The 72089-nt window shown below is 37.1% G+C and overlaps 2 pseudogenes; one reads left to right on the top strand and one right to left on the bottom strand.

The window, feature by feature from the left end:
- Window positions 1-21320: 21320 nt before the first annotated feature.
- On the bottom strand, window positions 21321-22747 carry LOC101694033 (annotated as a pseudogene).
- An 823-nt stretch (window positions 22748-23570) lies between these two features.
- LOC101690647 lies at window positions 23571-24890 on the top strand (annotated as a pseudogene).
- The last annotated feature ends 47199 nt before the right edge of the window (window positions 24891-72089 follow it).

Raw genomic sequence — 72089 nt, 5'->3', positions numbered from 1 at the left:
TTCAATCAAAATAGAACAGAAAACCTCATTTAACATGTTATTACATGTATAAAGGATCATTCCCTGTGTGTTTTGTTTGGCTGAGTTTCCATAAATAATTTCATATGACCACAGCACAGGGTACTAGTTCTCTAGGTAATGATGATATGTCATGTGCATCCAGTTTATTCTGTCCCATAACTTCTCACATATACAATGACTCCAATATATTTGATAAATTTATTATTCAAACTTGGATAAAATGAGTGTGATTAAAAAGTAACTCTTGAATTGGGGTGAAATGCATGTTTCTAGATTCATTTAGGCCTGGGCTTAAATCCTGGCTCTTCACCTACTCTTGTTAAGCATTAGGAAACTAACTTAACTTCTCTGAACTGACAGGACACCAAGTTGCTTGCAAGTAAGGAAAAAAGGTTCACAATTAGCTAGTTAAATATAATGACATAATGTAATGCACTGTTTTCCATAAAATGTGTATCATGTATTTCCATATAATGCATGTAATGATGCAAAGCAATTAAGGTACAACATATGTCTATTAATATATTAATATATTTTTAAGAAGTATTATTACACAATGGAATAACTTCTTATCACAGAGACTAAGGCAATCCATAATCTCCTGAAACATGGACATTCTAGAACTGTAGAAACTTAGCAGTAAGTCTATATGAGAAACACCTCTCTAGCACTAAGGTTTATAGGTTTAAACATAAGGGTAATCCAAAGGTACTCCAGCAATTTGAACTCTTCTCTTTTTAATAATGAGCAAATGAAAGATTATTCGATTAAAAAATATATTAGATAAGATTAAATGATTTGTCATTATTACTAAACTGTTTGTACTTGAGTAATCTGGAGAGTTCAATCCTGCAAACCATCTTGCCTTTTAACTTGACTATTAGATTTCCTTTGCTGACTTTCTCACCTGTAGAATGAGTGGTACAACACTCATTCTGAGTGTACCACTCAGGCACGAGTGGTACAACATGTCGCTGTTATGGAAATTCAACACAATAATTCTTATAGGGGCACCTGGGTGGCTCAGTTGTTAAGCATCTGACTTCTGCTCAGGTCATGATCTCAGGATCCTAGGATGGAGCCCCACACTGGGTTCCCTGCTCGGCAGGGTGTCCGCTTCTCCCTCTGTTCCTCCCTCACCTCTGTCTGCGTTACCCCTCTCCCTCCCTCACTGACCATGCTCTCTCTCTCAAATAAATAAAACCTTAAAAAAAAAAGATAATTCTTATAAAGTACTTAGCATGGTACCCAATAAATATAGGCTATAATTACTTTACATACACTGAGGCATTCACACAACAGTGCTCTAGATCAAGGTAAACTGAGAGCTTTAAAGTTCTTGCAGTGGGATCATCACAAGGTATAGACCAATTCAGTTGCTTCAAATAAATAACCACAGATTAAATGAAGTACCTTCAAAGGTTATATACCACATTGTTAACCTCTTAAAATTGTGGAGTGATATTTATCTGTTTCAAGTAAAAATGTATTCGGGAGCCATTATAAAAAATACTAGTATAATCTTGTTTATTTTACATACTAACTGAAGTCTGAGAAAACCATTGAGATGACCCAAAATTATCAAGAAATTTTATATTTTTTATATTCTGGATTCTTCAGATATGGTTGAAGTCATAATTTCCCAATCAGAATCTAAGTTTCTTGAGAATGTATTCGTTGCTTATTATCACTTATTACTTGTAGGTTAACAAATAAATAAACATGTGCCAAGATAACCAGATCCCAGATACCTTCTTCTTTGCTCCATCTTAAAATATGAGTTGTTAGTAGAAAGAAAAAATCCAAAAAACAAACAACAAAAAAACACTGATTACCTAATTATACACCTCTATATTTAAAATTGAATTTGAAGCAATAGGAATTACTATACCAGCAATTTGTTCTTTGGCACTTCAAACTGATTCCCATCCTTCTAGATTCATCTGGGTGAAATTAAAATTAAATATTTTGATCCTACTTCATTTATCCCTATCTTACCCCATCCTTTGATGGATTATCTATCCAAGAAGTTTTCCCTTTCCTTATGCACTCCAGCCTTTAGTGATCTCCCTCACTTTCAGAATCCTAAAACACGCATGCTCCGTTACACAGTAAAAAAGTCTCCAATATGTAGGCATTTTTCACATTTCAAAGTTGCTGCTCTGAGAGAGAAAAGCCCTAAAATTAGGGTGAAGCCCTGGGTTCAAACCCTGGTCTCACTAAATAGAGGCTGAAGGGACTTGCTACTTGACATCTCTTATCTCAACTTCCTTATAGGTAAAACGAGGATTATGTTTTAAAATTCTGTATCTTGCCATGGTGCCTGAAAATTGGTGTATTAATTGCTTCTTGATTTGACTGATTCAGTGAGTGACTGATAAAATTCCCACCAATAGTAATAATGTTTTACTATTTATTTATTTATTGTGGATGACCCCACAAAATTCCACAATACAAAATGGATGGCCTATAAAGTTTTCTTTATGTGGCTAGTGTGTTGACATATATCACATATATGTCCTGTTTCTTGTCCTGATGCCCATGGACTTCAGGAGAATAATGTATACCTGAGACGGTATGAAAAATTACATGTGTGTACTCACACATGGATCTGACAGAGAGGAGAAATCAACAATGTTGAGAACCATAGTTCTTCTCAGACAATACAAAACCAGAAGTGAGAGAGAGGAAGAGGGAAGGGGAATAACCAGTTCAAGGTTCCAAGGGAGTTGGTGAGGGGGGAGCAGGACTGTTGGTCAAAGAAACAGTGGGTTGGTTACTAATCTAGCTCTGGTTTAGTCCAGACCTAACTAATGAGTCCACGATCCCTCTCTAATTGGTCTAATCAGTCAACCTTGCCTTGTCCACAATGTCCCTACTCCCCACAACAGTGCCTAGAATAGGAATGCACCAATAAACTGCTAAGAATTTCTTTCAGTTTTCTTACCTTATAAAATGAAGCAGATTGAGTAAAATTATCTTTAAGCTTCCTGCCAATTAGAAAACTCTTTTACATTTGAAGCTAATTATTTTATATTTGAAGCTAATTATTTACATTTGAAGCTTTAATTATTTTATGGGAAACAAACAAACATGGAAACTGCTTTTCCCCATGGAGGGAGAATCAGAATTCAACCTCCTATTCCAGGCTCACACTTAACAAGCTTGCTTCTCACTGAAACTCACCTCCAGCAAGTCATTCCTCAGAAAGATGATTTTCATTATTCTGGTCATTATTCTTTAAAGTAAACTACTGACGACAACTTCAAATCCCTGCTTTCTCCTGGGGCTTCCGACAAGGGGCAAGTAATAGATCAGTGCATTAACAAATCAGTATTAGTTGAAGAGTTACTCCTCTCACAGCCAGGTTTTTAACAGGCCTGGATTTAAATGGCATTGCTTTCAAGCACATTTCCTTCATCAGTATTTGAAATTTCAAAGAGCAATCTTTGTCAAGGATCTGAATACTAAAATACAGGAGACCTTTGGAAATGCAATTATTGTTTTCTCCTATAGATAATTAGCAACTGAAAAAAAAAAGTTGCTTTGGGTGAGATCCTCTGGGAAAACATCACTGAACACTACTGACATGCTTTGAAAGAATTAGGTGTTCAAACTACCAACAAGGCAGCCTGGGCTCTGTGGTGCTTTTCCAGGAGTGGCGATGGCTCTGTACTAGATGAGCTTCCCAGTGTGACCTCATCAGCCCCCTCTCCACCCACATATCCACATGAACTGCAAAACACTCTATACAACACTGGGGCTTGGGGCTGCAGCCCACTGTAATGAGACAGTTCCTTCTGGTGCACACAAAAGAGCATTAGAAGAATCAAACCTATAAGCTTTCACTGCGTACTTCTCTCAAAAAACTCAAGACAGTTGAAATTGCCTTTAACTAGTCCTGAAACGATAAATACTGCAGCACAAGGCGTTGGTTTGAGTGAATATAAAGGAATTTTCAATAGTTTTAGCTGTTCAAAAATGAAATCAGATGCCTTTAGAGTTGTCTATTAACCAAAGTTGTTCGAGCAAGCCAGGCAGTCTACTATGGATGGGATTCCCACAAAACTTGGGGGGCTCATTATTCAAGGTTACCAGAGCTTTGGGTTTCAACCTTTCTCTAAAGCAGACTTCTTGTTAATTTGCTTCATGGCAGTGACATGGAAATTTTCAGACACAAAGAGGAAGACAATCTCATATAGTATTTATCCTCTAAAATTTGATACCAAATATTTTTATGGTTAGCCCACCATACTTTAGTCCTCTGTGGGACTCTTCCATGGGCTAAGTATCCCATGTGTTAGTACCTCCAGGACTGGACAAATGGAAGAGACATCATGACTTCTTAGTCCCTACGTTTTCACCAGAAGGAAAAAAAAAAAAAAAAGTTACATAATTCTACCAGGGCATAATATGCCCCCTTTAGGGATTTCCCCCAAACTCCCCATCACCCTTTCAAAGAAGAAGGAAAATGAGCGCAATATTGTTGAGTACCAGGAAATACAATAACAGTTTTGGATACCTTCATTTCATTCAAATTTCATTCATAAGAATAACACTTTGAGATAGTTTCAATATGTCCATTTAACAAATGAGAAGTCTCAGGCTTTATTGAGAGATTAAGTCAAATGCACAAGGTCACACAACAAATAACACAAAAGCCAGAATTTAGACTTCCTTCGTTCAGATGCTCCCACCCCGACCTATCTAGAACTCTAGCATATAAAAGTGTGGTCATAAACCAGGAAACAAGGACCTGTGCATCTTTATTCTAACTATGAAATTATTCTTTCAGCAGGCTTTGCAAGGGAGGTATCATTAGAGTGCAAATAACCTAAAGGAAAAATTCTTTTTCCCTGAAAGCTGAAGTGAAAAGAATGTGGGAGAGTGGGGCACTGAATCGTCAGGGAACAGCTCAGCTAAGGAAAGCTCATCTACATCAATCAGCTCTTGGAGTCAGTGCCCTAAGAGAGAACTGACACGAAATTACACAAAAAGTTATGCGGCTCAAGACACTGAAGCTCTTCCTGGGAAGAAAAATCATCTTTCATCCTCAGCTGACCCCATGAAGAAAGGGGGCAGAATAAAACCCAGGAGATGACAATCTGAGGAACTGAGGTGGGGTTTTGGTGCAGTGGGAGTGAGCACGAGATGTATTTAAAAAATGGAACATCTGCATAGATTCTGCTGAAGTTGAAATGAATGTCTCTTGTTCAGCTAGTATTTCAGGGGCTCCTGTGTGCTCCTTGTGGGGGAAATGGTGCTCAGATCAATGACCTAGCATCAGAGCAGCTAGTGGTAGAACAGACTACAGAGCAAGACACACCGGCAGACCAGACTCACAGGTAGTTTTGAACATAAGACCTCTGTTCTTGTGCTGGCTGAAGACTCATGAATTTCACAGAACTACAGCTGGGAATTGAAACCAGAGAAAAAAAGGAATGGGGGAATATGCAGCATTCAGTGATAATATCTTGATGGTATTCAGAGGAGAGTTTTTGATATTCTCGACTAAAGCATTAGGGGAAAAAATGAAAACTTGGCCTCTATCTCACACCATACACAAAAGTTAATTTAAGAAACTCTGATGTTTTTAGAGGAAAACATAGAATATTTTGTAAAAAATGAAAAATTGTCTTGGATAGGACACCAAAAGTACTAACCACAAAAGCAAGAGCCAGGCTCAAAATGATGCATATTCTCTCTGATGCCATGTCTAATTCAAGCCCTCCTCTTCTCATGAATTTTTTGGGGAGGGGAAGGAGACAGACACATACACAGTGATTATCTCCTTTCTTTCAATTCCTGTTGTAATTATGTCTGAATTATCTTAAAATTATCACACAGTGCTATCATATTGATTGTGTAGAGTTACTTATTGGCTGTCAGCCCTGGTATGCTGGTAAGAGTTTAGTAAGGGGCTCTCCAGAGTAAAAAGCCCTGATCTGTAATCTTTGCCAATTTCTGTGGTGTAAATACTCCACCGTGGCCTATCTCAAGCCATCAACACGAAGTTACTAGATATAGAGTTGGAAAGAGACCCATACGACTGTGCGTGAGCCAGCACAGCTGGTTGCCACACATCCCTGGTTGCCTGTCTCCCCAGTGAGTCTGAAAGCAATCCCTGGTGGTCTAATTGAATTTAACATGCTTCCTCAGTTTCCTCATTTGGTATAAGTGGGTGTACATACTTAAGAGAGTAACTTCCTCAAGGATAATTCATTCTAAAGCTCTATTTGAAGTTTAAGAAATTAGAGTGGATATTTGCCCAATGTATCTCCAGCAGCCCTAATCTTTTTCTAGAAATAGCCTCCGTTTTCTCTTTTGGATCCATCCATTCTTCATTTTCAACTCATGACAAGCGGGGATACTCACCACTATACTAACGAGGATGGCGGCTCATTTTCAACTCATGGTCCTCAGGTTAAGTTCCCAGGCCAGCTCAGGCGTGGGTCATATGACCAAGACCAATTTGCACATCACATTCTCTCATCCCAGTGATTGGTTCACAGGATTCCCATGTGATCCAATAACAAAAATAAGTAGCAGTGAGGCTTTTGCTGAAAATGCTGTCACATAACTTGACATTTGTTACCGGGACTTGAACCAAAGGAATCAGGAGCTACCAGCATTTCCACCTTGCCACCATGTGGAGCCTGTGAATAATGCAAACCCAATAGAAAGAGAAAAACTAAATGATGAAAATGTTTGAGCTTTAAAGTCAGAAATGCATAAATTTGCAAAGCTTTAGCCTCAGACCTTTTATTTAAGTAAGCCAATAACTCCCCTGTTTTCTTAAACTAATCTGTGTTGGGTTTTCTCTGACATACAGCAAAAAAATTTCAGACTGATTGAGAAACATATCCTGATTAATAAACCCTCTATGTTATTAATGCACTGGAACTATTAGCAAAAACTCACAGCATGAAAATACTTTTCTGTAAAGCATTATTTTGACAGTTTCTTACAAAGTTAAACATGCATTTGTCACATGTTCTGACTGTGGTAAGGAGAATGATGTCCAAATCCCCAGAACTATTAGTAGTCACCTTTTCTGGCAAAAAGTGCTTTGAAGAGCACTTCAAGCTGTGGTTAAGTTAAAGATCCTGAATTATTCATGTATACCAATATAATCATAAGGGTCATTCAGGGGAAGGCAAGGAAAATCACAGAAGGAGATGTGACCATAGAGGTAGAAGTTGGAATGATACATGGTCACTAGGGTATAAGGGTAGCCTCTAGAAGCTGGAACAGGTAAAGAAGTGAATTCTTCCCTAGAGCCTCCTTTCCTAAAACTCTGCCAACACAGTTTAGACTTCTGACCTTCCCAACAAGAAGAGAAGAAGCTTATGTTGTGTTTTTTTAAAGTGACTAAATTTGTAGGAATCTGTTACAGCAGCAATAGAAATCTAAAAACCTAGCAATCCTACTTCCAGTTGTTTTACCCAAGAGAAATGAAAACTGATTCTTAAAATATATACATATATATGTATATATGCAAATGTTTATGGCAGATTGACTCTGAGCTGCAAACTCTGAAAACAATCTAAATGTTCTTCAATTGATTAATAAACTGGGTAGCATTCAACTCAATAGAATACTAAACTACTCATCAAAAAAACTAAAAATAAACTACTGATGTGTGTGACAATTGGGCGAACTGCAAATGCGCTGTGTAAAGTAAAGAAGTGAGATTCAAAATGTTACACACTTCACAACTACATTTATAAAACATTCTGGAAAAGACAAAACCATAGGGACAGAGAATAGATCAATGACTGCCAGAGGTAGACAGCGGGGAAATGGCTGATTACCAAGGGGAAGTGCAAGGGAATATTAGGGCTGAAGGAACAGTTCTGTATCCACAGCATGGTGGTAGTTTCACAACTCTGTGCCTATGTCAAAACTCATAGATCTATACATCTAAAAAAGTGAACTATCTTGCATGTAAGTTAAGAAATAAAATTGGGAGATGCCTGGGTGGCTCAGTCTGTTAAGCATCTGCCTTCACCTCAGGTCATTATCACAGAGTCCTGGATCAAGTCCTGCATCAGGCTCCCAGCTCAGTGGGAAGCCTGGTTCTCCCTCTACCTGCCTTTCCCCCTGCTTATGCTCTCTCTCTCTCTTTGGCAAATACATATAAATACATACATACATACATACATACATTTGGGGAAAAAAACTGGTTGGAAGCTAAAAAAAAAAAAAAGAAGCATCTATATATTTGAGAACAAGTTTGAGATGCTGGCATGAAATTATGTCTGTAGAGTTGTTTTCCTATTCTCATCTCACTCACCTTGTCAGGCTTTCACATCAAACCCCCTTTCTTGACCTTCAACCACCAACTCTCAAATAACTAAACAATGGTATAAAAAAATGTGCTAAACTAAAAATCCAGAGTGTCAAAAGGCAAGTCCCGGAAGGACCCATCATCTCTAGAAGCTCAGCCAGCAGCTCACTGGCCCTTTAAAAATACAGTGCTTAACCAAACTGTGACCCTAAAATGTTGCTTGGGTTTTTGTTCCTATTATTCCCTTATTAATTTTTAAAAGGCAAGCTGTTCCACAGTTACACTGGATTTAAAGTCCCAAAAATAATAATTTTTGTGGTTTTAAGATTTCACAACTTTGACTCCATGAGCATCACCAGAGAAAAACACTGGCACTATCTTTTAAAAAGAGAAATAGAAAAGAAGAGCAGTCTGATAAAAGTGATACAGTGAGGGGCGGGGCACAGAGGGTGGCATATTTCCAGGAGAAGTAGATAGATGCATGGAGTGTTAGTGGGTGACCTCAGGCACGAAGAGGGCAGAGTCATTCTTCTCCATGACCCAACTTCATCTCATATTATTTTGCAACAGTACAGTGCCTCATTTTCTTCACACTGCAGGGTCACAGCTAGACAACAGCAGAGAAAGAAATGAAAAACAAGGGGAAAAGGGTCATTTTTCCAGCATCTCAGAAATGGAGCTCAGTATTTCTATAACATCTTAGTGGTAAGAGACACACAGCCTAATGTTTTTTCATGAGTTCCCAGTTTCTACTGCATGGAAATGTTTTCATATCACTCTTGCCACAAGCCAAAGAAATAAAGGTACTGTCTGTCTTTATCCTAATACCACGAGGTAAAGGGTCTGAAGTTCAGCAGATCCTTAGAGAATTCCAAGATGTTCTATGAGTGATCCAAATTTGGGCTATCTCAAGGTAAGGGATAGTTATGGTTATGTCTCTACCACTTCACTAATTCTTGGCTCAAAAATCTAAAACAGATATCCCTGCTGTGAATGAATAGCTTATAATCTCCAAAAAGAACTCACTTCCCTCTAATTCTATAAACAAGATATTACTTCCTCCTTCTCCCTACCCTATGGATCTCTGTCTTTCCCTCTAGGAAAACAAACTAATGAATAAATAAAAACTCATCCCCCAAGATTTCTTTGCTAGTTACTACTTACCACAAGTATTCTCCTCAACATTACACAGTTTTACAGACAACATCAACTCATTTGTAGATTACCTGAGAGACTGTAGGTCATATCACTAAAATTTCTGAATGATTTCAGTGAAAAATTACTAGTTTCTCCACTGTACATGGAAAAAAGAAATATAAAGGAATGCACACAAACTATAGCAAATCTTATTCTTTTAAACAGAAATAAATTTGAGCATTATTTTAATTTTTTGAGAAGAAAATGTGAGGGAGGAAAATCTTCTGTACTGCTCTTACATTCACGGACTGCGGATCTGTGAATTAGACTAGCAGAAGACAGATTAGTAAGAGAAAAGGCACACGACTTTCATTAATGTCTTGGGTGCACAGGAGTTCACAGGAAAGAAGTGAGACACAAAGTAGTCAGCCTTGGGAGCATAATACCATTCTAATAAAGGAAAGGGTGTTTGGGCTTCCAATGATGATCAGTTGTAACTATGGGGGAAACCAATGGAGGAAGGGTTATTTTGGTAAGGTTGTTTAAGCAGACTCATCTTAGCGTAACTCTCTGTCTCTGTGGTGCTGAGTCTCTCACTCCAAGTGGCAGACTTGGGAGTGGCATACTGGGATCCCCTTCAAAAATCTTTTCAAAACATACTATACCCATACAAACCATAACTTAATCTTTAAAAAAAAAAAATCAAACCAGGGTCATCAATAGGAACTCCAATTAATGGACTGTATGATAATATAGATTAGTTCTGATCACTTCCTTCTTCCTTTCCACAGAAACCATGTGAGAAAACAAACTATAGGATTCAGAGTCTTACATACATAAGTGGCATTCTGGAAATGCATGTAACTATGTGACCCTAACCACATCTCTTACCTCTGCTGAGGTTAGTGTTTTAATCTGAAAAAGGATAGCAATATGTTTTTCTTCCAGAAATGCTAATTAAGACTATACAGATGATGCTTATATCATAAAAACTGATAACAGGGAATATGATATATTGATTAGGTCTTAATCACATGATCTACTCCTGAGCTGACCCTAATAAAAACATTTCATAGGCCGGCTATCAATAAGAACAGAAAGTATTATCGTTAAGGTTTCAGACACCTCTGAGGTGTTAGAACTGTCTATATTTACTGCAAATGGGCTTAGAATTTTCTTCTCAGTTTGCTCTGGCACCTGTTTTTTAATGATTTTGTATTTCCTCTTTCACTGTCCAGGTATCAGCTGCTTGTCTGCGTGTGGCTTTGAAGGTGCTTGTGGCAGATTATAATCATTTGTCTTGGGTTTTCACTACAGCATATGCATCTATGTCCTTGCCATAGCCTCGGGGTGGAGAAAGTACTTCCCAACACCTTGACTTTCAGTGTGACCACATGCTTTACATTAGCCATTGGGATATTAGCAGATGTTCTACAAACTTGTGCAGTTTGACCCGCTCACTTGCAGTCCAACCTTTATCATCAAAATAAAGACTCAGGTAGCCATTACAGCAATAAGAGAAATAGGAGCAAACTTTACTTAACCTGTATCTGGAAGCCAAACCCACCTTAGGTCAGCTGAGCCGCAACTAACATACAAAGGCACGAGTAACAGATAAATGCTTTTTAGAAGCCAATGAATTTGGAGTCCTTAGGCATCTTTGTGGTAGTAGTAGCTAACTACATAGGCCCTCAATCTTTAGGTTTTATCTCACTGGATGATTACACACTTCCCAAGAACAATACATTTTTATCATTATTAACATGGCAGCCTCTACCACACTCCCCACATCATACTTATCCCAATGCTACCTTCTTTTATGATGATTCTAATCGCTGGAAGACTTTTGTTTATTTATGTATTTTATTTGAGAGAGAGAGAGAGAGAAATAAAGAAAGAAAGAGAGAACAGAGGAAGAGTGAGAGGGAGAAGCAGTGAGCAGAGAGCATGACATGGGACTCGATCCCAGGACCCTGGGATCATGAACTGAGCCAAAGATAGACGCTTAACTGACTGAGCTACCCAGGTGCCCCTGGAAGACTTTTAAATAAGTACAATCCTGTTAGAATTGTGTAATTAAGGATTAAACAGGTCATAAGAGAGAACCTGAAGTAGCACTGTCCAGTAGCAATATAATGTGAACCAAATACAGAATTTAAATTTTCTATTAGCCACTTTTCAAAGTAAAAGAAAATAGCTGAATTTCATTCTAATAATGTATTTTATTTAACCCAATATATCCAAGATGTTTTCACTTCAACATGCAATAAAGTTTCTAATGAGATATTTTATATTCATCTTTCCATACTAGTGTATATTACTCTCCTGCACATTCAGAGTAGTCAGATTTCAAATATTCAAAATAGCTACACGTGGCAAGTTGCTATCATATTGTACAGCACTCAACTGGAGGCTTTCATAAAAAATGAAATGGAAAGACTTGTATGCAGAACTTTAGTGACAACCATTGGAACCACTCACAGCCCTTTCCTCCTTCCTTCCGTCCTTCGTCCTTCCTTATTTTTGGACAGCTGGCTGATTTTCCTATAAATAGAGGGCAGCTTGCACTTGGTAGAATTCTGTTCTGACCTCAAACTTGCATTCATCTATCATTTTATTCACGTTTTAATTTTCACTAATTTCTTAGTTTTCCCCCCAAATAATTACCATATTATGGTTTTTCTATGAGCTTTGTTCAACATTATGTGAAGTGAAATTAAATATAAATAATGTACAGTTAACTTCCTGTGCTTTGCTAATAGTATTCCTTTAACCTAGAATATTTTTCCCTCCCTCTCCCCACCTACCCCAGCAAATGACTTCCTCCAGCCAGTTTAACTGCCAACTCATCTCTTGGATTTTTGGCTTTTCCTTATCCCTGCCCTCCCAGACTTTTTCATTTGTTTCTAAGCCCTCAGGGAGATTTGTAAGCTCTTCAAGGAAGTAGCCACTTGAATTCTTTCTAGATTCAAACAGCCTGAAATATCCTATCAAACACCAGATTCTTCAGGTAAATGGAGGCTCAATAATGTTTGTGGACTGACTGATGATCAATGGCCATTGCTAGAAGATTCCCAGTAAGGAAGTCCATGAGCATCATCTATTTTTTTTTTTTTTTACAGCCCTAGTAAACTCTAAATTCAGCTGGAAACATTACCAGTAAAAGATCACATGCACCCACTATCCGTGGCCCAAGAATTCTATGGGTGACACCTGAATTTTCTCATTCCTATCCATACACTGTTTGCTGTCAGGGGAGTACAAATGGAAGTCATTCTCAAAAGTTACACAATAGAAGTGATTTTTAATATTCCATTTTAGTTTAATTTCAGAAGGTTCAGAACCTCATTTATTTCTGATTATTTTTAATATTTTGGCTCAGAGATTAATATGTTTTTATCCCCCCTTTCTCTTCTTGATATTGCTTTCTGTAACCATACTGCACTGGTGAAAACTCTAATTAGAGAATAAAAGCATGGGTAAATTATTTTTAATATGACTAAGACCAGACTATCTTCTAATAAAATTCCTTTTGTTAATGAATTTAAAATAATCTCAATAATGATTTTCTACTGAAACTGATAACATCGTTGGAATTATAATGATTTCGTATTTTTCCCATACAAAGGAGAAAATTAATTTTTGATAATGATTTATACTCCTCCCAGATTTAGCATAGATCTACAAATAATTTTTAATAACCAGGTTGTCCACTGAACATAATCTTATAGCAGAAGATATCGGTGCCATGGTAGGGGATGAGGTATGAATAGCTATAGGGTATGAGGTATGAATAGCTTACAGTGTAAGAAAACCATTCCAAATGCTCATGAAATAAAAAATATTTGACAAAAAAACAAAAAAAGATGAATCTATCAGAAATCATCCTATAACTCCACAAAGAATCAGAGTAAAAAAGATAGTAAGTAAATGAGGATGCTAGGATTCCTTTATTTATTTTACCTTCTATTCTTTGGCCTAATTTTCATTAATATATTTGAACTGTTTTTACTCTATTCCTTACATGGTGATTTTCAGATCTTATTTGGAGTTACAGGACTAGGAAGGGAGAAGTTTAAAGTCAGCAGGAAGTAAAGTATTACTAAAAGGCCTACATATTTTTGGTCAATTTTCAAGGTTCTGTTTTGCATTTAGTAATACATGCCTTCATTCATTCCAATTTCCTCTCTCTCTCTCTCTCTCTCTCACACACACACACACACACACACCACACACACACCATTATATGTAAGGTGATAGGTTGGTTTTGTAAAAATCAAAGATATTCACATAAAGCTTTTAACCTTCTCATCATCATATTATTATAGTAAGGAAAATAAGAGATGTTGATAAATAATTTTAATAAAGACTTTTTAAAAGACAGGATATAAATGGGATTTTTTCCCCCATGGCTTCAGAGGAGAAAAATATTATTTACCAGGGACAGAGGGGAAAAAAGTAAGGGATTATTAGAATGAAGAATCAGGATCAACTTCAAGGAAGAGGTGGCATTTATTCTAGGGATAAGCATTTAGATGTCCAGAAAGAGGTGATGGGAAGAAAAGGGAAAATACTCCCAGCTTCTGGAAGTATCTATAATCAAGAAAAGATATTTAATAGATGAAAGCTGTCATTTTATTTATTATTCATATGTCAACTCATTCTCTGAAATACTAGAGGCAGTTTGAATACATACGAAATTAATAAAACAAGAATTATAAGGTTCATTCATTAAAAAAATTAAAGTTTATTGAACACCTCACATGAGCCAGGCTAGTAGAAAAAAAAATCTCTGCTTTCATGTTTACAACTTAGTAGGAGAGACTCACAACAAATAGAAAATAAATACATAAACAAATCTGTAATGCTATGAAAAAATATAAAGCAGGAAAAAAGAGAAAGAGAGTAAGCCATGGAGGGGGTCAGAATAAGCCACCCTAAAATATGCCACTTTTGCATATGGATTTTTGTGAGCTGAATGCAATGAGAACCAAAAGAGGAGAAAGAAGCCTTCGTGGTGCTTCCCTTATTGGAATAAAAGCACAAATTTCTGAGAAATGAAGATTGCCATGAATTCACTCTTCTGGCTTTTGAAAGTTTGGGTTGGTTTTTGTTTTGTTTTTATATATTTATTTATTTGTTTATGAGAGAAAGAGAGAGAGCGCGCGAGCAGGGGAGGAACAGAGGGAGAAGCAGACTCTCTGCTGAGCAAGGAGCCTGATATGGGACTCGACCCCCGGACACTGAGATCATGACCTGAGCCTAAGGCAGAGGCTTAACTGACTTGAGCCACCCAGGCACCCCAGTTCCCTCTCTTTGGAAAGTTATGGCTGAGAAGAAAACAAAATTTTGGCACTGAGATGGACCTGCACAAACAAACCTTACTAAAATGGCCCCTACCTTCCATATATTTACCTTCCAAACAGTCTGTCACACTTGGAAGCCTAAAATCCTGTCCCTCTGTCTTTTCACATCTCCACAATCTACTGCTCTTTGTTAGACATGGTATGTAAGCTCTCAGACCCAGCTGCTTCTTTAGGTCTTCATTTTTTTTCTAGGAAGACCCCTTTTTCAAATAAAAAACTAACCAGATAAAGTCTGTACACCTTTCTCCTATTAACCTGTCTTTTCTCAGTCTAATTTGCATGGCTTCCACTGGAGAACTGAGGAGAGCAGAGTTTTTTTTTTTCCCCTCCCCTTACACAAGAGTAGAGAAAGACATGCTATTTTAGATATAAATTGGTCAAAGATGTCTTTCTGTAGAGGCCATTTTTCATCAGAGACTTGAACAAAATGAGGAACTTTTACTGTGTCATGGAATCACCATGGTTGGCTTCTCACATGGCGGCTCGGGGCTCACAGATCGTTCCCAGAAGCCCAAAGCTTCTTAAGAACTACCTTCAAGAGGTGCCTGGGTGGCTCAATGGGTTAAAGCCTCTGCCTTCGGCCCAGGTCGTGCTCCCAAGGTCCTGGGATCGAGCCCCACATCAGGCTCTCTGCTCAGCAAGGAGCCTGCTTCCCCCTCTCTCTCTGCCTGCCTCTCTGCCTACTTGTGATCTCTGTCAAATAAACAAAATCTTAAAAAAAAAAAAAAAGAACTACCCTCAAAAAAAGACAAAATTTTGTTTCAACTTCATTGTGGTGCACAAGTAAGTCATCAAGGCCAGCCTAGATTCAAGTAGAAGAAAATGGCAGATATAGCAAGAATCCGTAGAAATCCTTAATCCTCCAGAGTTGTACAAATGTTTCAAATTAGGTTGAGGCATCTTTCCCTAAAGAAATGGTCTACACATCAAGGGTCAGCAAACTATGCCTAAGCAAAATCGAACCAACCAGTGGACCTACCCACCCCACTGACTTTTTTTGTAAATAAAGTGATGTTAGAATACAGAAATATCCATTCATTTACTTATTAGCTGCCTATGGCTGCTTCTCTCCTTTAAGAGAAACTTAAGTAGTTGCAACTGACTTCAGAGCCTGCAAAAATTGAACTGTTTATTATCTGACCCTTTATAGAAAAAGTTTGCTGACCCCTGGTCTACAAGAAAGCAATCATCACATTTCTCAATCATTCCACAGAGATCTCCAGCAATTTTATTTTCAATCTTGGCTACAGGTCCCTAGAAATAATTAACTGTGCTTTGAGTAAATTGAAGTTCAAGAAGATTTTGAAAATGTAAACTGATATCCAAGCAGAAAGCAGGTGCCTCAATAAGAAGATAAATATGTTGAAGCAAATCACACCGAACCTGAAGCTAATAGAAGCAGAGCTGAGAGACACAGGTCCTCTTCACACAACCCAGAGAACTGGGCAGCCAAGCCACTACAACCTCCTCAAGTCTCTTTGTTTGTTGCTTAAAATTAAGAAGAGGAAAAATATCTCAAATCTTAAATAAAATGCACTTTCCCTACAGACTGGATATTAACCCCATCAGAAAAGGTCAGACTTCTACAATCATAACAACATTTCAAGAGAGGAAAGTTAGGCTTATTTCAAGATGTTTTCCAGCTCTAAAACAATGTAACCACTGGCTAAACCAAAATCTTAATCACAGGACCTGTTTGGCATCACGCCTCTTTGGCATGCCTCCCTGAGACCTGACAAATCACCCTCACCCAGAGTCAAGAGTATAGCACATGTTAACTCACTCCTGAAAAGTAGAACTGTCATCTACTACACAAGGGTAGGACTCGTGGTTTCATCAGCCAAATGGGCAGTCTCAAGGCTATCTCAAAGGAAGTGAAGAGTACAATCTTAACTGCTAGAGCACGGATTTTACAATGGGCATATTACTACTGAATAGTGTACAATGTCAAAAGAAAGTGATAGTACTCTTATGAAATAAGCATGCCATTTCTCCAGATAAAATCATTATTGATTTTAGAAGGCTTCTCACATGTTATCTTCTCACAATGTGAGATTAAGTGTGTGTATGGCAGAGGGAGCGGGGGCCGGGGGGCAGGCAGATGTCGTAAGAATGTTGCAACACAGAGACCAGAGCATCTGGTCTCACCTGTTGTGATGAGCTTCCCTCCGCTGTCTATTCTGGCCAGCTACTATATAGAAATCAAGAACTAAATCTAAAAACAACAACAAAAATCTAAGAGGAGTTGTTATTAAAAGTATGTAATAGGTAAAAATAAAGATTATGTAATAGGTGAAGATATAAGTTCGAAAACAATCAACATTAACAAAGAAACACATAATAACTCCTTTAAAACAATAAATATGTTTTAATATAAAATAAATATAAATAAAGCAAAAAAGCCTTTAGAAACAATAAATATTTTTAAATGTAAAGCATGAATATAAAAATGACCTTAATAAAAATTATGTATGTTTTAACATCAATAATAAAATTCAAAGTAGAGATAACCTAAATTCATAAAAATCTAGATTTCAGTTAGAAAATAGGAATAAAAGATGTTTTGGATTATAAATAATAAAATGAGCTATTAATACAAGTTATAAAAGGTAAAACTGGCAAAGTGAAAAACAAAGGACCTAATACAAGTTAACATGATAAAGTATCAGGAGCAAAAATAAGAAGGGAGCATAAACAGAACTTTCAGAAAATACAGGGAAAGATAGTGCGTATAAGAAACTTGAAAAGTTAGCAACATCCTGAAATGGGCTAAGAATAGCCAAAAAAGAACAATTAAAATGGCATGCATTTATTTGTTAACAGTACTCAATTCCAGGACTATAAAATTCTTTATTAAAAATAAAAATAAGGGGGCGCCTGGGTGGCTCAGTCGGTTAAGCGTCTGCCTTCGGCTCCGGTCATGATCCTAGGGTCCTGGGATCGAGCCCCACATCAGGCTCTGTGCTCAGCAGGGAGCCTGCCTCCCCCTCCCTCTCTCTGCCTCTCTGCTACTTGTGATCTCTGTCTCTTCTCTGTCAAGTAAGTAAATAAAATCTTTTTAAAAAATAAAAGTAAAAAATAAAAATAAGCACCCTGAAAGCAACACTCACCTGGAAAAAAACAAGTGGTGGAACTCCTTTTAAGATGAAAATATCAGGCGCCTGGGTGGCTCAGTGGGTTAAGCCTCTGCCTTCAGCTCAGGTCATGATCTCGGGGTCCTGGGGTCGAGCCCCGCATTGGGCTTTCTGCTCGGCGGGGAGCCTGCTTCCCCCTGTCTCTCTGCCTGCCTCTCTGCCTACTTGTGACTTCTCTCTCTGTGTGTCACATAAATAAATAAAATCTTAAAAAAAAAAAAAATGAAAATATCAGCATGACCTGTGGAGAACTTTGCAGAGCCTGAACGGCTGGGAGAAAGATCAGAATGAGAAGCCCTTCCCTCCTACATCTCATGTATGCCCAAGCCCCAGCTCAGCTCCTAAATGATCTGTGTGGTGAGCAGCTTGGCTTGCTAGCCACAGTAATGCATGAAGGTAAACAGTGGGAAATCAGGGCAGAAACATATGATGAGAAAGACTATTTAAAGGTACTTTAAATGCCATACTGTTTCACGGTGTTTTCCAAACATGAGCATTCAGTAAACTAACAGGTTCAATCTGGAGATTTTGATTCGTAAATCTGGGGAGGGAAGGATGGGGAGAAGAAAGGAGAAGAGAGAGGATGGGGAGTGGGGAGGGTAGATGCTTGTGATTTTCTCTTAGGACCTTCTCAAACAGGTTCCAACCCTTTTAAAAAGTCTTCCCCGTTCCAAGTAAATTTGACATTTTTCCAAGTTTTAGAAATAATGATTTATGATCTTGAGGCAACTGAGAATTTTCAAGATCCAGGTATCATTTCCAAAACACAGTTGAGAAAAATGCTTTGAATGGTAGCAGGTCAGAGTTACACAAACCCAGTAAAAGGTGCAGCCAAGTAGGAAGGATGCTGGGAACCTGTCGCTTTCATATGAAACTCAACTGTTTTTAATGCTCTTTGCTACTGCCAAGAACCACCGAATTAAGAAGAAGCCATGAATATATGTGTCACTGGTGGCTTTTAAGTATCAGAACATTGCCAAAATAAACAGCAAGGGTCCTTTGATATTCATATTTCTCAGGGATCAAATGTATGTACTCCAAGCCATATCTACCTCCTTTGAGACACTGAAAGGATAAAAATTAAGATGATTCAAGGCCTTTTCTTCTCAACTTCAGAAGAGCAAAGATATCTATATCTATATTTATATTTATATCTATATCTATATCTATCTATCTCTCTCACTGGCACACCTAGGAAATGATTATGTTTGAACAGCATGCTGAATAAGCTATAGGGGATCTGGGAGCCTGTGCATAGATACAGTGAAACAAAAATTCATTACATTTTCTTTATATCAGATAATTTGAAAATAAAAATAAAATACAGAGTTTCAAGTGCAGTATTTGTGGCAGGCAGGGAATGCACCATTCCAACCCCTCTTCATGGAAAGGCTTGGCTCATGGATTGACCCACCCTGCACAAGAACACATCTGTCTAGGGCAGCTTATATCTAATGGGCAATCAAGTAGGAGTATAAAGAACCAACCGTATTGGTCCAATGCGGAACAAGTCTGATGGGGCTTGAAGGAAGGCTCCAGAGCTGCCTGGAAATTAGGGTGAAGTGGAGTGGGGGCTGGCCCAGACTTTGACCACATCACAATCCAGGGTCCTCTGCGTGGTGACACCCCTTTGTCTTCAGAGGTATGGATCCCTAATGAACACCCTGCCCTACAAACTGCATTTCAGCCTCTGTTCCTGAGGAACTGTCAAATGACAAAGGCAAAAAATGATACAATTTAGTAACAAGGTTGATGTCCTTCACTCAAGGAAAAACAATCGACAGATTGGGGGAGTACAGTGCCTCACAAGCAGTGGAACACTCTTCCCAAGGGATTTGGGGCAAAAGCAAGTTTTATGGCACTTTCCTTCAGATAAATACCCAGAAGTGGAATTGTTGGATCATAGGCTAGTGCTATTTTAAATTTTTTGAGAAACCGCAACAGTTATCTATGGTGGCTGTGCCAATTTACATTCCAACCAACAGTGCACAAAGGGGTTCCTTTTCTCCATATCCTCACAAACACTTGTGTTATCTTTTTCATACTAGCCATTCTAACAGGTGTGAATTGATATCTCATTGTGGGGTTTTTTGGTTTTATTTTAGTTTACTGCAGCATTTTATTTTCCCCACATAAGACACAGTGCTGGGGCTTACTGTTCTCACATGACAATAGAAAACCAAAATTTAAGATTTGAGAATTGTACACCAAAAAACCCCACCTTACATAAATTAAAAGAATGAGTAAATTTACATGTGTAAATGCAAACTGTTTCCCAACTCAAGGCAAGCAATAACCAATGGTGTTCTGGTGGGAAAACACAAGCTAAGAAAGAAAGGTCAATCCAAAGGCTTGGACCTTCCTAACCCTATCAGACCAGCAGGGAAGACATAACAACTGGTTCAGGACTCTTGCCAGCCTCTAGAGAAATCCTGGAATAGCAGCTCTTACACATTAATACCCTGCACAGATCAAGAAACTCATGGTCTGATAGACTCTCATTAAGCCAATAGTTTTGTCTTCCATAAACATGTTCTCACCTCAGCCATGATGTGACTGAGCAACATGTACTAAGGTCTTAGGTCAAAGATAGATACAGCATACTAAACATACAAATGGAACAGTTAACTTTAATATGAGGTCAAAAATAGCAACAAGTTCTACAGTCCAGTGCTAGAATCAGATACATGTTTCAAGGACATATTTCTTTTCAAAGGCTTATTCCAGTTTCATGAGGCTACCATGAAGATTGCTAGGACATATTTACACTATTGAATTAACTCATGTAGCAAATACTATGCAACTGCTCGAAGTCCATTTAGAGGCACTTGTGGAGGATGATGGAGTGGCCCACCTCCTTGCATTCCTGCTACTGATCCACAACTAAAGAGTGGATAGTGAGGGCAGGAGGGGGCCCCCATCCATACTCAGTACTTATATTCAGGAGGAGCAGTGCTCTCGATCTTCATTGTGCTGGGGACCAGGGCCATGATCTCCTTGTTTCCATAAGGGAGCAAGGATACATGGTGGTTTCAGCAGACATCACCAAGTTAAAGTACAGTATGTTGGGCATCTGGGTGGTTCAGTTGGTTTGGGCATTTGTCTTTGGCTTGGGTCAAGATCCCAGGGTCCTGGGATGGAGTCCTGCCTCAGGCTCCTTGCTCAGAGGGGAATCTGTTTCTCCCTCTGCCTCTGGCCCACCCCCCTGCTTATGCACTCTCACTCTCAAACAAACAAACAAATAAATAAATAAATAAATAAAATGTTTAAAAAGAAAAGAGTACAGAGTGTCATCATCACACTTCATGATAGGAGTTGAAGGAACTGAAGGTGGTCTCGAGGAAGCCATAGGACCCCATACTCAGGAGAGGACTAGAAGAGTGCCTTTGGACACCAGAACTGCCTGTGGCTGATGGTGATCACATGACTATCCAGCAGCTCATAACTTCACCCGGGAGGAGGAGGACGTAGCTGTGGCCCAATCTCCTGCTCTAAGACATAGAAGACCTCCATACAGGTTCTCCCGCTCAGCTACTGTGGTGAACCTGCAATCATGCTCCCTGAGAATCTTCATGATTTCAGGTCTCACCCAGCCAGGACCTGACACAGGATAGTATGGGGCAGAGTGTAGCCCTCATAGGTGGGCACTGTGTGGGTGACTTGGTCCCCATAATCCACAATAATAGTGGTACTACACAAGAGCAACACAGCCTGATGGTCATGTACACAGGCAGAGTGTGGAATATCTGGAATGTGATCTGAATCATCTCTCAGTTGGCCTTGACATTCAAGAGGGTATGAGTCAGCAGCACAGGGTGCTCCTTTGGGTTGTAGAAGTGATACCAGATCTTCTCTATATTGTCTCAGTTGGTGAGAATGCCATGCTTGATGGTGTACTTAAAAGTTAGGATGCCACTCTTGCTCTGGGCCTCATCACCCAAGTGGTCCTTCTGTTCCATGCCTACAATGATGCCCTGGTGTCAGGTGTGTCTGACAGTGGACAAGAATACATCCTGGGTGGGGTGGGGGGAGTCATTCCCAGCAAAGGGAAATTTGCATATCCCAGAGCCACTGTCATATGAGCAGTGTGGTTTCTAGTGGAGGTGGTGGGTCCCAGGGTGGAGTGAAGCAGGCATTATGGTTTGATTTGCATCTCCTTAATAATTAATGATGTTGAACACTGCACTTTTTCCTACCTGTTGGCCACCTGTATGTCTTCTTGGAAGAAATGTCTATTCAGATCCATTCATTTTTAACCCGAAATTTTTTTTTTTTTTTGCTATTCAGTTGTAGAAATTATTTATATATTTCAAAAATCAACCTCTTCCCAGATATAAAATTTGTAAATATTTTTCTCCCATTCAGTAGGTTGTCTTTTCATTTTGTTGATGGTTTACCTTGTTATTCAGAACCTTTAATTTTGATGTAAGTCTCACTCATTTATTTTCACAAATAATTCTTACTAAATAACTGAAAATAATGAAGCGCTTATTTTTAGACTGCACACATATTGCTAGAGTTATCATCATGTGGCTCAATTCAATGTTACTAAAAGTGAATAGCAGCTATACCATGGACAAAGGTATGAGATATGAAAGCAGAGATTCAAGGCTGCCCTTCCTGGCTATGTTAGTTAGAAAACCCTACCCCTAACCTACAGTACCCTCTTCGGACCCATGAAACACAAATGCCTTCAGCAACTCTGGATCTAGCAATTTTAGTCGCTGCTCAGTGGTAATCCCCTTCTTGGAAATATTCAGAGTGCCCCAGTGGAATAGCAAATGCCCAATTCTGCTCATCACCCTTGCTGCCTGTGTGGACTACTGGATTTGTCATCAGACCTCCTCACTCAGGCTGGTCTCTTTCTTCCTACAACCCTTTTGAAGCTCTTTTAATGCTTTTTTTTTTAAAGTCTAGATTCTTTAGCCTGACATCAAAGACCCTCTCTGAGCCAGCCCCACACTAATGATCCAACTCTTTAAGTGAGTTTTCTTTTTTTTTTAAGATTATTTATTTATTTGGCAGAGAGAGAGAGAGAGAGAGAGATGGATCACAAGTAGGCAGAGAGGCAAGCAGAGGGGGATGGGAAGCAGGCTCCCTGCCGAGCAGAGAGACCAATGTGGGGTTCGATCCCAGGACCCTGAGACCACAACCCAAGCCAAAGGCAGAAACTTAATCTACTGAGCCACCCAAGTGCCCCATGATCCAACTCTTTAATTGGATGCACCATTAAGAGTAGTCAAAACGATCTATGTGCAGTTCCCTAGCCACTCAAACACTTTCTTATCTACTTAATTCTCCAGTGCTTTGGTTTTCCCCTGCCCTTACCAACCCTGGTCTTCTAATTCCTACCTACATTGGAGGACCCAGCTCAAATGGTATCTTCTCCACAAAGTCATCCCTAACCTTCCATCTAGAAGAAATGTTTCCATATTCAAACTCTTGACTACAGTTAGGTTATACCTCTCTCACAGCTATTAAAATTTTCTACCCTGTATCACACTAGCTCCTGCCCTATCTCCCTTGATACAGTGTAAAATCTGGTAAGAAAATCTCTGAAGTTCCTTCTCTCCGTCTCCACCCCAAAAGATTCAGTAAAAATACCCAACATTCTTGGGGACAAAGGGAAACGAGGCCGGAGCTGCGGGTGCTTTTTCTGCCCGCGGTGTCTCAGATTCATTCTTAAGGAACTGAGAACTTAATCTTCCAAAATATCAAAAAGACCATCTTATGCCCCACCCCCCACCGCAGCTCCTGCAACACAAATGCCCAGCACACCAGGGTTTGTGGGTTACAATCCATACCATCACCTCGCCTACAACAACTACAGGCTGGGGGGAAACCACGCACCAACAGCCGGGTCACGGCATCCTTTGGTATTACGATTCCAAAACCCCCAAAGCCACCAGATAAGCTGCTAATGCCCTACATGAGGTCAGCAGAAAGGTCTGGGACCAAGCAAAAGCTTCCAACCCTGACCTAAAGTTGTGGGAGACTGGCAAGATTATTGGTGGCATGTGGCAAAATCTCACTGATGAAGAAAAATAAGAATATTTAAATGAATACAAAGCAGAAAAGATAGAGTACAATGAATCTATGAAGGCCTATCATAATTCCCCCGCATACCTTGCTTACATAAATGCAAAAAGTCTTGCAGAAGCTGCTTTAGAAGAAGAAAGTCGACAGAGACAGTCTCGCATGGAGAAAGCAGAACCGTACATGAGCATCCAGCCTGCTGAAGATCCAGACGATTATGATAATGGCTTTTCAATGAAGCATACAGCCACCGCCCGTTTCCAGAGAAACCACCGCCTCATCAGTGAAATCCTCAGTGAGAGTGTGGTGCCGGATGTTCGGTCAGTTGTCACAACAGCTAGAATGCAGGTCCTCAAAGGACAGGTCCAGTCCTTAATGTTTCATCAGCGAAAACTAGAAGCTGAACTTCTTCAAATAGAGGAGGGACACCGGGAAAAGAAGAGGAAATTCCTGGAAAGCACAGATTCATTTAACAATGAACTTAAAAGGCTGTGCGGTTTAAAAGTAGAAGTGATATGGAAAAAATTGCTGCTGAATTGCACAGGCAGAGGAGCAGGCTCGAAAAAGGCAGGAGGAAAGAGAGAAAGGGGCAGCAGAGAAGGCTGAATGCAGTCAGAGCAGCATGGTTGCTGAGGAGGAGCAGGCTGCGAGTAAGACCGAAGAGAAGAAGGAGGACGAGAGCATCCCGACGGAGACAAGGAGACACACCTTGAAGAAGCGACGGAAAGCCAACAAAATGGTGAAGAAGGCACATCTACTCCTGAGGACAAGGAGAGCGGGCAGGAGGGGGTGGACAGTATGGCTGAGGAAGGGACCAGTGATAGTAACACTGGCTCGGAGAGCAACAGTGCCACGGTGGAGGAGCTGCCAACAGACCCCGCCCTGGAAGACGAGAAGAAAGAATAAATGTTGCCTGTTTTATGTGTTCTAAATACTTTTTTAAATGAAAAAAAAAAATGTTTTTTGAGTTTAAAAAAAAAATACCCAACATTCTTCATTTTGGGTGTTCAATATATGCTTGATAAATGAACAAAAAATAAATAAGTGTTCCATATACCAAAAAAAAAAAGAACAAAACAAAACAAAACTACTCAGTGAGTGGGTTTATGTGTAAAGAGAGAAAACCTGTGGATATGTGGTTAATTTTAACTCATTCTTCATTTTTCCACCCCCTCTTTTCACTGTGGAGGAAGAGAAAGGGGCATTTAACCCAGATCTACCTAATTCAACAACCCCATTCTTATCTACAAAGATATACTGCCTCTCACATTAAAAACAAACAAACAAACAAAAAAAAGCAATTAACTTGAAAGTGAGGATTGGAGACTATTAGTAATGTGTGGTTTTTATTTCATGTGTATTAAGAAATGGATAGCAGAGGCAGAGTAGCAGTCAGGTCCAGATCTAATAAGGAATTAGAAATCATAGCAGTTATTTTAACACAGAGAATGTAATATAAAGAATTTTTACTAGATATAAAGTTGTAATTAGATAACTAAAAAAGTAAGAAGAGAATTCCAAGGTATTAACAATGTGGTGATTGAAGGTGGCTACCTTCTCTGTGGCCTGGGAGAGTGGAAATTCAAATGGAAAATGAAGAGATAAAAAATGCCAAAATTTACAAATTTAAAAGAACCTCATCAGGCTGAAACTCAGGTTCTGAAAATAGGGACCCTGTTTAGCTGGTGTTAAAAAAAAAACACTGCAAGTGAATTCAGCTGCACCTACAGGAAGGAAATGCTGCTGCCAGGGAGAAGCAGCATTGTTGAGGAGAGGTTCCTAAGAACTGGAAGTAGAGAGGGAGGAGCAAATCCTTCCTTCCTCAACTAGACGCTCTAATACCCCTACTGACTGACCCTAATATAGAAGCAGCTGGCAAAGCAGAAATATGGTTTGCAGAATCCCAGACCCTCCAGCACAGAGATACAGTTATAAAAGGATGAATTTGGAACTGAGAGGCAATAACTTAAGAAGTGGCCTAGGAAGGACACCTATGAAAAGATACCTATTGAAATGTGGCACTTGTGAGCTTGAGAATGAAGTGAAATAGGCCATCAAAAGCAATATGAGATAGATGTCTCACCTATAAAAATACAATAGTACAGACCTCTAGGTGCGGACCCAAAACAAGTAAGGGAGGGGAAAAAAGATGCAGATAGATTTCTTGACTTCAAAAATCAAATAGCAGCTCAAGAAAATACCACCAAGACAAATTATCTGTGATCTTGAAAATGGTGGGGAGGGAATAGCAAATTTGTCATAATTGGCAAAGCACTGTTAATTCAAACCCCAAGGAATGCTAAAATGCCATAGTTTCACACTAGAGGTCACCCCCGGTAAGAAAATATAATTGTACCATCCTTTATTGTCCCTGTAGCTGTTACAATATTGCAGAGCTGCTCCTTATTGCAAAGAGATTGGATTTTTATGAGACTGACATGCTAAGCAGCTTTCTAGTCAAGGAAAATACTGCATTAAACAGAATTCACTTTTGTACTTTGGTTGAGAAGCAGATATATTGACTGTATAGTACAGAAGACGGTATTCATTACATGCAATCACTGACCTATTTCTAAGGTATCAACTTTAATCAGAGGTAGGTCAACACTGTTATCAAGAAACAATACACTGTATATTACATAGATACTGATACTGAAGAAATACTGCCTGTCAGTATTTAAATTAGGGAAAACACTGCCTCATATTAAGAGAAAGCAGCTGTACTACATGAAATAATTGCACTACATATTTTAACAAACTCATTAATTTTGGTGTTTATTGCATTTCAGGCATCTACAGCTTAGGAAATTAGGGTGTCTTTATCATTTCATGGCAAATGACATTTGTTGAAATTCTTAATGGCAAGGGATCCTCTTTAAGTACAGAACTCCAACTTATAAAATCATCTGAATGCACTAAAAATAAGCTGATCATTCATAGATATGATGTGGATCACTTTTACTGTATCTCCATGTCAATGCTCCTTTGATATTTGTGCTCCCAGCTTTTACTCCCCACTGACTCTCATTGCTGTTGTTGTTCTGTTGCTGTTCCTGTTTGTTTGCTGTTCTCTACCAATATTCTGGTCTCTCTACATCATGCATGGAAAATACCAACTGGATTTTTTCTTTATACTTCAGTTGCCATTCTTGGAGTCACCAATCCAATGACCATGTTGTTTAAAGTGTCCAAGAGCCTAACCCCGCGAGTCTGTGCCCCCTCACTCGGTGTGGTCTTTTCTTGCACCTCACTTCAACAGCAGCTCACCTAGTCACATCCTTTCTGCTTTCATCAAATAAATGCACCACCTTCCAAATTTCTATTAGATAGAAAGATCATATTGTATTGTATTGTCTTATTATATATCCTTTCATTTTACTATGCATTCTAGTGTATCTAAATCCACTGATGCTTCACTTTTCTACAATCTAGCACTTCTCAAATTGGTACTGCCCTCCATACACGTTTAGAACCCATGTATTATCATTGTAATCACTCACTAGTTACCCACTCAACTTTCTTGCCCCACTTTTCCTAGATCACACTCCTTTGGATAAATCCCTACCTTGGTTAAATCCAACTATCTAGTCATACTACACTTTTCTCCATAAAGCTGAATGTTACTAAAAAAAAAACCTGAATGTTACTAGACATAGAGCCATGCTGTCAGGTCTAAATTTGAAAATCAAGACAAGAATTATTTGAAAATAATAACCAGAGAGTCAAAGGTCTCTCAATAATTCAAATATACTTCCAGAATACATTCGCTCACCTACTTACCAAAATGGACTTTTAATTTCTCTCCCCTCAGACCTTCAGCACAACTATGCCCCAAAGACACATGTACACATACACTCTCAGCTAGTGATATTATCTCATAATTGAGAAAAAGGAAGCAACTAAAGAGAAACTCCTTTACCATTACCACTATCAAGTTCACCACCTTCCCTGAATCTGTTACCACAGTCTCTGTCTGTCCTTCCATTACATTGGATGAAGTATGCCTTCCCTGTGTACCCCTAAACTTGTGCTCTAGACCCCATTCTTTTTCTACTTTTCAGGGTATCCATTCAGTTCCGGTAATCAATTTCTCTCTCTCTCTATTGAATCATTCCCTTCAAATATACACACTCTTCTTGATGTCACTATGATCATCATCTCCACTGACCCCATACAACCTCCACTGACCCCATGCTCCACCTCTAGTTTCTGGAGTACTTTCCTTCTCCTTTTATAGCAAAAGTTCTCGAATGGCTTATTTATGGTCCAGTCTTTACTTCCTGCCATGCCAACTCTCCTTAGCCCATTATTTTTCCTACAAAATTGATTCTTCTTGTCAAGGTTATTAAGAATCAACACCATAGTTCACCACATTTCCAAATTTAGTTGGCAACTAAAATTCTTCATCTTATTCAAATTCTTTCTAAAAAATTTTATTTTATTTTTTCCATCTTATTAAAATTCTTGGCAAGATTAGACACTGTCAGCCACTCAGTCCTCCTTAAAACACATCCTTAAGTTTTGTGACTCCACATTTCGCTGTTTTTCTTCCTTATACCTGAATCACTTCTGCTTAGTCTCTTTTTTTTGACCCTTTCAGTTCAAAAAAAGAAAGGTTGGAATGCCTCAGAGGTCCTCCAAAGCCCCACTGTTCTCCATCTCCAGTGTTTTCCTTGGTGAGCCTTCATATATTCCCATAATTTTAATACTATCTGTAAAGACTACCGAATTTGTATATCCATCACTGACCTCTCCACTGAGCTCTAAACTCTAAGCTGTAATTAACTGTAATTCTGTGATTGACATTTCCACTTGAATATCTAATCATCTTATTAATCCCAACATGGCCAAACAGAACCTTGATTCCCTTGATTTTATCCCCATTGGGCACTTTTGAACTCCTTCCCTGCCATTATCTCCACTAACCACCTGGTGTTCAGGTACAACATTCAGCATCATTTCAATTCATCTCTGCCCCTCATTCTCCTCCCTCACTTGAAATCCCTAAACAAGTTACTTCAGCCTCAACTCCAAAATAGATTTTAAATCTATCCACTCTTTTTCATCTCTCCGGCACCAGCCACTTCCAGCTGCAATCATTATTACCTTCATGATTGTTCTAATATACAAGAGAGCTTATTTCCATTGCTGGAACTATCTTTTCCACTATCACTTCCATTGCGAAAATATCATTTCAAAACATAAATCTTATGTTACACATGTATGTAACACAACATATCCCACACATGCATACGCACACACACACACACACACACACACACATTCTTAAAGCCCATCATTTATTTCCCTTCGTACTCAGAATAAAATCTAAAGTCCTTCTTGTTGCCTAGAAGAACCAGTAATGACATGACCCAGTTCTATCTTTCTAGCTTCAGGACTTACTGCTCTCTCCCAATCACATTATACTTCAGCTCTAATAGCTTTGTTTTTATTCCTTGAACTCACCAAATTCTCTCTGCCTCAAGGCCTTTGTACTTGTTCTTGTCTCTGCAGCTCTTTCTGTGGCTGGCCCTTACTACAGCTCAAACTCTATCTTCACAGAGGCACCATCAGTCTGCAATATACCACTCTGCTTTAGTTTCTTCATAGCAATGATCCCTTTATGAAACTCTCTCACCCATTTTTTGTTGTGTTTACTTTCTTTTTTCACCTGTCACCACTAAGTAAAGAACCTTATGTATTTTTTTTACTACTGTATCTAGAGCCTAGACTATCTAGAGCATAGTAGACACTAAATAAATATGTGTGGAAGGAGGAAAATGTGAAGGAAGGAAAATTTAATGATTTTCTCATAAAGGTAATGACACAACTATTTGTACAGTTTCTCTAACATCCATCTTTCCAACTTCCCCAACTAAATTTCATCTCTGCAAGTTTATGCATAACAAAGTACAGAGTACAGCTTAGCTCAGAGGCATGGTTCTGTTAAATAAAACTAATCTGACAGGATCAGACCACTGGGGTTTAGCCATTCACATTCTGGATGGCTGGAAATGATAGTGTGCCAAACCTCCTTGGGTACTCAGTGAACCACACTCTCCACCATCTCCCTACACACTCCAGGCAATTACCCATCTGGTTTGCCTGGCTCACCCAGTCGTATTTGAATGAGGTTTTCAGCTGAAAGTGAATGGTGTGTGTCCAACCTGAAAGGCAGCCTCCGGCAATTGCATCCCACGCCTACTTTCAACTATAGCCATTCTCTCCAGACAGGGGTCAGGATCCTCCCCAAATGCAGCAGGACACATAAAGACAGAGGAGGGAAAGGGGATCCTATGTAGGAGTCTGGAGACCTGGGTTTGAGTCCTTGTCTGTCTCAAGTTCACTGTGACCTGATGAAATCCATGCACCCCTCTAGGTTTGCTTCCCAGCTACAAACTATGGGGTTCATACTAGGTAACTCTAGGAATTTCTTCCAGTTCTAACATTCCAAGCTTATAAACCACCAAGTGGCAAGCATTTGCTGGGTTGCAAATTCTTCAACCCAAGAAGCCAATCTCCAACCTGGAATGAGTGGCGACATTACCACCATGTGGGTTTTTTATATTTGCCCAGAACCTCATAATTATGAGGTTACCCTCACCACACCCCTTTTACATACATGGGTGACAAACACTAATTACCCTGCTTTGCTGGAGGAGGAAAGATGGCACAGAATGATTAAATGACTCACCCACTATTTACCAAAAGCAGTGGTTTGGCAGGGACCAGAAATCCATGAGTTTCTGAGTTGTAGACCTGAGCTCAGGATATTGGGCCACAGGACTCTGCTGGAGCATACCAGTGTTTGGCTTCACTTGTTTTTTATTCTGGAATAGATGAAAAACACTCATGATTGCATTCTCTCTTTTGAGTGATTCACTGCTGTTAGTGCTAATGGAATTGGATAAAAGAGAGAAAGGTCTATTTACTTCAACCAAAAACCTAGGAAAATTTTGTGTGGGCAGGCAGTGAGGTACACAGGGAGAGTCTGGACGTTGAAGTAAGAGACACTTGTCTTTGTTTTGTGAGCAAAAAATTTCCAAGTATTAAGAAAGCATGAAAAGCATAAAGATATGTAAGACTCAATTCCACTCATAGCTCTGCAAGATACCTAATTCTCTGAGTCTTGCTTTTCTCATCTGTAAAATGTAACTGATAGAACTTGCCCATGATATCCTTGCAAATACGGAAAGTGATGAGAAAAGGCAGTTACTCACATTGTGGTTCTTCAGTTAATTAGCACCTTTTCCTCTTTCCCTTATCTAGGTAACACAAAATTGGGTGTCCCTACACACACACCCAAAGTCCCCTGCCTCTCACCATCACCCAGTGAAGAACAACCAGACTACAGGCCACTAAAGCAGGTGACCAATCATCCATGGGGTGAAGGGATCCCCTGGGATCTCGTGTTTCAGACTTGCTGATGATATAGGGTATCTTAAAAATTAGTAACTGACCCTGTATCTCCACCTGTAACACTGGAACTAACCAAACTGTTCCGGAAAATATTCTGGAAGAAAGGGTCTCTGAAAGGTTTACAGACTCCTGCACGTAAAACGTAGACTAAATGCTATGGTTTTGTTTTTTGTTGTTTTTGGTTTTGTTTTGTTTTTGTTTTGTGTTTTGCAGTCTTTCATGTTATACTCAAACATTTCTATTCCTCTGAATAGCCACTTCAGCCTTCTTATCCATCAGCTAGTCCCTATCATGCCACCCCAGAGACATCTGCAGAAGCCAGAGGAGAAGAAAAAGAGACACAAAGTAGGGAAGGAACATAGTTCATAAATAAGGCAAATGTCTTAGTTTGTTTCCTTTTCTTACTTTCTGAGATTTGGAGAATCACATTTTTCAACATCAGCCTTCTGTTTTTAACATACATTGTTAAAAAGAGGGGACTCAGAATGACAAATGAGAGGTAGGTTTACACTGAGGTGGTCTGTGTCCTTCTGGTGATAAGCCCTGGAGCCTTGGAGGCTGAGTTGAGAGACAGGCTTTCAGGCCTGCACCCACCACCACTGGCTGTGTGGTGATCTGTAGGAGTGCGGACTCCTATAATGAACTGAGACTCAGTTCCCTCACCTCTATATAAGCAGGCTAAGAATAAACTGTCCCCAAAATGCTTACTAGCACTAAAGTCCTATGAATCCTGGAATAACATAAACAGAAGCTGACACACAATATCCATACATACCTTATATTCACAATGTTGGGGGTCCATAGAGCCAAAGGTCCTATATCCTCATGCCCTCTGCTATAACATTTTCATTTTTTCTTTGATGTAGAAATAGATTTTATATCCCTGAGAGAAATATAAATGTATATAAGAACTATGTATTCCAATACATCAGTATCATTAACAAGTTTCCTAGGTATTATAGATTAAAACAAAAAATAAGCCATAAGAAACTCTGGTCTAGACATACATATCCCAAACTATTAACCAGGTAAGAGAGCAAAACACAGGAAAAGACACTTAGAGTATTTGAAAGAAATTAATAATGAATATGCCACTTAAAATAATTATTCTCAAGTATAAGAAAACTTAAAAAAAAATTCAGATTCCTGAGCACTACTCCATACTTAAGTCAGAACTATGGGAAGGGAGACTAAATGGCTCACGTACAGGTACATCTGCAAAACTCCTAAGGCCGTGCTGCTGATTGCTCATGTCTGGAAACCACAGTTAGAAAGCAAAATCTCAGCAGCCAAGTCTGGCAAATAATGTCGGTCCCTCTCCTCAATGCCCAGCAGAAGTAATTTCTCCTCTCACTTGTGAACATCTGTGATAATCATCACGGAGACCTGGCTTGTTTGTTAATGGGAGGAAGAAAAGCTATTTACCTAGTTTGCAAGCCAAGGGAGAGCTTAATTAATGTCAGAGCAGATACGATTTCCTCCTCTCTCCTTGCCCTAGGAACTCACAGGGATAACGAGAGGATTTTTAATTAATGTTTGAAAAGCATTCTGAGATCCCTGGATGAGAGGTGCTGGAGAAGGGCACAACATGATTATTATTGTTATTAATAGTAGTTTTATTAATAGAAATAATGAAGTTCTCTAAAGCAATTTTTTAAATAAATTCTTGACATCAGTCATCAGAACATTTTTGTGGCAAGAATTTTTGGAGAGAATGAAGGAGAAAGGGAAAAAAAGATACAAGGAAAAAAATGCTTTTTTTAACCCATTAGAACTGGGTAACACTTTGAGGTTCTAACATGAGGACTCCATGAAAAGTTCTTATATTTTTCCAAGGTAAATTAAAATACAACTATTAATTTCGATGTTACCAGAGAAAAATAATGAAGGGACATAGTTATGAAGGAAAGAACCCAAGTTTGGGAAATGCAAGTTCAGAATTTGGGGCTTATCATTGCCTATTTACTGGCTTACCACTTACTAATTATTTAGCCTTGGGCAAATCACATTATCTATGTTTCCTTATTGATAAAATAGGGAGATACTGAAACATGGCCTGCCCAACTCCCAGGTTAATGAAGATGAATGGAGATGATAAATGTGGAAATTTTTTATATGTCTGTAAGTTGTTCAGCAGATATTATTAATGATAACAATGATTGCACCAAAAATTCACCTTGCAAGATGGAAGAAATGAATGTACATTATTTATAATAGATTTCTTAAAATATACTGTTTTAATTTATGAAGTAAAATTGTTCTTCAAGGCTTACAATAAAAAGCAGCTTCAGGAAATTTAGAAAGTCAAAGAAGTTTTCAAGTCTTACAGTGAAAAGTAGCTGGTTCTGTCCATCCCTTCCACCATAGTCCTTATTTCCAGAGACTCTCCTTTTTAATTCTTCAGCTGTTTCTTTTGATGTTTACCACTATAATGCCAATCAATATGATTGAACTGCTATATCTAGCTCTGTACAAATGTTAAACATTATTTGTTTCCTAATATAATAGATATATTAATTCTCCTATTATATAATCTAATAATTAGATAATAGATATATTAATTCTCCTATTATATAATCTAATAATTAGATAATTATATATTAATTCTATTATATAATCTAATAATTAGATAATTATATAGATATAATTATATAATCTAATAGATAAATTAAATAAATTCCTGACATCAGTCAACATTTTTGTGGCAAGAATTTTAATATAATATTATATATATGATATCAATATATTATTATAGATATGTTTATCTGATCTAATATATTATATTAATATATTAATATTAATGTATTAATATATTAATATTAATATAATATTAATATTACAATATATATTATATATAATATATATAATTTATCAATGGATGTAAAATATAAAAAGATATAATGTGTGACTTCAACTAATATTATAATATTAATATTATATTAATATTAATATATTAATACATTTATATTAATATATTAATATAATATATTAGATCAGATAATCATATCTATAATAATATATTAATATCATATATTATTATATAATTAATATAATTATGTTATATATTAATTATATATTTATATTATATTATATATAATTATATCAATATAATATTATATATAATAATATATAATATGTTACATATTATATATAATATATTATTCATATAATATTGATATAATATATATTATAATATTGTATATAATATAATATGAATAATGTATTATATATAATAATTAGATAATTATATCTATAATTATATCTATAATTATATAATCTAATATATAATAGATATATTAATTCTCCTACCACCTTCATTTGGCTCCCTCCTTTCTACAGATATAGTTACATTTACTTTTGTTAAAATTAATATTTACTATTTACAACATTACTATTGTATAAATGTTATTAATTATTAACCAACTAGCATACTACTATTACATTCCTCTCTTATAACAACTCTTTGTTTTTCCTAGGGTTATTAATTGCCTAACATTTTAAAAACTTGATTACATTTCTGTTTACTTCACACTGGGTTCATTCTATATTCTTCCAGAGCTATTAACTTCTCTTAATACTACTGTATTTTCCACCTTGTCAAATGCATTAGATAATATAACATTTTTCTTTTAATTTTCCCTAGACACTCACCTCCCTTGTATTCTTACTGTAACTGAACAATACTATGTCAGAAACCATGAAAATAGTAGTGAATCCTTCCATCTATGGGCTCCCGCACTGTGACTACAAGGCATGTGTGAAATCTGTACATAAGCCTCTATATATGTTGTTCCGGGATTCATAAGACTTTAGATCTAGTAAGCATCTTATGGACAATTTATTCCTCTCATACTTACTATATAGAGGTATTGAAATTGAGTTCACTCTCTGACAGTAGAGGCAGATCTAAAAGCACATCTCTCAGATTTAGTTTTGCCAAAATGAAAGATCATTGATACTTCTGTTATTTATATTGTAAATGACAGGTATATAAGAACCTGCCACCAAGAATACTATTCCCAGCAAAAGTATCCTTCATAAATGAAAGAGATATATATTTCCAGAGGGAGAAAAAAAAGTCATGAAGGTTTATTACCTCTAAACCTGCCTTGCCAAAAGAAAAAATGATAAAGGGGGTTCTTCAAGTTGAAGTGAAAGAACACTAAGAACAACATGAAAATATATGAAAGTATAAAGCTCACTAGTAACAGGAAATATATAGTGAAATTCAGTATACCCTAATACTGTAATTGTTTATATAAAGCGCTTTTATCTCTAGTATAAAAGTTTAAAAAGCAATTATTAAAAATAACTATAGCTATCATAATTTATCAATGGATGTAAAATATAAAAAGATATAATGTGTGACTTCAATAATATAGTAGTATGTGGAGGAAGGAGAATTAAAAGGGTAGAGTTTTTGTATGAGATTGAAGATAAGCTGTTATAAGCTTAACACAGACTATTATAACTATAAGAAGTTTTATGTAAGCCTCATGGTAACCATGAAGAATGAACCTATAGTACATAAACAAAAGATAAAATGAAAGGAATTAAAGCATATCAGTACAGAAAAATAAATCACAAAGGAAGATAGCAAGAGAGGAAGAACAAAGGAATTAAGTGAACAGTCAGAAAACAATTAACAAAATAACAATAGTAATTTTCTACCTATCAAAGATTAGCAATATTTTACTTAACAAAAATTAAATGTAAATGTACTAAATTCTCCAATCAAAAGACACAGAGTGGCTGCATGGACCAAAGTAAATAACACCAAACAAAACAAAACAAAAAAAAACAAAAACAACAAAAAATCCCAAGATCCAACAATATATTGCCTACAAGAGATTCACTTTAGCTTTAAGGACACATATAGGCTGAAAGTAAAGGACAGGAAAAAGATATTCCAGGCAAATGGTAATCAAAAGAGAGTGAAATGCATAACAATGGCTATATGTGTTTCAGATAAAGTAACCTTCAGTCAAAATTAGTCATAAGAGATGAAAAATGTAACTATATTATAATAAAAGTGTGAAGAGGATATAACGATTATAAATATATATGCACCCAACATTGGAACATGTAAGTATTTAAGGCAAATATTAACAAAACAGAAGGCACCAAAAATTAAGAAACTAAAGACTGAAATTATATTAAGTATCTTTTTTAACTACAATGGATATGAGACTAGACATCAATAACAGGAAGAAAACTGGAAAACTTGCAAATACATGGAAATTACATACCACACTCCTGAACAACAGAAGGGTCAACAAAGAAGTCAAAGGGGGAATCAGAATGAATCTTGAAACAAACGAAAATGAAAACATAACATACCAAAACTTACTGGACACAGCAAAGGCAATTCTAAGAGAAAAGTTTATATAGTAAATACCTAAGTTAAGAGAAACAAAAGATCTCAAATAAACAACCAAACGTTACAGCTCAAGGAATTAGAAAAGAAGAAAAAACTAATCTCAAAGTTAATATAAGGAAGAAAATAATAAACATCAGAGCAGGGAAAAATGAAATAGAGACTAGAAAGACAATAGAAAAAAATAAAAACTAATAAGCTAGTTTATTAAAAAGGTAAACAAAGTCACACTGTTAGCTAGACTAATCAAGAATAAAAAGAAAGGATTCAAATAAACAAAATTATATATGAAAGAGACAACATTAGAACTGACACCACAGAAATATAAAGAATTATAGAAGGCTACTATGACTGTTAACAAATAGGACAACCTAGAAGAAAATTAATAAATTCCTTGAAACATACAACCTATGAAGACTAAATCTGAAAGAAACAAAATCTGACCAGAACAATAACAATTAAAAAGATTGAATCGGTAATAAAAAACCTCCCAGCAAAGAAAAGCCCAGAACTAGATGGCTTCACTGCTGAATTCTACCAAACACTGAAAAATTGATGCCAATCCTTCTCAAACTCTTCCAAAAAACTGGGGAATACTTTCAACTCATTTTACAAGGCCAGCAACACCCTGATACCAAAGCCAGATAAGGACACTACAAGAGAAGAAAATTAGAGTCACTAGCCCCAATGAACATAGATGCAAAAATTCTCAACAAAATACTAGCTAATCACATTGGCAGCACATTAAAAGGATCAAACACCATGAACAAGTTGAGATTTATTCCTGGGATGCAAGGACAGTTCAACATACACAAATCAAAAAATATAATATACCACATTATTAGAATAAAAGATGAAATTCCTCTGATCCTCTCAATACATGGAGAAGAAACATTTGAGAAAATTCAAACTCTTTCATAATAAAAGCTCTCAACAGAATGTGTATATAAGGAGCATACCTCAACATAATAAAGCTACAAATAACAAAAACAACTAACATAATACTCAGTGATGAAAAGCTGAAAGCTCTTCCTCTAAAATCAAGAATGGGACAAGGGCGCCCACTCTCACCATTCCTATTCAATATAGTCATAGATCCTAGCCAGAGTAATTAGGCAACAAAAAAAGGCGGGGGTGGGGGGGTGGGAGGGCATCCAAATTGGAAAAGGAAAAAGTCGAATAGTCTGTTTGATGACGGAACAATTGTATATATAGAAAACCATAAAGATTCAACCAAAAAACTGTTAAAATAATAAATTAATTCTGTAATGATGCAGAATACAAAATAAGAATACAAAAATCAGTTGCATTCCATTGCAAACAAACTATCTGAAAGAAAAATTAAGAAAATGATTCCATTTACAATAGTATCAAAAATAATAAGATACTTAGAAATGAATTTAATCAAGGAGATGAAATATATGTACACTGAAAAATGTGAGACACTGATGAAAGAAACTGAAGAAGACAGAAACAAATGGAATGTTACACTGTGTTCATGGATTGGAAAAATTAATATTGTTAAAATGTCCATCTTACCCAAAGCCATCTATAGATTCAAAGTAACCCCTATCAAAATCCCAATTTTTTACAGAAGTAGAAAAAACAATCCTAAAATTTGTAGAGAACAAAAAAAGATTCCAAGTAGAGAAATCTTGAGAAAGAACAAACTGGAGGCATCACACTTTTGATTTCAAACTATAATCCAAAACAACAGTGATAAAACAGTATGGTACTAGCATAAAAACAGACATATAGACCAAAAGAACAAAACTGACAACTTGGGAATAAAACCATGCATATAAGGTCAACTGATATTCAAAAAAGGAGCTAAGAGTACTAAATTGTGAGAGGACAATCTTTTCAATCAATCATGCTAGGAAAACAAGATATCAACATGTGAAAAATAAAATTGGCACTCACAAAAATTAACTCAAAATGGAGCACTCTGTTTACAGCACTCACAAAAATTAACTCAAAATGGAGCCAAGACTTAAGACTGGAATGTAAAACTCCTAGAAGAAAACACAGGGAAATGGGTCCTTGACATTGGTCTTCGTAATGATTTTTTTTATATGACACCAAAAGAGCAAGAAAAAAAGCAAAAATAAACAAGTGGGATGATTAAAAGAAATAGTATCTTTGCAGCAAAGGAAAAATCAACAAAAAAGAGGTAACCTACAGAATGGGATAATTTGCAATCCATGTATATATGATAAGGGGTTAATAATATTCAAAATATATAAGGAATTCATAAAACTTAATAACACAAAAAATATAATCCAATTTTTAAATGGGCAAAGGACCTGAAGAGATACAAATGGCTGACAGGTACCTGGAAAGATGTTCAACATCACTACTTATCAGGGAAGTGAAAGTCAAAACCATGAGTTTTCAACTGAGACCTGTTAGAATGGCTATTATCAAAAAGACAAGTGATAACAAAAGCTGCCAGGATGTAGAAACCCTGGTGCACGGCTGGTGGGAATGTGAATTGGTGCAGCCACTAGGGAAAACAGAAAGGAGGTTTCTCAAAAAATTAAAAATAAAACTACCAATGATCCAGCAATCCTACTTCGGGTTATATTTCTGATAGAAATGAAATCACAATCTCAAAGAGATATCTGCATTCCCATGTTCAATACAACATTATTTACAATAGTCAAGACATGGAAATAAGTGTCCACTAACAGATGTATGAACAACAACAACAAAACAGTGAGATAGTATTCAGCTATAGAAAAGAAATTCTGCCATTCACAACAGCATGGCTGGAATTTGGAATCACATAACACTATGTGATTAGAGAAAGACAAATACTGTACGGAAATAAAAAAGCCAAACTCATAGAAACAGAGAGTAGAATAGTAATTGTCCTAGTGGTTAGGAAAATAAAGAGATGTTGGTCAAAGGGTATAAACTTCCAGTTACAGGCAAATAAGATTTGGAGAATCTAATATAAAGCCTAGTGACTATAATTAACAATACTGTATTACAAACTTGAAAGTTGCTAAGAGAGTACACCTTAGATGTTCTCACAACAAAAGAAAAATGGTAATTATGTGAAGTGATGGTGTGTTAACTAACCTTACTGTGGTAATTATTTCATAATATATACATGTATCAAATTATCACATTGTATATCTTAAACTTATGAAATTACATGACATGTCTATTGTATCTCAATAAAGTTGGGGAAGATTTTACTATGAAGCTATAGTAATCAAGACAATATGGTACTCACGTAAGGACAAACATATATATAAATGAACTAGAGTTGATGATCCAGAAATAATTCCTTACATTTATGATCAATTGATTTAGCAAAGGTCCCTGATCAATACAGAGGTGGGGGAGGGAGGAAATGGTGCTGAAATAAGTAAATATCCACATGCAAAAGAACGAAGTTACACCTTCACCTCACAAAATATGCAAATACTAGCTTAACACTGTTCATAGACTTAAACGAAATTGCTAAAACTATAAAACTCTTCGTTGAAATGTTCAGAATAAATCTCTTACTTGGACTTGGCAACAGTTTTTTGGAAATGACAACAAAAGCACAAACAACAAAAGAAAAAATACACAAATCATACTTTATTAAAATCAAATGTCTTGTGCATCAAAATACCCTATCAATAGACTAATTGTAATGGTCATTTCACCATATATATATTGAATCATTATGTTACACAACTGAAACTAATACGTGGTTATATGTCAATTATACATCAAGTTTTTAAAAGCCCACTATCAAAAGAGTGAAGAGACAATCCTCAGAAAGGGAGAAAATATTTACAAATCTATACCTGATAAATGTCTTATATGAAGAATATATAAAGGACTCACAAATCAACCATTAAAAGACAAATAAGCCAAGCAAAGGATATGAATAAGCATTTCCCCAAGGAAGATATTCTCCCAAGGAAAGGTCAACATCATCAGTTATCCTGAAAATGGAAATCAAGACCAGGAGATACCACTTCACATCTACCAGGATTGCTAAAATAAAAAAGACAAACAATAACAAGTGCCGCCAAGGATGCAGAAAAACTGGAACGCTTATACATTGTTCCTGGAATTGTAAAATGATGCAGCCACTCTAGAAAAACACTTTGGCAGTCCCTCAAAAAGTTAAATAGTGTTTCCATATTCTATCCCTAGATACTTACCCAAAAGAATTGAAAACTTATGACCCCACAAAAACTTGTATACCAATGTTCATAACACCATAATTGATAATAAATCATATCCATACAATGGAATATTATCCACCCATATAAAGGACTGAAATATCAATATATGCTACCAGTATTTCAGTAAAGAACACTGAACACATTTGGCTAAGTGAAAGAAGTCAATTACAAAAGGCTTCTTTTATATTGTATGGTTCATTTTTTATTCAATGGTGAGAATAGGCAAATCCACGGGGAAAGAAAGCAGATTAATAGCTGTCAGCAGCTGGGGGTTTCTTACTGAGGTGCCAAAAATGTTCTGTATTAAGAAGGCAGTGATGGTTACATAATCTACAAACACAGTAATAAACCACTGAATAGTACATTAAAAAAAACTTCTCATATAGCTTATCACACGCCATGACATATGTTAAAATCTATTTGGAGATTATGGGAAGATAGCGATATGTTGTGTTAGTAAAGACAGAATAATTACTATGTATAATAAAAATTAGTTTCTTAATAACACATAAATTTCCTTTATTAAAAATATCATAACATCTTTTTAACCTAAAGCACTACTAATGCTGAATTTGCCTTATTAAATGATAATGTTTCATTTTTACTATCTAGATCTCTTCAGAGAACATTTTTAGAAAAACGAATTTTCATCTTGAGCTTATTATCCTTGTTAATTGTCAAACTAAATGCACGTTTGTGTCTCTAAGTGTGTATACTGGCATAGAACAAAAAAAGAAATTCAGTCCATTAGTATCATCTTTTTAATCTTAAAACTTATCCTTTTCACCATTTTTCAGGTATTTTCTCAAGTAATGAGTTTGTTTTGGAGTTGTATGGACATATCACTGACTTTTAAAAGAAATGTGATCCTTAGACAAAGGGCTCCACGATTTCTTTTCTCTCAAACAATTCTACATCACAGAAGAACCATGCTGAGGGTACAGTCTACATCTGGATAGTTTCCATAATGCATTCTAATATTTTCATCAATAACCTCTTTTAATCTTGGTTATTGTCTGATTTGAAAACCAAGCCTAAGCATATCAGTACTCACTCAAAATTCTTGGCAGTGAGTTTAGATTCAATACACACTGCCCAAAAGAAGAAAAGAATAGAAAGGAAATGTAGAAAATGGCATTCTTGCAGCTAAAAGACAATGGGGGAAAAACTTACTACTGAAAGGAATAAAGAGAAAGGTACTATTGATGGTCATCAAGTGGTTGTCATTCTCAACACTGGCCCACTGAATGATGTCCAATCTGCACTGAGAATCCTTTAGCTCCTTTAGCTCTTCAAAACAATAACATCATCCCGCAAGAGGCAAAAAGGAAATGCCTTCCATGAAATTATAGCCTTTATTGAATAGCATTAAACTAAGTCAATATTACTGTGATGGTTTTGTTGTAGCTACTAGTACTAACTTGCATTTTGACCATGGTATGTTCAAAGCACATACATTTATTTAATTTTATTATCACAGTCATCATCTAAAGTCAGAAGAGATTAGGTATTATTAGTATCACTGTCCACATAAATAAGTTGAAATACAGATATAACTTCTTGGTTTTGCAACCTGTTCACAGGCTCCCACATGTTTCTTTCCTAAAGCTGTTTCTTTGTAAAAACACCACAAAAACATGTGGAACATAAACCAGTGACATGATGTAACCTATTCTTTAATAAACATTTATGTATTTTCAGACTAGTTCCTAAGAACAATTTATACCTGGTAAGAATAACAAAGAAGAATGCAAAAAACCTTTAAGTCCAAATATATTCTGTCACATGGAGCACCCTGAACACTCAATACCAGATGCTTAAGAAAGTACAAAAGAAAAGAGCCAGTATTCAGCACCAGCTATGGAAAGCCTCTTCTTCAGTTTGTGTGTACACCCGTCTCTTAGAGAATACTGACTGTGTGAGACACTGTGCACCAGAGATTACTTGTGCATTTCTGCATGAAAAGGATCTAAGCTGTGACAAGATGTTATTGATGCATTTAATACATTTATAAAGAAATTACTCTAAAAGTTTTAGAGAATGAGAATAAGAGGCTGATGTTTCAAGTCTCTACTTTTAGGATGAACTTTATTAAGGGAACAAATACACTATGTATACATATAATTCTTTTGCAATTATCATTGTTCAGTAAATATTTAATATTAATCTCTATGTCCGGTTTATTATTGGCACTGAAGATACAGCCTTAAACAAGAACTAGAAGGCCTTTACCCTGAAGGAGCATATTTTATAGTAAATGGAAATGGCCAATAAGCAAATACAAGAAATAAAAGACTACTGGAGAGTGGATACTTATAAAGAGAGAACCAATACAGGGCAATGCAAGGAAATATTTGAGTAGTTATATTTGACTGGATAGTCAGGGAAATCCTCTGCAGAAGGTGTTATTTAAGCTAATATTTAAATTATCAGAAGAAACAAATTGAGCAAAGATGTGGAAAGACCACCACAGTGTCCTAAAATGAAATGAGCTTGTAGCTTTTCTAGAAATAGTCTTTGGATTGCTTTTCTTAGTAATCTCCTCCCCCATCATCTTTTTATGTGTAAACTCAGCCTTCGTTGAAAGCAATCTGTGGCAAAGTGGTACCATTTTCCTTAGAAAATAAAAATAAATATGTAGGTAAGTTTTCTTTTTTTTTTTTAATTTTTTATTTTTTATAAACATATATTTTTATCCCCAGGGGTACAGGTCTGTGAATCACCAGGTTTACACACTTCACAGCACTCACCAAATCACATACCCTCCCCAATGTCCATAATCCCACCCCCTTCTCCCGAACCCCCTCCCCCCGGCAACCCTCAGTTTGTTTTGTGAGATTAAGAGTCACTTATGGTTTGTCTCCCTCCCAATCCCATCTTGTTTCATTTATTCTTCTTCTACCCACTTAAGCCTCCATGTTGCATCACCACTTCCTCATATCAGGGAGATCATATGATAGTTGTCTTTCTCTGCTTGACTTATTTCGCTAAGCATGATACGCTCTAGTTCCATCCATGTTGTTGCAAATGGCAAGATTTCATTTCTTTTGATGGCTGCATAGTATTCCATTGTGTATATATACCACATCTTCTTGATCCATTCATCTGTTGATGGACATCTAGGTTCTTTCATAGTTTGGCTATTGTGGACATTGCTGCTATAAACATTCGGGTGCATGTGTCCCTTTGGATCACTACATTTGTATCTTTAGGGTAAATACCCAATAATGCAATTGCTGGGTCATAGGGCAGTTCTATTTTCAACATTTTGAGGAACCTCCATGCTGTTTTCCAGAGTGGCTGCACCAGCTTGCATTCCCACCAACAGTGTAGGAGGGTTCCCCTTTCTCCGCATCCTCGCCAGCATCTGTCATTTCCTGACTTGTTGATTTTAGCCATTCTGACTGGTGTGAGGTGATATCTCATTGTGGTTTTGATTTGTATTTCCCTGATGCCGAGTGATATGGAGCACTTTTTCATGTGTCTGTTCGCCATCTGGATGTCTTCTTTGCAGAAATGTCTGTTCATGTCTTCTACCCATTTCTTGATTGGATTATTTGTTCTTTGGGTGTTGAGTTTGCTAAGTTCTTTATAGATTCTGGACACTAGTCCTTTATCTGATATGTCGTTTGCAAATATCTTCTCCCATTCTGTCAGTTGTCTTTTGATTTTGTAAACTGTTTCCTTTGCTGTGCAAAAGCTTTTGATCTTGATGAAATCCCAGTAGTTCATTTTTTCCCTTGCTTCCCTTGCCTTTTGCGTTGTTCCTAGGAAGATGTTGCTGTGGCAGAGGTCGAAGAGGTTGCTGCCCGTGTTCTCCTCAAGGATTTTGATGGATTCCTTTCGTACATTGAGGTCCTTCATCCATTTTGAGTCTATTTTTGTGTGTGGTGTAAGGAAATGGTCCAATTTCATTTTTCTGCATGTGGCTGTCCAATTTTCCCAGCACCATTTATTGAAAAGGCTGTCTTTTTTCCATTGGACATTCTTTCCTGCTTTGTCGAAGATTAGTTGACCATAGATTTGAGGGTCTATTTCTGGGCTCTCTATTCTGTTCCATTGATCTATGTGTCTGTTTTTGTGCCAGTACCATGCTGTCTTGATGATGACAGCTTTGTAATAGAGCTTGAAGTCCGGAATTGTGAAGCCACCAACGTTGGCTTTCTTTTTCAATATCCCTTTGGCTATTCGAGGTCTTTTCTGGTTCCATATAAATTTTAGCATTATTTGTTCCATTTCTTTGAAAAAGATGGATGGTACTTTGATAGGAATTGCATTAAATGTGTAGATTGCTTTAGGTAGCATAGACATTTTCACAATATTTATTCTTCCAATCCAGGAGCATGGAACATTTTTCCATTACTTTGTGTCTTCCTCAATTTCTTTCATGAGTACTTTATAGTTTTCTGAGTATAGATTCTGTGTCTCTTTGGTTAGGTTTATTCCTAGGTATCTTATGGTTTTGGATGCAATTGTAAATGGGATTGACTCCTTAATATCTCTTTCTTCTGTCTTGCTGTTGGTGTAGAGAAATGCAACTGATTTCTGTGCTTTGATTTTATATCCTGACACTTTACTGAATTCCTGTATAAGTTCTAGCAGTTTTGGAGTGGAGTCTTTTGGGTTTTCCACATATAGTATCATATCATCTGCGAAGAGTGATAATTTGACTTCTTCTTTGCCGATTTGGATGCCTTTAATTTCCTTTTGTTGTCTGATTGCTGAGGCTAGGACCTCTAGTACGATGTTGAATAGCAGTGGTGATAATGGACATCCCTGCCGTGTTCCTGACCTTAGCGGAAAAGCTTTCAGTTTTTCTCCATTGAGAATGATATTTGCGGTGGGTTTTTCATAGATGGCTTTGATGATATTGAGGTATGTGCCCTCTATCCCTACACTTTGAAGAGTTTTGATCAGGAAGGGATGTTGTACTTTTGTCAAATGCTTTTTCAGCATCTATTGAGAGTATCATATGGTTCTTGTTCTTTCTTTTATTGATGTGTTGTATCACATTGACTGATTTGCGGATGTTGAACCAACCTTGCAGCCCTGGAATAAATCCCACTTGGTCGTGGTGAATAATCTTTTTAATGTACTGTTGAATCCTATTGGCTAGTATTTTGTTGAGTATTTTCGCATCTGTGTTCATCAAGGATATCGGTCTATAGCTCTCTTTTTTGGTGGGATCCTTGTCTGGTTTTGGGATCAAGGTGATGCTGGCCTCATAAAATGAGTTTGGAAGTTTTCCTTCCATTTCTATTTTTTGGAACAGTTTCAGGAGAATAGGAATTAGTTCTTCTTTAAATGTTTGGTAGAATTCCCCTGGGAAGCCGTCTGGCCCTGGGCTTTTGTTTGTTTGGAGATTTTTAATGACTGTTTCAATCTCCTTACTGGTTATGGGTCTGTTCAGGCTTTCTATTTCTTCCTGGTTCAGTTGTGGTAGTTTATATGTTTCTAGGAATGCATCCATTTCTTCCAGATTGTCAAATTTGTTGCCGTAGAGTTGCTCATAGTATGTTCTTATAATAGTTTGTATTTCTTTGGTGTTAGTTGTGATCTCTCCTCTTTCATTCATGATTTTATTTATTTGGGTCCTTTCTCTTTTCTTTTTGATAAGTCGGGCCAGGGGTTTATCAATTTTATTAATTCTTTCAAAGAACCAGCTCCTACTTTCGTTGATTTGTTCTATTGTTTTTTTGGTTTCTATTTCATTGATTTCTGCTCTGATCTTTATGATTTCTCTTCTCCTGCTGGGCTTAGGGTTTCTTTCTTGTTCTTTCTCCAGCTCCTTTAGGTGTAGGGTTAGGTTGTGTACCTGAGACCTTTCTTGTTTCTTGAGGAAGGCTTGTACCGCTATATATTTTCCTCTCAGGACTGCCTTTGTTGTGTCCCACAGATTTTGAACCGTTGTATTTTCATTATCATTTGTTTCCATGATTTTTTTCAATTCTTCTTTAATTTCCCGGTTGACCCATTCATTCTTTAGAAGGATACTGTTTAGTCTCCATGTATTTGGGTTCTTTCCAAACTTCCTTTTGTGGTTGAGTTCTAGCTTTAGAGCATTGTGGTCTGAAAATATGCAGGGAATGATCCCAATCTTTTGATACCGGTTGAGTCCTGATTTAGGACCGAGGATGTGATCTATTCTGGAGAATGTTCCATGTGCACTAGAGAAGAATGTGTATTCTGTTGCTTTGGGATGAAATATTCTGAATATATCTGTGATGTCCATCTGGTCCAGTGTGTCATTTAAGGCCTTTATTTCCTTGCTGATCTTTTGCTTGGATGACCTGTCCATTTCAGTGAGGGGAGTGTTAAAGTCCCCTACTATTATTGTATTATTGTTGATGTGTTTCTTTGATTTTGTTATTAATTGGTTTATATAGTTGGCTGCTCCCACATTGGGGGCATAGATATTTAAAATTGTTAAATCTTCTTGTTGGACAGACCCTTTGAGTATGATATAGTGTCCTTCCTCATCTCTTATTATAGTCTTTGGCTTAAAATCTAATTGATCTGATATAAGGATTGCCACTCCTGCTTTCTTCTGATGTCCATTAGCATGGTAAATTCTTTTCCACCCCCTCACTTTAAATCTGGGGGTGTCTTCGGGCTTAAAATGTGTTTCTTGGAGGCAACATATAGATGGGTTTTGTTTTTTTATCCATTCTGATACCCTGTGTCTTTTGACAGGGGCATTTAGCCCATTCACATTCAGGGTAACTATTGAGAGATATGAATTTAGTGCCATTGTATTGCCTGTAAGGTGACTGTTACTGTATATGGTCTCTGTTCCTTTCTGATCTACCACTTGTAGGCTCTCTCTTTGCTTAGAGGACCCCTTTCAATATTTCCTGTAGAGCTGGTTTGGTGTTTGCAAATTCTTTCAGTTGTTGTTTGTCCTGGAAGCTTTTAATCTCTCCTTCTATTTTCAATGATAGCCTAGCTGGATATAGTATTCTTGGCTGCATGTTTTTCTCGTTTAGTGCTCTGAAAATATCATGCCAGCTCTTTCTGGCCTGCCAGGTCTCTGTGGATAAGTCAGCTGCCAATCTAATATTTTTACCATTGTATGTTACAGACTTCTTTTCCCGGGCTGCTTTCAGGATTTTCTCTTTGTCATTGAGACTTGTAAATTTTACTATTAGGTGACGGGGTGTGGGCCTATTCTTATTGATTTTGAGGGGCATTCTCTGAACCTCCTGAATTTTGATGCTCGTTCCCTTTGCCATATTGGGGAAATTCTCCCCAATAATTCTCTCCAGTATACCTTCTGCTCCCCTCTCACTTTCTTCTTCTTCTGGAATCCCAATTATTCTAATGTTGTTTCGTCTTATGGTGTCACTTATCTCTCGAATTCTCCCCTCGTGGTCCAGTAGCTGTTTGTCCCTCTTTTGCTCAGCTTCTTTATTCTCTGTCATTTGGTCTTCTATATCACTAATTCTTTCTTCTGCCTCATTTATCCTAGCAGTTAGAGCCTCCATTTTTGATTGCACCTCATTAATAGCTTTTTTGATTTCACCTTGGTTAGATTTTAGTTCTTTTATTTCTCCAGAAAGGGCTTTTATATCTCTCGAGAGGGTTTCTCTAATATCTTCCATGCCTTTTTTGAGCCCGGCTAGAACCTTGAGAATTGTCATTCTGAACTCTAGATCTGACATATTACCGATGTCTGTATTGATTAGGTCCCTAGCCTTCGGTACTGCCTCTTGTTCTTTTTTTTGTGTTGAATTTTTACGTCTTGTCATTTTGTCCAGATAAGAGTAAATGAAGGGGCAAGTAAAATACTAAAAGGGTGGCAACAACCCCAGGAAAATATGCCGATGGTGAGAAAAAAAAAAAAATGAAAAAGAAAAAATTAAATTAACTGCAAGACTAAAAAAAAATCACAGGAAAAAAGCCATGAGTTCCGTGCTTGGCTTTCTCCTCCTCTGGAATTCTGCTGCTCTCCTTGGTATTGAAACCGCACTCCTTGGTAGGTGAACTTGGTCTCGGCTGGATTTCTTGTTGATCTTCTGGGGGAGGGGCCTGTTGTAGTGATTCTCAAGTGTCTTTGCCCCAGGCGGAATTACACCGCCCTTACCCGGGGCCGGGGTGAGTAATCCGCTCGGGTTTGCTTTCCGTAGAGTTCCAGAGGACGGGAATACAAATGGCGGCCTCCTGGTCTCCGGCCCGGAGGAGCCAAGAGCACAGGGCCCCACTCCTCAGTGCGCCCTCAGAAAACCGCGCCCAGTTACTCCCGGCTGCCTGACCTCCGGCCGCGCTCCGAGCTCACCGAGCCTGCGACCGGTTCAAGGTAACCCCGAGCTGCGAGCTTACTGTCGGCTCTGTCTCTGTAGCCGGCTTTCCCGTTCCAATACCCGCAAGCTCTGCGACACTCAGACACCCCCGATCCTTCTGTGACCCTGCGGGACCTGAGGCCACGCTGACCCCGCGTGGGCTTCGCCCCGGTTTAGCCCCTGGAGCGATGTCCCTCAGCGGAACAGACTTTTAAAAGTCCTGATTTTGTGCGCGGTTGCTCCGCCGCTTGCCGGGAGCCGGCCCCTCCCCCCGGGGTCTATCTTCCCGTCGCTTTGGATTCACTTCTCCGCCGGTCCTACCTTTCAGAAAGTGGTTGTTTTTCTGTTTCCAGAATTGCTGTTCTTCTTCTCTTCGATCTGCCGATGGATTTTCAGGTGTTTGCAATCTTTAGATAAGCTATCTAGCTGATCTCCGGCTAGCTGAAGCAGTCTCAGCTTGCTACTTCTCCGCCATCTTGACTCCTCTCTGTAGGTAAGTTTTCTTAATTAAAAAATGGAATGAGCCTGAGTTGGTGAAAAACAAAAGAAGTCCATTGTGGCTAAATGATGGGGATTACCAGATGGTGTTGGAGAGTAGGCAGGAGCCAGATTACAATGGGAAGTTGGTAAACTAGAATAAGAATCTATTCATGTGCTGAAAGGAAATGTCTAACACAAAAGAAGAAATTGATGATGATGGGCAGAGGAGCATCATAACCTAACAACATAATACTAGTTTTTTACTTGCTCCTCTTTTGCTTTATGTGCTGTTTGAGGGTGACTTAACAGGAGTACAAGTATAATCACCCTATAAAAATAAAAATGGTGAAGTCTCCCAATAAAGACAGCTTCATTAGTTTGGACTTTGATGCAAAATCTCTGCTCCAGACAATGAGCAATTATACATAAAAATGGAAATAGAAATACATAAAACTTTTATCTCAAAATCATGATAAATATCTCTTGGATGACAAGGGAGAAAAATATAAAGTGGTTAGCTCAGCTGAAACCATGAGCTACAGACCTCTAAGTCTGAAAAAGACAGTGATAGCCTGCAGGAAGAAAGAGACAGGAACCAGGTTATTACTTGGGGCAAGAGGCTTTGGTGAAGCTCTCTCCCTTTCTGGATAAAGGTTCCACCAATTGTCTAGAGCAGTGGTTCTACACTGGAGGATAAAGATGCTATTCATGGGGCACCTGAGTGGCTCAGTCAGTTGAGCAGTCAGTTCTTGGTTTTGGTGCAGGTCATAATCTTGCAGTCATGAGATCAAGGCCCATGCAGGGCTTGGCACTCATCATGAAGTCTGCTTCAGATTCTCTCCCTCTCCCTCCAGCACATGCTCTCTCTCAAATAAATAAGTAAATGAAATCTTAAGAAAAAAAAATACTACTCATATCTAATATAGAGAGACCAGTGATTTTGCAAAACATTCTACAATTAATACACACATGCACAAAAAGTCCGCAAACAACAAAGAATTGTTTAGTGCAAAATGTCAATAGTTCCCATATATGAATAGTGAATTGCTGAGTTCCAGGTCTCAAAAATGAGAAACCTTGGTCTAAAGGCCCACTTTTAGTCACTTAAAGTGTAGAAACAGGAGAAAACACAGGCAAAGTCTCTCAACCAAAAACTAATAAGCCAAATTGTCCACTGGCTCTGGCATTGGATCTGTCAGTTCCCCCAATATCACTTGGAAGAAGGAGCTGCATGATAAATAATGTGACCTGCTTACAGATAATGGAAGAGTGGGAACAGAGGAGTGAAGGAGTGAAGAAAATGACCTTTTCAATCAAAATACCAAAACATGTGAAGAAATGCCAGGAAAGATGGAAAACAAAACTAACAATCAGAAGATAAACATAAACACACTTAAGATATAATTAGTTTTAAGGAAAACTAACAAAGATTTTTAAAGGATACTTACAATTATAACAGGGAATATAAGTATAAATATCAAAAAGAAACAAAGAGAGAAAAAATAAAACAAGAAGTTGAAATACAACAAAAATTCGTGAATTGGATTTTATACTGGACTTGACATAGTAAAAGAGAACCAGACTATACCTGCCATTAGAATTTAAACTCCATGAGGGCAGAGATCCGTGGTCTTATTCCCTCCTGTACTGAAATCACAGTCAGCACAGTGCCTGGTCTATGGCAAAGTGTTAATTAACATTTGTCAGCTGAGGGAAAGAATTACTTTGACTCGAGTTTTGTGAACATGGGACCTATTCTTCTAATAAAGTATATGAAATACTCTTCTAAAAAAAGAAAGAGAGAGAACTGGGCTATAAAAGTTGTGAAATTCATTTAGAGCACAGAGAAAGTGAAATAAAAAAGAATAAAAAATATAAAAAGTCAGCTAGGGAACATAAAGGATAATCTTCAGGTTCCAATATACATTGCATAAGAATTTCAGTAAAGATAAAAAAGGAAACGGCTGAAAATCAGTATCTATAAAGAAGAGCTGAGAATTCTCCAAGACTGGAGAAAGTCACACACCCTCTAATCAAAACATATTCCAAACTCCAAGTCAGATAGATAAATATAAACTTATTCATAGTTATATCACAGAATATCATATCTAGAAAAAAATATAAAATCTTAAAACCAACAGAGGAGAAATAGTACAATCAAAGCAAGTGAGTTCATCTATGAGATAGTCAACGAAGATAAAATAATCCCTTTCAAATATTTTAGGAAAATGCCTGATAATTGAGAATTTTATGTTCAACCATACTATCTTTTAAGAATAGAAGTGAAATAAAGACTTTTTTATACCTACAAAGGCTATTAAGAGTTTATCTCTCATAGACCCTCCCTAAAATAAATATTAAATGATAGTTTTCTGGAAGAAGAACATGAAGGAAGATCCTTGGGATCCAGAAGGAATGTGGAATGAAAGTAGAAAGGGCTTTTTTTTTTTTTTTTTTTAAGTAAAAAACCATGTCACTCGCACATATTCATTCTTTGCAAAATAATTAGGATACCAGGGGTGGGGTGCCTGGGTGGCTCAGGGGGTTAAAGCCTCTGCCTTCGGCTCAGGTCATGATTCGAGGGTCCTGGGATCGAGCCCCGTGTCGGGCTCTCGACTCAGCGAACTCTCAACTCAGCGGGGATCCTGCTTCCTCCTCTCTTTCTCTGCCTGCGTCTCTGCCTACTTGTGATCTCTGTCTGTCAAATAAATAAATGAAATCTTTAAAAAGAAGACATTATATGTTAATAAAAATTTTTTTAAAAATAATAATTAGGATACCAGTAAATTGGTACAACACTCTAGCTTTGTAAACAAATATCCTATAAACTTAATCAAAGGCCAGTAATGAGTATAATAGTACCACCACAGGATCTACCCAGAAATATTATAAGGCAATAAATAAATAAATGAATGCCCGGAAACACATTGGAGAATAAACAAATGGAAAACACTCACTGAAATCTTATGATCATGTATTTTGTTACAAGTTTAAAATTTTTGAATTAGTTCTTCAAACGTTGAATACAAAGGAGATCTATAAGAGCTTGAAGAAACTATACCAAGACAACAAAAGTGAAATTTTAAATTTCAAAGACCCAAAAAGAAGTGAAAGAATAATAATCACACAATAACAGTCACATAAAGCTACTGGAAGTAGCTCAAGAATAATAGCCATTGTTTAAAATATACCAGAGGGCGGAGTGGACATAACTGAGCCAAGTGAAGGTATGAAAATAGACCAAAGATAGGAAAATAATAGCCAACATATGGTTAACTGGTATCCGAAAGAAAGAGGAGCAAAATAATAGAAGAAAACAATTTGAAGAGAAAGTTTCACAGATAAAAGCCTTTACTTATAAATTAATTCTTAGGAAATACTAATCTTAGCAATCAATAGAAAGATATACTCTAGTAAAATTATTGGAGTTCAAGGATGAAAAAAGATTAATAAAGTAGGTAAAGTCTAGTAACATTTGTTGAATTTTAAAGATGAATAAAGAGTCCTTTGCTTGACCAACAAAAAAAGTCAAGCCATCAAAAAAGAGGTGACAATTTAGGCAGGCCTCAGACTTTTTTTCCCATAGCAAGCCTTAATATGAAGAAACTATAAAGCAAATTCATATGAAGTTTGAAGAAAGTGTGACGTAAGACATAACCAGACCAACTGTAGCCCAAATATAAAATATTTGTCCCAAAGAGACAAATAATTTTTTTTTAAGATTTTGTTTATTTACTTGACAGAAATCACAAGTAGGCAGAGAGGCAGACGGGGGGTGGGGGGGCTTGGAGGGGGGGGGGACAGGCTCCCCGCTGAGCATTGAGCCCAACACGGGGCTCAATCCCAGGACCCCGGGATCATGATTTGAGCCGAAGGCAGAGGCTTAACCCACTGAGCCATCCAGGCACCCTGAGACAAATAATTTTTAAAATGAAAAATTTAAATATATTTTCCAACAGTTATCTACAGAAATTACCAGAGAATGAACAAAAAAACCTATGGCATAAGAATTAAAGCTGAGTATTGGATCCATTTTATCATAAAATTAAGACTAAAATAATATGGAGACTATAGTTACAAAAGACAATATAACTGTAAAACTTTTATTAATAAAGCTGATAGAAGGAAAGATGGGAAAGAGTGAATGTGGGTGGATTTCTTCAAATATTATCACCAATATCAAAAAATATTCACATATAATAAATCAAGTAATAGTAGTCTAAAAGTATTTTAAAACACCAGATAACATTAATGGAAATAATATATTCAACAAAAAACTGAGTGGCAAAATAGGGATAAAAACAGAGAATTTAAAATTGTACTAATTCCACCATTGCTTATAGAAAGGAATCGATAAATATAGTTATTAGTTCATAAACCAAACACAGAGGATCAGGAGAGACTGAAGACAGAAGCAGGCCATTGCAGATGGGCAGGTGGCAGTTTTATCAAGCAAGGGAACTTAAGAGGCTTAGGCAGTGAAACAATGAGAAGCTCTCCACAGCTACTGCCAGAATCTTCAGAGTTTATATACAGAGATTTTAACAGGGTTCAGGTGTTCTCAAGGACTTACTGATGTTCCAAGGCCATGACCTTGAAAGGGACCCTTGGCTGTGTAAATGGTAGGCAGAGCATGCATCCAAGGATAGGGGAGGGTTGAGGAGCCTCCAATTGCTGGATTGCCCAGATCTAGCTTGAGGGTCAACCATTGATCATGACCTCTCGATGACTTCCTCTATAGCTCATAAACATTTTTTAAAAAATTACTAAAACAAAAACATAATCTCTGAAACTAAATATATACACAGAAATACAAACCTTATGAAGGTAAGAATATAGGAGCGATAAAATATAACAGAATTAAGTAAGGATAAACATATCTCATATCAATAAATACACCATATGTCTTATACATATAGTAAAATACAATAGTATGTTAAAAGACAAGGGCAAAGCAAGATTTAATTCACTGTGAACTGAAAAGATAGACTGTTCTAATCTAGGCTTCCCTGAAAAAGGAGCTGATATAGGTAGTTAATTTGGGGAAGTAATCCCAAGGATCAGGAGTAGAGGGCTGGGATAGGTGAATCAGGGAAAAGGTGTGTCATGGAGCATATTACCACTAAAACCTCTATGCATCCATGTGAATATACCAACTGTCCCTCTAAAACATGGAAAAGGAGAATATTTATTTGTGGTCACCTGTCCTCTATTAGTCATGAATTACTGCTGATGATAGTAGCTGAGCAGGTATGTAGATACTTAGCTTCACATCACAGAGCAGGTGAGAGGCTGTCAGATCACCCACACAAAGAGCCAGCTGCAGTAACTACTGGGGTAAAAAGTGGGCTCAGGGAATAGGACATAGGGCACAAGCTGTCCATGATACACACACCCAAAGGAAGTGGCTCAGATAGGTTGAAAATAAAACAATTCAGCAAAAGCTTATTGCGTATTTTACATGGAGGAAAAATTCAGACAAAGTTGAATTTAGGGTAAATATTATTTAAAGGATACACTTCATAGGGAAAATCTAAAAATCACAAATTTCTTTGAACCAAATAACAAGTAGTCATTCTCATAAAGCAAAAACTACAGAAAACACAGAGAAAGAGACAGAAAACAAAATCAAAATAAAATTTCAGGAACAACTGGGAGTCCAAGAAATCAAAGTGAAATAGGAAGAATATTTAGAACATAAAAATTAAATAGAAAAAAAAGGAGAAAATATAAAAAAGTTACTTCAAAACAGTAAATGGCCAGGTCCTTTCATCAAGAAATTCTACCAAACCTTTTTTTGAAATATAATATATAACACTATATTAGTTTCAGGCATAGAACATAATTATTTGATATGCATACATATAGCAAAATGATCAACACAATAGATTTAACATCCATCAAAGCACATAGTTTACAATTTTTTTTCTTGTGAAAAAGAGCTTTTAAGATCTATTCTCTTAGCAAACTTCAAGTATAGTATTATTAACTATTATCATCATGCTGTATATTATATCCCCTTAACTTATGAAGAAACAGGTTCCCTTCAGAGCTATTTCAACTCTTCCAGAAAAAAAATTTTTTTCAAATAATCTTTACTAAGCAAATATAACAACAGTACCAAACCCTATCAAAAACTGAACCCACAAAATAGGAAACTACAAATCAATTACCTTTACAAGTATTGATGTAAATGTAACAAAAATATTGGCAAATGGAATATAGGAGAATTTTCTAAAATAATAAACCATGATAAAATGTTTTATTCAAAGACTATAAAATAGATTAATATTAGGAATCTCTTCTTATAATTCACCATATTTATTTTCTGTTTCATGGATAGAAAAATTATACAAAACTACATAATTGCTGACAAAGCATTACAAATTTTAACAACTATTCTTCATAAAAAAATTTTAAAACAAAATACATGGCTATTTCTGTGTATTTGTATCTCTGTGCATATGTGTATTTGATAGGGAAGCACAACTAGAAAATTTCTCATTAAAGTTCTAGAGCAAAACAATTTGTTTTCACATTTATGTTTAATATTTTTCTAGAAGAAATGGCAAAAAAAAAAAGAGAAAGAAATGAGGTATCAAAAACAGGAAAAATGAAGGTTAAGATTTGTATCTATTTGAAGGAATTGTTTGTTCATCATTGCTATTATTAACTGGAAACTCCAAAAAGAATCAAGTGAAAAGAAATTTCAAATAGCAAGATAAATTACTTAATTTCACTAGGTAAAAAAATAATATATAGAAATCAAAAGTTTTCATATTTAAAAACAAGTTAGTAAATATAATGGAAGAAAAACCAATAGGATACAAAAAAACAAAATACCTAGGAAATGAATTTAACAAGAATTGAATAGGAAATCCATAGGAAGAAATCTTTAAAACAGTACTAAGGAATCACAAAAAGACAAATATATAGAATCACGTTCTTGATTACATATCAAGATGTCAGTTTTTTCCCTGTGTTGATCTGTATTTAATGGAACTCACCCTGAAGAACACAAACAGTTTATTTTTCACAAGACAAGCTGAATCTAATATTTCTATAAAAACATTAACGAGAACATCCAGGAAAAGTCTGAAAGAGTGAGGAAGAGAAAATTGCACTAACCTATACTAAATCTTATTATAAAATTACAGTACTTAACAATGCTGATACATGAGTAGACAGATCATACAAATAGAATTGAAAGTCCAAAATTGAACCTCAGAATAACCTAATATAAGATAAATGTGGTATTTTATTTCAATGAAAAAAGATAGATTATTCAATAAATTGCTTTGAGATACAAGGTTTGCTTCCTCGAGTTCTACCTCACATTTACATAAAAAAAACAAATTTCAAATAGATCAAAGATTCAAATATCAACCTTGTAAGAAAGCACTACATGAAATTATGGGAAAACTTTTTTTCTATATAATTTTGAAAGAAGATCTTTCTAGGTAAGACAAAAAGCTCAGAAACCCGAGATGTAGAAATTAATAAATTTGACTAATCAAAAGGGTTTTTGTTAAATTATCTGCTAGGCAAAAAATACCAGGAATTATATCAAAAAAGTAACTACAGGCTGAGAGAAATAGTTGAGTCTCATTTCACAAAGGCCTAATTTCTTTTTTTTAATTGAAGTTCAATTAATTAACATACATTATTTGTTTCAGAGGTACAGGTCTGTGATTCATCACTCTTACATATAATACCCAGTGCATACTCTCCCCAATGTCCATCACCCAGTTACCCCATCCTTCCACTCCCCTCCCCTCCAGCAATCCTCAGTTTGGTCTGATTAAAAATCTCTTAGAGTTTGTCTCCCTCTCTGGTTTCATCTTATTTCATTTTTTCCTCTGTCCCCCTATGATCCTCTGCCTTTCTTAAATTCCACATATCAGTGAGATCGTATGATAATTGACTTTCTCTGAATGACTTATTTCACACAGCGTAATAACCTCTAGTTCCATCCATGTCATTAAATTGCAAGATTTCATTTTTTGATGGCTGTGTAATATTGCATTGTGTACATATACCACATCTTCTTTATCCCTTCCTTTGTCAACAGAAATCTGTGTTCTTTCCGTAATTCGGCTATTGTGGACATTGCTGCTATAAACATTGGGGGATCGGTGCCCCTTTGGCTCACTATATTGTATCTTTGAGGTAATAACCCAGTAGTGCAATCGCTGGTCATAGGGTAGCTCTATTTTCAACTTTTTGAGGAACCTTCATGCTGTTTTCCAGAGCAGTTGCACCAGTTGCATTCCCACCAACAGTGTAGGAGGGTTCCCCTTTCTCTGCATCCTCACCAACACTTGTCATTTCCTAACTGGTTAATTTTAGCCATTCTGACTGGTGTGAGGTGGTGTCTCATTGTGGTTTCAATTTGTATTTCCCTGGTGCCAAGTGATATTGAGCAATTTTTCATGTATCTGTGGGAATTTGGATGTCTTCTTTGAAGAAATGTCTGCTCATGTCTTCTGCCCACTTCCTAATTGGATTGTTTGTTCTGTGGGTGTTGAGTTTCATAAATTCTTTATAGATTTTGGATACTAGCCCTTTATCTGGTATGTCATTTGTAAATAGCATCTCCCAGTCTGTCCGTTATCTTTTGGTTTTATCCATTGTTTCCTTTGCTGTGCAAAAGCTTTTAATCTTGATGAAGTGCCAATAGTTCATTTTTGCCTTTGTTTTCCTTGCTTTTGGAGACATGTCTAGCAAAAAGTTGCTGTAGCTGAGGTTGAAGAGGTTGCTGCCTGTGTTCTCCTCAAGGATTTTGATGGATTCCTGTCTTACATTGAGGTCATTCATCCATCTGGAGTCTGTTTTTGTGTGTGGTGCAAGGAAATGGTCCAGTTTCATTCTTCTGCATATGGCTCTCCAATTTTCCCAACACCATTTGTTGAAGAGACTGTCTTTTTTCCATTGGATATTCTTTCCCGCTTTGTCAAAGATTAGTTGACCATAGAGTTGAGGGTCCATTCCTGGGTTCTTTATTCTATTCCATTAATCTATGTGTCTGTTTTTGTGCCAGTACCATACTGTCTTGATGATGACAGTTTTGTAACAGAACTTGACACAACGGCCTAATTTCTAATTTCTTTAACATAACTTGCATGCCTACAAGAAAATGATTAATAGGGGCACCTGGGTGGTTCAGCTGGTTAAGCATCTGCCTTTAGCTCAAGTTATGATGCCAGGGTCCTAGGATTGAGCTCTGTATCAAGCTCCCTGCTTAGCAGGGAGTCTGCTTCTCCCTCACCCTCCTTCTGCTCCCCCCCCCACCCTGCTTGTGCTCTCACTTTCTCTCAAATAAATAAAATCTTTTTAAAAAAGGAAAATGATTAATAACATGAAGGGGAAATATATAAAAAATTAAATAGACAAAACATAAAAACAGCTCTTTACATATAAGAAAATAATTCTCAACTCCACTGAAGGGGATCAAAATATGCCACTCTGGCATATTATTTTGGGCTGAAAACAAGTCAGAAACAGCAGGCACAGGAAGAACTTTCTGCCTCTGTCTAAAAAGCAGGGCATGAATTCCTGTAAGAAAGGTGCCCTCCCTATACCAGGAAGAGGAGAGCCCTCAAAACACCAGAGATGACGATTTGTATTTCCCTGATGCCGAGTGGGGTTGCCGGGGGGAGGGGGTTTGGGAGAAGGGGGTGGGATTATGGACATTGGGGAGGGTATGTGATTTGGTGAGTGTTGTGAAGTGTGTAAACCTGGTGATTCACAGACCTGTACCCCTGGGGATAAAAATATATGTTTATAAAAAATAAAAAATTAAATTTGAGTAAATCAGAAAAAAAAAAAAAAAAAAACACCAGAGATGACGAGTCAATGCTGAGATGTGAGACGAGTCTGCACAGTCCTTGCCAAAATAACCCTTTTCTTCCATGTATTTTCTCCTCATATTGTCCCATTTATTTCCTGGTCTTCCTTGTATATTTCCCAGTCTTGACTAAAACTCATTGGCCTTAGAAGCCCAAACCCTCTTTCTTTTGTCTACTCACTTCTCCACAGTTTATTGTCCTTTCTTAAATGGTACAGAAGCTCCCAAATCGAACTGCTTTTTGGGGTTTTCACCCTTTTCTTTAAAACTCTTATGCATATAAAATATTAACATCAATTAAAACTGTATGCCTTTTCTCCTGTTAATCTTTTGTCAGTTTAGTTTGCAGCACCTAGAAACTGAACCTAAGAGCAGAAAAGTTCTTCCTCCCCTACACCACTCACAAGACAAAAAAAAAAAAAAAAAAAAAAAAAATACAAAATGCCATTTTTATTTATCATACTGACCAAGATTAAGAAATTTAAAAAAAAAATTTGATTACACATTGAATTAGTGAAAAATTAGTAAGTGGATAGGGCCATGTATTATTGGTGGGTATGAATCACTTCAACAAAAACAATTTGGCCATCTCTCTTGAAATTAAAAATGAGAATACCCATTTTCTCAGTAACGATACTCCTAGAAATTACCCCTATAAATGAAGGTATACACAGTGTAATTAATCATTTGCAAGAAGATTCACTATATTGTTTGCAACAGAATGATCACTAAGACAGCAAGCTAAAAAAATAATGGAATAAGATAGTCATTTAAAGTTAGCTCAAAAGAGACTGGTAAGAAAAGAGTCTTAGGATACATCTTAAATGAAAAGAAAGGGAGGGGCACCTGGGTGGCTCGGTGGGTTAAAGCCTCTGCCTTGGGCTCAGGTCATGACCCCAGGGTCCTGGGATCGAGCCCCGCATCAAGCCCTGCATTGAGCCCTGTATCAGGCTCAGTGGGAGGACTGCTTCCCCAACTCTCTCTGCCTGCCTCTCTGCCTACTTGTGATCTCTCTGTCAAATAAATAAATAAAATCTTAAAAAAAAAAAATCAAAGTTCTGAGTAAAGAAAGAAAGAGATGTAGATATGTGCGTTCATACATGCACAGGCACAGAGTATCACTGGAAATATCCACCAGATCTTGTAAAAGTGGTTGCTGCCATTGAGAAAATGGAGTTCCTGGGGACACAACTGGGATATTTTAAAATCTCAACCATATTTATGCATTTCCTACTTAGAATATATCACACAGACTAATGTGTATGACAAAACTTTACATGGTGGTTTTGCAACATACTGAGGTATGGAGCCATTTTCTAGTGACTATATAGGGGAAACAGTCACATCTTTTCCATGTCTTCACTAGTAAGAAATGATGTCTCTTTTTCTTTGGATTCATCATATGGTATGTGCTGTGGCAGCATTAGAAAGTAGAACTCGTATTATACTCCCTTGTATTCATGTTTGCTCAAACTCCTTTAAGTCCATAAGTTCTTTGAGTCTGTTCCTAGTGCCTCACTCATCTCTGTATTACCAGAAATCATCACAGGGCCAACATACTGGAATTTGTTGAAATGACACATACTTTCCCTTTACACTTTGCATCAGAAGAAACAGTTTTGGGAGGGGGGAGAGGGGTGCCACAGACAGGGACATATGGTGTAGCCCCGTTAGACATAAGCTGCCCATCCATCCAGAAGGGATCTAACTGCCCTGTCCCTTTGGTTACCCTGACTGGTCACTTGACTATTCAGCTGCCCTTGTTATTGTAATCCCTCAGATGGCCATCTGCTCTGCTCACGTGGTAGAGCTGGCCCCAGGGAGAAGTGCTCAGCTGCCCTGCATCCTCAAATCAGGTCAATTACACCAGAGTTCCTTAATTGCTCACGACGGCTTGGCTATTGTGTATGAACCATCAGTAATTTCCAGTTCATTGTGGCTAAAAATTCTAGACTAATGAAGGTTCCAACCTGTCCCCCAGGGTCCCTGGCACCACTCAGCTTGTACATGTTGCACAGCATGCTGGATTCCATTTCACACCCTATCAGCCGCTGAATTTCAAGCAGAAGTGTAAGTTGAAATAAAACCATACCACAAAAGACAAAGCAAGAAGTATCATTTAAAGACAGTGATTCCTTTTCAGAGGAAAGAAAGAGGGAGAACATAATCCTGACAAAGGCCCTGATCGGTCCCTTGAGCAGCAGCCCACAGCCCTGAGCACAGGTTGTTAGGTGGTTGTGCTGCTGTTCCATCTGAGGAATGAACAGTCCCACAGGTGAGTGATGCAAATGACTTCCTGGTCCAAATTTAGGTGCTTTTGAAAAATTTCAGAAAAGTTAAATTATCTTTCTTAGACTTCTCATTTGAGAAACTCTGGTGTTCATTTTTCATCTTGTCCTGCTATAAATGAATAATCTTCCTGAAAACTCACTACACTTTGAACAGTTGAGTTCCTTTTGTCTGATGATGAACAAAGAAAAAGTTGATGGAAATGTCCCACATGGCACATTTGAAAAGGCTGTATTTGTAACAAAAAACCAGCCTCTTCTAGCTGATACTAAGAAATTTAAACCTTAAAGTTCCCCAATTTTCTCTCAGCCCCCCCTCTTCTCTACATGATTATACATATGAACACATAATTATTATACACAATTTTTTCAGAATCAGTTGTATATTGGAATACACTCTCAAGGTCAAGGATTTTGTTTGATATCATATTTTATAAAGTTAATAGCATAGAATAGATGTCCTGTCAACTTCTTTTTCTCAGTTTGCAGACAGCTGTACTTGGTATTCATGGTCATATAGATGCTGCTTCCAACATGGTATCGCACTAAACCAAAAGCTAGCCTTTTCCTGTCAACTCATAATACCGCAGCTGTTTTAGATTCAACATTCTTTCCTACAGTCACGGAACTATCCAACTAAAAGAGAACTTCAAGACCACCCTGCCTTTAAGAAGCTAAAGAATCTGAATAGGTTAGATGTGTTTCCAAGTCACATGGCTGAATAGTGCTGATCACCTATTTGGCACCCAGGTCTTCTACACCCTAGGGAAGCACTGTGTGCCTCCCAGGCCTTGTCTCTGCCCAAGAGACCCTTCATCTCTCCTTCCCTCCTATCTTACTTCCTTCTCTCGCTCTCTCTTTCTCTCTCTCTCACCCCACCCCACCACACAGAATTTTCTAGTATTTCTATTACCACGTGAAATTGTCCAATTAAATTAAAATAATCAAAATTAGTTCCTTCTTTTCTTCATTCAAAGGAATTGTGAAAACCTACTTCCCAGGTCTTAACATGCTAAACACATCAAGGGTTAAAACATACTTTGCTGAAAATTCAGATGAGTATATTCAAATTCAGTAAGAATCACTGGCTTAGAAAAACTAAATGTCCTTTACAGGTGAAATTCCATTTAAATTATCCTTTGCAGAAAAGAGTATATCCTGATGGATATTCAGAAAGAAGTGCCCACAATCTTTCCTGATGACCCATCTCCATAATGTTATGGTGGAGAGAACTATGGACCAGAAGTCAGGAGTTTTAGCCCTAGCAGTGGTTGCTCCTCCTTCTGAGCAAAGGACTTCTCCATATCTCATTTGTGAATGAGGGGAGGTCCTTCCAACTCTGCCTTGCTAATTGTGATGGCTGCATGGCCTTTACAAATTTATTTTATTTTTTTATGATGCTTTAAGCACTCTCACAGAGATAGTAGATACATGTCCGAAAAAGTAGATAAAAGCTATAAGTTGTGATATTAAAGTAATGAATTGAAAGTCATATGTTATTTTGTTTAAAAAAAAAATCATTCCAGCAGTTGTTCTTAGGTAAGCATTGTCCTTTACACAATTATCTTAAGAAGCAGTATGGCCTCAAATCAGTTGATACAGCACATGCAAAACTTCACTACTTATCTTAGAGCACCTTTTTTTTTTAAAAAACATTAACTGTTTTGCTTACATCATTCAATTTATTTGTCAAATAGGCCACAATTTGTGACTGATCCTCCAAATCAGAACATCATTGACATCATAAATTGACAGATGAATGTCTGTTGTCAAGGGGAGTGCATCAAATTTGTGGCCTCAAGCTTCAAATATATAGTTGACCCTTGTACAATACAGCTTTGAACTGCATGGGTCCATTTATATGTGGATTTTGGAGGGGGGGAGTGGATATAGGGTTTTCACATTTGGAAATTGGGTGCTCAGAGTCCCAGTTAGAACAAAGAATCAGACCACCTTACCTAATAATTATGCTATTTCTTCACCTAGTAGTAAATGTCAATATTTTTTCTTAATATTATTCCTCTATAGAACAGGAAAAAATGTCCCTAGGGGTCAACCAAAGAAATCTGACTGTGTTTCCTTTTAAAAATGGCACCTAACAAGATGCTACATACCTTCCTCTGAGTTAAATGCTAAAATATCTAAGTAGAAAAAGGGAACTACTTAAAAGAAAATATAATGTTAAGGTAAATAAATGCCAGAATTTGGAAGAAAATTCAAAGAACATTATCAGCAAGGAACTTGAGAGAAATATAACCAGGCTTTAGCTCAGAAAATGCCCTAACGTGATGAAAAAAAAAAATAGACTTCTTATATCCCATATCATCTGACCCTTGATTTAAAGACAAAGGGGACAAAATGACAAACTGAGCAGCCATCCATATATTTAAGTAGATGCTGCTTTCATTATTAATTTTTTTAAGAATACTTTTACATTCCTTTTGGGGTGAATGAAGAAATTCTGAAATTAGAGAGTAGTAGTTGGGGTACAACATCATGAATGTACTTAATGCCACTAAATTGTGCACCTAAAAATGGTTAAACTGTACGTTTTGTGCTATCCTGTCACAAAAATTAATTAACTAATTATTTCTCACACATGCACATGAAGAGTAAAATAAAGCCCCACATACCCATCTCCCATTTTCAAAAATTATTAACCCACAGCTAGTATTTAATTTAAATTCTTATCCCTTCCATTCCACATTGCATTATTTTGAAACAAATCCCAGGCAGCATATCATTTTGTCCATAATTATTTCCATGTGTTTCTCTAAAAGATAATAATACTATCTTAAAACATAACTGTTATCATACCTGAAACTAACAGTAATTCATCATCAAATATTCAATCAGGGTTCAGATTGGCTCACAATTGATTTTGAAACAACAGTGAAATAAGGTCGCATTATATTTGGTTGCTATGTCTCTTTTGTCACCAACGTGTAGATTCCCCACTGCTTTGCAAATTTCTTCACAATTTAATCATGGAATGAACAGGATTGTTTGTCCCAAAAAGATCCTTACACTCTGAATTTTGCTGATTACATCAGCATAGTGTTGTTTTACACATTCCCACATCCCTTGAGTGTCCTGAGAGCTAGTAATTAGATCTAGGGGCTTGAGCAGATTCCAGTTGGATATTTTTAGTTCGAATACTTTAAAGTTGTGTTATAGAATCCCATCAGGAAGCATGTGTGTTTGGCTGTCTCTTTTTCCATCATCTAAGACGGATCTGCGGGTTTAGATGTTATCAGTCATAGCCACCCCTAAAAGTTCTCCATAAGCTTTTTATCAAATAGGCTTAGCAGCCAGTGATAACACTGCCTATACCCATTACTTCCTTACAGGTAGCAAAATGGCATACTTTAATTCTATCATTCTTTCTTCTTTGATTAGCTATAATGCATATAAAGAATTACTTCATCAAGTACTAGGATTCACTTAGATGGAATAACTGGAAAGGCAGGATTACATACTTCATTTTGAGGCAAAGAGCACTGTCTCCGAAATCTCCAATGAGACTTGTCAGAGAGCACAAATGAGCCAGCCCCTAAGAATTCCCAGAAATACTTAAGAGGGGATGGGTCCTAGGATGGGGGTGGGGATGGAGGGTGTCTGATGAGCAACTGGAATTCCTGCTCAAATAGAGAACATATTCTACTAAAATTTAAGTAACTGCTGTTATAAAATGACCCAATTAATATCCATAGGGTCATGAAGCACAGGAAAATTCAAATCACATTAGATTTTAGTACAACAAATTAATGGGGAAGAGAAAAATTATGTATTAGACTGGGAAAATTAAAATTATTATTAAATTAGATTGGGACAATTAAAATTATTATTGAAATTATGTATTAAATTTGACTGGGACAAATACAAAAATATTTGGAGTTTAAAAAATATACCATCCTTAATTTACTTGTTATACCAAACAGCAGCAGGTGAATTAAAGAGTTAAATGTTAAAAATGAAAACCAAAGAAGAATGAACTTCTTGGCGAACATTTATCTTTGTATAAAATTCGTAAGCCTGGGGTGCCTGGGTGGCTAGACTCTGCCTTCGGCTCAGGTCATGATCTCAGGGTCCTGGAATCGAGAGCCGCACCAGGCTCTCTGCTCAGCAGGGAGCCTGCTTCTCCCTCTCTCTCTCTGCCTGCCTCTCTGCCTCCTTGTGATCTCTGTCTGTCAAGTAAATAAATAAAATCTTTAAAAAAAATTCATAAGCCTGACAACAAAGGGAAAAGCTACAGTGAAAAAAAAATTATATTTTATTTCACATAAATTTTAATATGTTTGTCAACTCTCACATAAAAGGTAAATGACAACTTGAAAAAACATTGACTAACAATATCAATATATAAGAAGCTCTTACTGGCAAATCAATAAGAAAATGGTAAACATTATAGTAAAATAGAAGATATGCATAAATCATTCAAAATGAAGACATGCAAATTAAAACACAATAAAATTCTCTTTTTTTCCCCTTAAAATTGAAACCAATTTTTTCTCTAATGTTAAAAACTTGCATTGGAACTGGTACAGAAAAAAGAAAAGCCCTGCTCTGCAGAGGAAATCACATATCAGTAAAATTTTTATGAAGAACAACTTGGTAACGTGGTTGAAGGGTCTTAAAAATATTCTTACCCTTTCAGCCAAAACAAATTTAGAATTTCCTTTACAGATATAAATAGAGAGGTATATTCATATTTGTCACAAAGTTGCTTCTGGTAGGAGTGTCTGGGGGGCTCAGTGGGTTAAGCCTCTGCCTTCGACTCAGGTCATGATCTCAGGGTCCTGGGATTGAGCCCCGTATTGGGCTCTCTGCTAAGTGGGGAGCCTGCTTTCCCTCTCACTCTCTGCCTACTTGTGATCTCTTTCTCTCTGTCAAATAAATAAATAAAATCTTTAAAAAAAAATGTTGCACGGGCAACCTGGGTGGCTCAGTCAGTTAAAAAAAAAAGTTGCTCCTGGTAAATTTGGAATACTTAGAAGCAATTTAGGGAAATAATGTAGAGTTATGAGATGAAAACTATATAGCTAATAAAAATGTTTTCAAAAATATTTTAAGACATGTGAAAATCCTTCAATGGATAATAATGAGAAAAAAATAAGGTTCAAAATTATTTCCACAGTCTAAATCTAATTTCATGTTCATGCATATATATGTATTTTATATACATTGTACTTATATACATACTTACAAATATGTATAAATGTATTTTATGTCCATATATACATATTTACATATATAAATACATATTTATATATTGTGTGTATGTGTGTATGAAAGTGAGTGAATAAAGTGCTCACAGTATTGACGTTAAAGGTTTGTTTTCCTTCTGCATAAATTTGGTTATGGTTACATATTTCCTAATGAAGCATTATTTTACAATCAAAATAAAGAAAACTAATATTATTTTAAAAGAAATCTTTTGTTCGACTCAACTATTCCATCTATATACAATCATTTCCTCACCATCAATTTTACAAGAATTTTCTATCATGCGCCAGGCATTATCATTATTGGGGTCCATGGCAAAAAGGCAGTTATACAATATGGAAGTCATACTCCAGTGAAAAAGACAGATCTTTACAAAACTAGTATGATTTTATTGTACTCGGTCCTCTAACAGTAGTATAAACCAAGAGCAGACAACTATTACATAACCCACACTCTTTTATGCCTCAGTAGAAGGAAGGTCTGATGAGAGCATATACATGATTTGCAAGAACAGCTATCTTTGTAGTATAGCTTCCCTAGCGAAATGAAAGTGTAGACAAAATAAAGCTCAGCGTTACTGCTATTTAACTTAAACAGTGTTGTTCGCTACTAAGAGATAGAACTATCAATCCCATTTCTGCTGTAGTATGGTCCTGGTTTTCTCTTGAGTCCTCACTACCTTCTTAGTGCAAAAGGTTGCCATAGTTCAAGATTTTCCCATTAAACATGAGAAACAGCGACCAGCCACGCTTGTCTTTCTCAGCTTCTCTGCCCTGTTCCACATCAGCTAGCATCAGGTCCCAATCCAAACCAACCTTGGTGGTTTTGCTCCACGAGTTCTGTGGGCAGAGTTAATGGAGCTATCACTTGCTCTTGTCTGCAAACAAGGAATGATGGATGGCTATCTGCTAAATGTATTAAACTGAAGTTCAAGAGAGTAGCTCCTTAGCATGCAAAAGAAGGAGAAAAATTATATTTTTCATTTCTTCATTCACCTCTTACATTCCAGGAAGACTTTGTCTTCTCTTCCCTTCTCATGCTAGTCACCAATATAATAACAAGTTCCTCAGCATCAACCCATATACACAGTTTATTTAACACAGTGCACTCGCTCCTTCACTCTGCAAACATTTATTGAGAGCCCATTAAGTGGCAAAGCTCGGTGCTAGAAGCTGGAGATACAAAATGAATAAAACATAGGGCTGGTACTTGGGCACTTGTGATACAGTGTGAGAGAAAGACATTAAAACAAATCACTGAAATAAAGTATCATAGGTGCTCTAATAAGCAAAGTATGTAGAGTAGCAATTATAAACTCCGTTTATTGAGAACTTGCTATATAGGTTCTGTGGTAAATACTTCATATGCATTAAAAGCCCTCAATCCTTGAAATATCCCTATGAGATAGCGAGAAGTTAAACCAACATACTTTCCTGACCCTGGCTAGACAATTCTGGGCGTCTGTGCTAAAAATACTGAAACCAAGCGAAAGGAAGTACTTTTGTTCCATGAAATCTTTGCTCCTGGAAGACATACTGAACCAATTAAAACAGCCTACTTAATTATTAAGACCAAAGGTGTTCATCAGGCCTTGCTTTAAGATCTCTGCCTTGCCATGCCCACCAATTCCAAGTTATTTTATCATAGAAACTGTCCAATCTCATCCAATTCTCTTCCTTGAAAGCTCCACTTTAAAATCATACGCTCAGACCCTAAAACTCCATAAATATCATCTTCCCCATCGCTAAGAAGCTACTAAACATCAGTCATACTGGCCTTCCCCCCTACTCAGAAGGCCAATAAGCTTAGCCTTGCTTGACTAGCAGGTTTTTTGGGGTATCTTCTGAGGTATCAATGATCAGCAATTGATATGATAAGTATCATTTCACATTTGTATAAGGATTATGTGACTCTAGTCTAAACCTTGTAATTCTGTCCATTCTGCCATTTATGGTGGATTAAAAGACGTGATATTTTATTTCTCTTTGTTGTCTGATTGCTATTGCTAGGACTTCTAATACTATGTTGAACAAGAGTGGTGAAAGTGGGCATCCTTGTCTTGTTCCTGATCTCAACGGGAAGGCTGCAAGCTTTTTCCCATTGAGAATGATATTTGCTGTGGGTCTTTCATAGATAGATTTGATGAGGTTCAGGAATGTTCCCTCTATCCCTATACTTTGAAGCGTTTTAATCAGGAACGGATGCTGGATTTTGTCAAATGCTTTTTCTGCATCAATTGAGAGGACCATGTGATTCTTCTCTCTTCTCATATTAATTTGCTGTATCACATTGATTGATTTGTGAATGTTGAACCATCCTTGTAGCCCAGGGATGAATCCCACCTGATCATGGTGGATAATCTTTTTAATGTGCTGTTGGATCCTGTTGGCTAGGATCTTGTTGAGAATCTTAGCACCCATATTCATCAGTGATATTGATCTAAAATTCTCCTTTTTGGTGGGGTCTTTGCCTGGTTTGGGGATCAGGGTAATGCTGGCTTCATAGAAAGAGTCTGGAAGTTTTCCTTCTGCTTCAATTTTTTGAAACAGCTTCAGGAGAATAGGTGTTATTTCTTCTTTGAAGGTTTGGTAGAATTCCCCAGGGAATCCGTCAGGTCCTGGGCTCTTGTTTTTTTTGGGAGGTTTTTGATCACTGCTTCAATCTCGTTATTAGATATCGGTCTATTCAGGTTGTCGATTTCTTCCTGGTTCAATTTTGGTAGTTTATATTTTTCCAGGAATGCATCCATTTCATCTAGGTTGCTAAGCTTATTGGCATATAACTGTTGATAATAACTCCAAATTGGTAATGAAGAAGTCAAACTCTCTCTCTTCGCAGATGACATGATTCTTTATATGGAAGACCCAAAAGACTCCACCCCCAAACTACTAGAACTCATACAGCAATTCAACAACGTGGCAGGATACAAAGTCAATGTGCAGAAATCAGTGGCTTTCTTATACACTGACAATGAAAATACAGAAAGGGAAATTAGAGAATCGATTCCATTTACTATAGCACCAAGAACCATAAAATACCCAGGAATAAACCTAACCAAAAGGTAAAGGATCTGTACTCGAGGAACTACAGAACACTCATGAAAGAAATTAAAGAAAAAACAAAAAGATGGAAGACCATTCCATGCTCTTGGATCAGAAGAATAAACATTGTTAAAATGTCTATACTGCCTAGAGCAATATATACTTTTTTTTTTATTTGACAGAGAGAAATTACAAGTACACTGAGAGGCAGGCAGAAAGAGAGAGAGAGAAGGAAGCAGGCTCCCTGCTGAGCAGAGAGCCCGATGCGGGACTCGATCCCAGGACCCTGAGATCATGACCTGAGCCGAAGGCAGCGGCCTAACCCACTGAGCCACCCAGGCACCCGAGCAATATATACTTTTAATGCCATTCCGATCAAAATTCCACTGGTATTCTTCAAAGAGCTGGAGCAAATAATCCTAAAATTTGTATGGAATCAGAAGAGACCCCGAATTGCTAAGGAAATGTTGAAAAACAAAAATAAAGCTGGGGGCATCATGTTACCTGATTTCAAGCTTTATTACAAAGCTGTGATCACCAAGACAGCATGGTACTGGCATAAAAACAGACACATAGACCAGTGGAACAGAGTAGAGAGCCCAGATATGGACCCTCAACTCTACGGTCAATTAATCTTCGACAAAACAGGAAAAAATATACAGTAGAAAAAAGACAGTCTCTTCAATAAATGGTGCTGGGAAAACTGGACAGCTATATGTAGAAGAATGAAACTCTACCATTCTCTTACACTGTACACAAAGATAAACTCAAAATGGATAAAAGACCTCAATATGAGACAGGAATCCATCAGAATCCTAGAGGAGAACATAGGCAATAATCTCCTCGATATCAGCCACAGCAACTTCTTTCAAGATATGTCTCCAAAGGCAAAGGAGACTAAAGCGAATATGTACTTTTGGGACTTCATCAAAATCAAAAGCTTCTGCACAGCAAAGGAAACAGTCAAAAAAACAAAGAGGCAACCCACGGAATGGGAGAAGATATTTGCAAATGACAGTACAGACAAAAGGTTGATATCCAGGATCTATAATGAACTCCTCAAACTCAATACACACGAAACAGGCAAACATATCAAAAAATGGAAGAAGATATGAACAGACACTTCTCCAATCAAGACATACAAATGGCTATCAGACACATGAAAAAATGTTCATCATCATTAGCCCTCAGGGAAATTCACATTAAAACCACATTGAGATATCACCTTATACCAGTTAGAATGGCCAAAATTAACAAAACAGGAAACAACATGTGTTGGAGAGGATGTGGAGAAAGAGGAACCCTCTTACACTGTCGGTGGGAATGCAAGTTGGTGCAGCCTCTTTGGAGAACAGTGTGGAGATTCCTCAAGAAATTAAAAATAGAGCTTCCCTACGACCCTACCATAGCACTACTGGGTATTTACCCCAAAGATACAGATGGAGTGAAACAAAGGGCCATCTGTACCCCAATGTTTATAGCAGCAATGGCCACGGTCGCCAAACTGTGGAAAGAACCAAGATGCCCTTCAACGGACGAATGGATAAGGAAGATGTGGTCCATATACACATGGATTATTATGCCTCCATGGACGGGACTGGAAGAGATTGTGCTGAGTGAAATAAGTCAAGCAGAGAGAGTCAATTATCATATGGTTTCACTTATTTGTGGAGCATAACAAATATCATGGAGGACAAGGGGTGTTAGATAGGAGAAGGGAGTTGGGGTAAATTGGAAGGGGAGGTGAATCATAAGAGACTATGGACTCTGAAAAACAATCTGAGAGGTTTGAAGTGGCGGGGGTGTGGGAGGTTGGGGTACCAGGTGGTGGGTATTATAGAGGGCACAGATTGGTGGTGAAAAAATAATGAATACTATTTTTATGAAAATAAATAAATTGAAAAATTTTTTTAAAAAAAGACATGATATTTTAGTGGGAAATGTATGAAGGA

Source organism: Mustela putorius, unplaced genomic scaffold, assembly GCF_011764305.1.
Source record: "Mustela putorius furo isolate JIRA1106 unplaced genomic scaffold, ASM1176430v1.1 tig00000854_pilon_pilon_pilon, whole genome shotgun sequence".
Lineage (NCBI taxonomy): Eukaryota > Metazoa > Chordata > Mammalia > Carnivora > Mustelidae > Mustela > Mustela putorius.
This window is presented reverse-complemented; position numbering and strand designations above follow the sequence as displayed.